At 41.3% G+C, this 72,089-nt stretch overlaps 2 protein-coding genes and 2 long non-coding RNA genes across 4 annotated transcripts; 2 read left to right on the forward strand and 2 right to left on the reverse strand.

The window, feature by feature from the left end:
- Positions 1-1,653: 1,653 nt before the first annotated feature.
- nfil3 (nuclear factor, interleukin 3 regulated) lies at positions 1,654-8,508 on the forward strand. Its single transcript, XM_076758606.1, has 2 exons — positions 1,654-1,838; positions 4,744-8,508. Exon 2 carries the CDS (start codon positions 4,826-4,828, stop codon positions 6,080-6,082), a length of 1,257 nt encoding a protein of 418 aa, XP_076614721.1. The 5' UTR covers positions 1,654-1,838; positions 4,744-4,825; the 3' UTR covers positions 6,083-8,508.
- Positions 8,509-9,820: 1,312 nt separating this feature from the next.
- On the forward strand, positions 9,821-27,393 carry auh (AU RNA binding protein/enoyl-CoA hydratase). Its single transcript, XM_076757440.1, has 10 exons — positions 9,821-10,107; positions 13,647-13,714; positions 14,257-14,344; positions 14,613-14,699; positions 19,912-20,004; positions 21,179-21,235; positions 21,602-21,789; positions 22,026-22,076; positions 23,627-23,674; positions 23,970-27,393. The coding sequence occupies exons 1-10, from the start codon at positions 9,879-9,881 to the stop codon at positions 24,045-24,047; spliced, it is 987 nt and encodes a 328-aa protein (XP_076613555.1). The 5' UTR covers positions 9,821-9,878; the 3' UTR covers positions 24,048-27,393.
- A 23,873-nt stretch (positions 27,394-51,266) lies between these two features.
- Positions 51,267-53,990, reverse strand: LOC143338359 (uncharacterized). The gene is made up of 5 exons (XR_013079243.1): positions 53,852-53,990; positions 53,727-53,765; positions 52,408-52,470; positions 51,558-51,620; positions 51,267-51,402 (listed from the first exon to the last, which is right to left on the reverse strand). It is a non-coding gene; the product is annotated as an uncharacterized LOC143338359 (long non-coding RNA).
- A 2,713-nt stretch (positions 53,991-56,703) lies between these two features.
- LOC143338360 (uncharacterized) lies at positions 56,704-59,055 on the reverse strand. The gene is made up of 3 exons (XR_013079244.1): positions 58,998-59,055; positions 56,951-56,976; positions 56,704-56,834 (listed from the first exon to the last, which is right to left on the reverse strand). It is a non-coding gene; the product is annotated as an uncharacterized LOC143338360 (long non-coding RNA).
- Between the last annotated feature and the right edge of the window lie 13,034 nt (positions 59,056-72,089).

Raw genomic sequence — 72,089 nt, forward strand, 5'->3', positions numbered from 1 at the left:
ACACGCATTTGAGCAGAGACTCTGTTCTGCAGCAGCCATCTTAACTCTGGAACACCAGGGACAAGCAGCGTTCAAATTTGCATCAGCTATCCTACAGTGACCCCTAGAGATGTTAAGCAGTATGAGCGAATTAACTCATGCAACACACCACAGAGTGGCATAGCAATAGTTCCCCCAGCCACATATACCACTTCATGTGTGTAGCACACATCCACGGGAAGTATTTTAAAATGATGAATTGTATATTGCAGAGTGTATTGCAGTGGATCTAAGTCGAAAATCTTTTCAGGCAATTTCAAAGAGTCATTTTTTATTTGTCATTTTACAACACAGTGTGGCACAGTGAAATGCAGGTTGTAGCCCCTTAACACTACTCACATACATAATATGTATACAAATATATAAATTGAAATATAATCAAATTGAATTATAAAACATAAACAGCTACTTATATAAATATACTTCTATACATATCTATACATGTATGCACTCAGAAAGTATTTAGAGTATTTGCAAATGTAATGTTCCATGTCATTTATTAATCATTGACTGTGGAGAATGAGTTGAGTTAAGTCTCAGAGGCTGAGGAAAGAAGCTGCTTTGTTGTCTAGTGTTACAGCAGTGGATACTTGTGTATCACTTGCCAGAAAGCAGCAGGATGTAGCTGGGATGGAGATTGTCTATTAGTATCCTCTGTGTTCAGCAAAGGCACCTCACCTGATGCTCAACAGATGGGTATCAAGATGTTGTGAGTGGTTTTAATTACCCTCTGCAATTTAATCATTTCTGCATTTTGCTTTACTTCTGAGAAAATTTTGATTGCCAGACTTTTACTTGTAATGGAGTGTTTTTACACTGCGGTATTGCTCAGTTTAATTAGATAAAGGATTTGAATGCTTATTCCACCATTCAATATCCATATGAATTTGATATTATAATGTTTGTGTATGCGGTGGTGGTTTAGTTATGGTATCTTGCCAAGTACTGTAATGTATTTGTATTCTAACCACACTTAACTCATACTTCTTCTTCTTCTTCTTCTTCTTCTTCTTCTTCTTATTATTATTATTATTATTATTATTATTATTATTGTTGTTGTTGTTGTTGTTGTTGTTGTTGTTATTATCATGAGTAGTAGTAGTCGTTGAGGTAGCTACATAGTATAATTCTATTCATTAAATGACAATAAATTGAATATTTTGAGTAAAACTCCATCTGTTGATTTAACACAAACAGCATTTGACATGTTAGATTTAAATGATAAAACAATAACTGGATTTGACTGACACGTAAGCCAGTTGAACAATATATTACAGTCTTCAGCCAGAAGACTGTATTGTGTTAGAAATTTAATGCATAGAGGTAAAACATTGCACACTGTGAAGCACGTTCAACCTTTTTTAGAAGGACGCTTATTAGCGTTAGCATTAGTTGTATGTTCGGAGGATTTCGTTTTAAAATCGTAAAAATCCAAGTACTGCTTAGCGAACTGACGTACTTAAATGCCCCACAAGCATTGCGGATGACGACACACGCTTTTATATGAGATTTGGGAGCTCTGCTGAAGCCAAGAGTCATTGGCTAAAATTGGAAAATGCTTCATTCGGATTGGCTGCATTGGCTGTCATTTAATCTCACGCTGCCAAGACGTTTAACTACTGACCTACTAACACAGATCCATGAGTCAGTAGCTAGCCCTGAGAGGTAAAGTCATTGGAGGAAAGCGAACTACTTTGCAACTTGTTGGGTTATATCGCGTCCCTAATTAGCTTTTGGTGGCCTGTGCTTGACACGCGGATGAAAACCAAACCAAACGATCCAACCAGGTGGTAGATAAGGTACAGTTTTGATTTGAAGTAAACATACAGACAACCTTATTCTTACTCCTAGTATCACAAAGATTTCTGCGAGATGATCTTGTGTTTACGCTTTGTAAAAAAAAAAACAAAACCCATAATCACAGCGGTGCGTAGTTATCCTATATTTCTGTTATTTGGTTAACCTCTCTATTTGTAAAAATCATTTTAAACTTGTGTATTATGTATTTGTGTATTGGCTCGGTTGGCTGTTACAGATTATAATGTACTGTATTAATAGTTAACTTGTATAAGCGGGTAAAATGGCCGGTTTATACGAAATGTATTTAATTGTATTCAAGTACGTAGGCCTACCGGTAGCAGTAGTTTACAAATTGCGACACAGTGTTGTAACCCAAAATTTTGATGTAGCTGGCAGTAACCTTATCAACGCCCTGTGGCTGCTGTCGGTGTGTGTAATTAGCCAGGAAGTTGTCATCATTAATCCAAGTAATATTAACAAAGCAACGTTTAGGAATACTATATATTCTGTAGTTAATACTCTCAGGGCGTAGATAGACTACACTTCAGCCGCCAGAGCTATGAGTAAGCAAGGCAATGATGTCATGTATTAGAGTGAATGCCCACATTGTAGTCACAGTACAGCCCGTTACACGTAGTGTTAATTATCTAAGATATATTTGCCATTTATTCATTAAGAGGTATACTTACTTATCCACACACATACAGAGCAGAACAAACAAAGGCCCAAGTCGATATTGTCACACATTATGCAAATGTTGCGTAATATCTGCAGCCATTGTGTGTGTGTGTGTGTGGGGGGGGGGGGGTTATTGTGTAATACGCACACAATGAAGGAATATGGGGCAGTACGACCTGCTGACGGACCACTGCGGTCCGAGCCGATATCTCTATACGTCGGACCGACCTGTCACGGCTGAACCGACAGTGGACTCCCCCGCCCCCTGTCGCACATCTAGCTAACGTTGCGACAAAATTACCACCCATTTTAATCACGTGTGATCTGAATTTAGTCCTGATGTCATACTGTGTGTTGCCGCGAAAAATTGCAACATATGTAATAATAGACAAAGAAATCTTTAGCGTGGATTACTCGCCTATGGCTCGTATTTTAAATAGTAAAATTAGGCATGACCAGTTTCACAGAATTGCAAGTTGCCTAGTAAGCTATCAAAGAACTGACAGTGGGCTTGTTTGAGTTCATATAAAATCGAATTAATCCACAAGTCCATTCCATAAGAAAAATACAAGTCTATACATTCAATACACAGTCAACTTCGCATACGTTTCACCCTTAATCATTCATCATTTCATTCCTCATTGTAGATATTTGTGTATATATGTATGTAATGTAGGTCTCAGGTTACAGGCTGTTTGTTTTTGTGTTGTCCTTTGCCAGACCACATATGATTGCAGCTGTTAGTTGTCCTTTGTTCCTTCTTCTCTGGATGTATGGGAACTTGGAAACCCAAAACAGGCCAAATTGCCTTTCAAGTAGCACTCCACTCTAAACCAGTATTTGAAACCCAGGACTAGAGGTTGCTTTAGAACTTAATGCAGATGTCATCTTAGATGTAATAATAGGCTTTAATAATCCATTCTAACTTTATTAATACATTATCTAGTGAGCTCTGTGCTTAAATGTAATTAAGATGCAAAGAAGAGGGCCTGAGTGCCCACAGGAAAAATGTAAATTGTTTGAATCCTGCATGGTGTGACACCAGTAATATGATGCACCATTTATTTGTTGATAAGGTTTTTTGAAGTCAACCCTTGTTCATTGTTATATATGAGACAAATGTATATATGTATATATGTGCAAAACAATAGTCACTCGTTCTGTCTGCACCAGACCCAACATAAAGCATTCTCTGTTTTGAAGGAAATGAAAGGTTTCACTGATACTCTCAGTGGAGTCTGAGGCCAGCTAATGCTAGCCTTAGCAGCTATCACTGCTTCCAAAGCATAGAGGCCCCTAACTCCTCCTAACTGAAGTCAGTTATTGGAGCTGTAATGAATTTCATTTACAAAGACATGACATATGGGACCAAACTTTTAATGGACACTGTCTTGGAAACCAAGGTAAACAACACCCAGTCAAAACTGGTTAAAAAGCTACTTAGTGTTACCGTGTTTCTTTTTTAATTTAGTTGCTCAGAAGCAATACAGCTTATTTACGGAACAACTAAGAATATAAGATCTTACTAAATGTGAGCAGAATTAGTATGAAGCATCAATACATCAATATCAACACACATTGCATATGTATCTATAATATCTGTAGCAGCTTGTAGACATAGACTGTGTAAAACATGGACATTATTGAAGAGCCATTTTGAAGCTCAGTTACAGTGGTTGTGGATGTCTCCATCTTGGCAGTGCCTGACTCAAACTCCTGGCAAATCCAAAAATGGGTAAAGAGGTGGAGCCTGGTTGGAGCTGAGGCAGGCTGAACGAAGCTTGGTTGCTGAAACCTAGTGGCTAGCTTTCACTTAAAGCAGCCATGCTCCCCTACATTTGTCATGAATGGAGAAAGTAGCAATAGAGAGCCATAGATGTGTTTTTTGTACCAAGCTGTAAATACGTTTATTTCTGTTGTTAAATTGGCCATGTCTGTGGGGATTGACTCACTTTTGGAGCCAACCTCAAATGGCCATTTGAGGAACTGCAGTTTTTTTTTTGCACTTAGGTGTGGCTTCATTTCTCAGCCCTGGAGGTTGCTACTTGGTTGTGGACCATGTATCTAGATTCATATTGAGTCATCTGCAAGGGAGACATACTGTACCTGCCCTAGTGGAAAGAAATTACTTGTCATATACAATACACAGTATCATTACTTGAACATGAAACTGAAAATGTTTTGACTTGACATTTAAAACCCCTCTCATTGTCTGTTATTCCACAGATGTTCTCAAGTTATATGGATTAAACCACTGTGGCAGTTACTATTGCTGCATACAAGCCTTATGATGTACAGTTAGAAGTCTATGAGCATAGTGACAATAGCTAACAGCAATAATATGCAATCAATCAAGCAAGAGGTGGACTCCAGTGAGGCCTACAGTGGAGAGGATGCCCTGGTCTTGGCTGTGGCATTACAAGGGGCTAACAGAGACCTCATAGGCCACAAAATGTCTGCAGTCCCATTCAAGGCTAAAACTACCTGTCGCAGGAAAAGGGAGTTTATCCCAGAGGAGAAAAAAGACACCCTTTACTGGGAGAGGCGTCGCAAAAACAATGAGGCGGCTAAACGCTCCAGAGAGAAGCGCCGCTTAAATGACATGGTACTTGAGAATAAGTTGATGGCCCTCGGAGAGGAAAATGCCACCCTCAGGGCTGAGCTGCTGTCACTGAAACTGAAGTTTGGCCTGGTGAGCTCGGCAGCATATGCCCAAGAAGTTGAGAAGTTATCCAGCTCCACCACAGTCAATCTCTATCAGGAGATTGTTCCAACCAGTGCTGCCCAAAGTTCCAGCGGGGATTTGGGGCCTCTTCACCTACGCAACAGCTGTATATCAGTCATCAAGCATTCACCTCACATGCCAGAGACATGTATTGCAACTCAGGGGAGCCTCAACATCTGCAGGACTGCAGAGGTCAAGCAAGAACCAGCAGAGAATGGCAGCTATGCGCAGGAGAGGAGTAGTCCCTATGAACTCTATAGAAACTATATGGCCAGCCCTTTGTCTGTAGTCTACTCCCAGCCTACTTCATTCCTTCAGATCACCAGGTCATCTAGTAACTCCCCCAGAAGCTCAGATGATAGTGCTGTAAGCAAATCATCAGATGGTGAGGATGAGCAGCAGGTCCCCAAAGGATTGATGCCATCTGTAGCTGACCCAAGAAGTGTCATTGTCTCCACACACAAAGTGCCAGATGTCAGTTCTTCAGCATTGCCCCATAAACTGCGGATCAAAGCCAGAACCATTCAAATCAAAGTGGAGGCCATTGACCCTGAATACGAGTCTTCTGGAAAGTCTTCCTCATCTGTCAGCATTTCAGAGGGAGGATGCTACCAGAACACTAAGTACTCTTTACAATACACCCAGTCCTCTCCATGCCCTTTGTCATTACAGGTCACCAACATGCAAGAATGGACTCACCAGTCCGAGAACTGGCGTAAAAGCAACACAGAGACACTGCAGAATGGCTGCAAGAGTAGGCTAACCCCAAGCCCTCTCTCAAACAAAACCTTTAGACATGTAAAAGAAACGCCCTGTGCACACTCAGATGCTGAGGACTGAAAACAGGATTTTTGCTGACCTGTCTGCAAAAGTGGCCTCTTTGAAAAGACTGATCAAAACACAGCAAGGATCTGTGATAGTCAACCAAAAGCACCACTGATCATCATGTGTCATTGTCAAATGGATTTTCCTCTTAATGACCTTTGTATGTTTTGCATTTCCACTGTATTTGCTGTTGCACTGTGTGATGATATTAGGGTTAAACAATGTTTCAATTACCATAAACTTTATAATAATGGGTGCTCAATAATAGCTGTTGGGGCATGAACAAAGGCTGTTTGCTAATATAGGCTATAAAAAAATACTGAGGAGGGTTGGAAATACCAATTCTATAATAGTTCACATGGTAAATAATTTACAATACCACAGCACTAATTCCTTCCGTACAACAGTTATGTCATACTCAACACTGTTATTTTCTCTAACACAAATAGTGTTTTAATTCACTTGATAATTCCCTTTCCTTCTACTTTGGCAGTTTTTTGGCAGCTGTTAGATTTTCATCAATGACACTTAACATGCTTTTAATGTGAATAATCCATGCATAAAATTATGTAAGTACATTGACAGTAGCTTGATCAGGGATAAAAAAAAATATTCAGTGTCAGTGAAAGTGACTGGGAAAAATTGGTGACTGAAGACAAGGTTTCTGTTAGAAAAAAAAGTGGTTAGTATGACGCGACTCTCTAAAGTTACATTTGACTCAGTTTATTCAGTATGATGTTCAGTATAATGTTCCTGTATGCTTAACAGGTATGTGTGCATTAATGTTAAATGAAAACAGGAGCAGATCAGATATAGTTATAGAACAGGGAATAGGGGAGTAAAGGCCTGCCTTTTACATAAACCGGTTTCAAACACCTGGTTGTCACTGCAGAAGAGATAGCCTAAATAAGAGATTTCAGGACACTTTTTGAAAATTTACTTTAAATTATGAATTAATGATGTGTAACAGACATAATTCATATGTGGGAAGATGTGGGAAGATTTTGTTTTTCTCGCTGTCACTGGGGTCTGCCCATCAGTATATACCTACTGTCAATGAACACTGTTTTGCTTAGGTGTGGAGCTGAGAAAGGCCCCAGGTATTAACAGTTGGGCCCAGCCTGTCCTACTGCCACTTCATGTTCAGCTGGGGGGCAGTTTGGCAAATGTTGCCAAAGTTTGCTGTCTGGTCAATGTTTGCCTTAAAACTGAATTAGGTGATGTCTTTAATTAATGTACTATGGTTATTGTATCCATTCTTATGTTGGTGTGCTGACAGAATTACAGTAGTTAGAGATACTTAAGAGGAATGTTTGATGGTGTTTTATTTTATGGTTTTGTAATTTCTGAATAATTTTACAATGATTTTCAGGACTTTTCCTGGGAAGAACCAGACAATTTGGTAATAATTATGTTTAATTTCCAACTACTTAAAGATAACTGCTATTGCAACGTTGAGATTCTTTAGTCAGTGCACAGCAGGTCAACTGAACATGCAAAAATATGGAATTTTTCAAACATCTAATTGAACATACATGGAGATTAAAACAATAAATAATTAATTCATATTTACTTGATCTTAAGCAGAGCTTTTCTTTTGATGACATTCCTACGTTTCCTGTAATTCATTTCCTTTTCAAGAAACTTTCAAGAAAATTATGGACACATATAATACAGCATTTTTGCTACCTTTTTTTCCAGGTATGCTATGCCTCAATCACTCTGGTAATCAGTGCAGTACACATGTTGAAATCAATGGCACTGACACTGCATTCCAGCACCATGCACTCCATTTTCTCTGCTGCCTTTCATCAAAGTTACGGATTTTGGCTTTAACCTAAGTTTAGCATGACATTGAAATTTATTCTGCTACATTCCCTGGTTCACTATTTGCCAGTCATTGTTTCGCTTATGTTTTTGACAACACTTTTGTTGATTATTTAAAGCATTCAGGTTGCTGGTTAAACAGAGAATGTGCATGACACAGGAACTGAGTAATGTGTCTCTGATATATATTCTGATATTTTTTGTTCTCAAAATTTGACAATTCATAAAATTACCATTTTTGTTATCGAAAATGTCCCCAGACACGCAATTTGTGCCCTTACAGTTTGTACTTGCAGTATTGAATGTTATGGAATCTAGGAGTATCAGGGTCTGATCAAATGGCATATCATAACTTGTGACCTTGTCTGTGGTCATTGTAAAAATGCTTACTTCAGTCAAATCTACTTGATATGGTATTAAATAATGTGATTCCTTTCAGAAGAATGGTGTGTGTATTTGTTGTCATGGACTGGAATAACCTGATGATGATGATGATGATGGTGAGAACTCCATTTGCCCAGCAGCCTGAAGTCCAACTACCTGTATCTGAATAGTTTTCTCAAGATTTATTGTTATGCTGAGCTTTTGTTTCCAATAAATGCCTTGTCACTGAATCATGTTTTTTTTTTTTCTATTTTGTTTTTTAAATTATCTTAATCAAAGTTGACATAGTTTTGACAAAAAAATTAGTCTAAGTGCAAAACAACAGTTTAAGATACTCTCGTGTCCTTACAGGAAACCTTGCTTTTCCCAAAACTAGGGGCTAGAAACCAATGGTATCTTGAATGCATAGTCTGACTGACACTGGGTTTTTTTTAGGCTGATACTTATACTGATCTTTGAGAATTTTAAAAATCTGATAATGATAATTTGGCTGACACCCATTTTGATTTTAATCTGACAACAGGCAGTCAAGTCTCAGGCAAGTCTCATCTCATGGCATGAAATGTGTTGGTCTCAAAATGTGTTGGTCTCAATTTCTTATTTTCATGCTGTAATTCTGACTTAAATGCAATTATTTCCCAGTCACTTAAAAATAACAGACCTGAGGATTAGGAAGTACCTTGTGTTAAAATGTCAGCAATATTAGATTTGAAATTTGCATTCTTTGATGATTGATGAAATGCATCCAGGTTCATGGAGAACAAGTGATCTGGCCTATGAAATCTGATAGTGGGTAATGGAAAAATGTCTTCAAGTATTGTTAAGTAAAGCTAAATATGTATGGTCAATATATATGTATGGTTACCTCCTGTGGGTTAGAGTGGTGGAGAAATTTAAAGAGGCAGAGACCTCAAATCTGTGTGGCTTACTATCTAAGAAGGGGTAAGAAATTTTTCCAGTTTCTAGCACTATGAGTGAACTGGTCCCTTTAAATAATCTGAGCGGTAATGTAGGGCCTGGTGTTAAAATAGATGTCACAGCTGACATTTTGACTTTCCAGTGCTCCACATTTGCTTTTCTTATTGTGGCACCTCAAAACAGAAACTCTGAAAACAAAGTTGTAAGTGGTGTTCTTATTACAGTATACTCACAAAATTTGTATTTCTCAATACAATCCGCACCAGAACTAACATTGACAGTATATATTCTCTTTAGATCTATGAAAATTATTTTCAGACACCTTGCCGTAGTTAATGGCCAAAAATGTAGCATTGTTTTATGTGAATTGCTACTTTTTGTAGAGTCTGTGAATCAGAAATGATGATTTGAATTGTCAGCTTCATTAGGACTTGAAGGGTAATATTTATGTGACGCTTTTAATTAAATACTATTATTATTGAGTCTAAAAGTAATATTCATATATTTAGCTCAAATCCGTCACAATATCTGAATGAAGTGATGATAATCCTACAATTTCAATATTTGCCTCGTGTGTCCCTTACGGACTGAAAAAAAAAAAAAAAAAAAAAAAAAAATCACGTGATGATAACATGTGACTGGGTTCAAAGTTGAAAGTCAAACCGCACGGCTGCTTCCCAGCATGGCGGTCCTAGTGGGACGTAGAACCCTGTTGCAAGTCTTTCGCACACAGACAGCGGACCGAGACAGCGTGCGCAGACTGGCTCCAGCCTTCTCCTGCTTGAGACGGTATGTTTTCTCTGGTAAATTCTCGCCTTCTCGCCTGAATGGTCACGGAGCGGTGACACGACACTACAGCTCCGACTGCAAGGATGACCTGCTCGTCAGATACTTGGACGGAGAAGACGCCGGTAAGTTGCGCCCAGAATCGGCGCCAGTTCAAATGTTTTTTAGTTTTCAGAAGGAAAATATGTTGTCAAAACGGAGGTCACATTAGCGATCCAATAAATGGGAATTGACTGTGAACTGGTATAGTCAATAACCCAGATGCAAACCGCAAAGGAGCCCCGCCCATTATCCACGTAATAGTATGCGGTGACGTCATGTTTTAATTTTTTAAAAATAAATGTATAATTTTTTTTTATTGAACCAGGTTTGTCCCGTTTAGATCAAGGATCTCTTTTGCAGGGAGACGTGGCCAAGCTCTGAAACATATTACCTAGATATCAGGGAAGCCACCTAATTAAATATATTTAAAAGAAAGCTAAAAACATATGTCAAGCCTTTAACTAGTTTTGACTTCCTAATACACGCCTGAAGCTTTTGTGCTTTGTCTTGCACTTATGCACTTAAATTAAGTTTAAGTTTAAGTTTAAATTGTTGTGTTTTACTTGGTTTTATGCATTTAGTACCGAGAAATAGTACCCACAGTGAGGTTAAACCCATGAGAAGACGTTGTGGGGTAGGCTGAATCGGTTCAGTTAATCAAGATCAGAAATTTGTGGGACTCTGTTATGCTTGTTTGCTTTAGAGGCAGAGGCGCTGCTAGGTAGAGTGTGCATATGTTACACCATTCAGACTGCAACAGCATTAGTGGTGTAGAAAAATGTTCACTTTCATTACTTCACAGCAAAACTGGCAACACGTACAGGCTAGCAGTACCACAGCGTTGGGCACACATTTTCTAATCACATACCATGCGCTTGACCCTTCACAGCAACAGGTTGTCTCTACCTCGCTTGCAGAAAATGCGCCACAGACAGCTTACGCTGCCCCCCTACTGGCCAGTGCAATAATGTGTAGAACTGACAGTGTCTTACTAAACAACATGTTAATCAAAGGAACTGAACATGTATTAAAAAAGATCTTTTTACGGGTGGCACATTCCTCCCCTGCAAAATAAATGTTGTCCTCAACATTAACATTACTTTAAAGAACAACATGGGTGATGGAACAATATTCAACTGCAACATTAAAGATAACTGTATTGAGTAACCATTCTTCTCACTTAATGGCAATAGCATTTTTTCAAAAGTTTGAAACAAGTAAATGGTTTAAGTGTACTTCACAGGTTTCACCCTTATAGTGCTTTACTATTGTATACCATGTGACCATCACACTCCACTCTTAAATAACACTATAGCATGGTTTAAGCCTGAGCAGTTGCCATAGCTTAATTCCAAACCATCCTATGATTAAGACTTCTTTTCAGTCTTATAAAGTATGTTTTTGGGAATATGAATGACTCAAATTTTGTATAAACCAGGTAAGTATCAACAACAAATGATCACAGTAACTTAACTTTATATTCAAATAAATGCTTTTTTCCCTTTTCTTTTTAACCACTTTGCTAATCCCAGTCCTTATTGTCCCATGACACACATAATGGACAGTAACTACTCCATTCAGAAACAGTCCATGTTACTGTGTGCACATGTTACAGAATGATCTTAGTTATCTTAGACATATGTGAGGGTGGCCAGGGCATGCTGTATTGTCTATATGCTGGTGCAAGTGTATTTACATACAGTAAGTTGGTGTGAGACCCCACCACACAATGAGTAGGTTGAACTAATGATTCATATGTCAGTCTTTCTCTAGGCCGTCTTTCCCTCTGTGACCTGCGTGGCTGTGTTTCAGAAAGTTGTGGCTCCTGGTTTCTGGGAAGATCTGCAGACTTAACTATTAGTGTTGACTCTTGAGTGTCATGTCCTGTCCTGTCATTTCCAGTAGTGTCATTGTCCACAGGCATTTTCACTGGAGTCTCCATTCTGAACTCTTCTGGTCCAGCACCAAGTTCAGACTGACCCTCTATTTCTGGAGTGATTGGAGGTGCAACATTTTGCTTCCTAGGCTGATGATGGTGGTGTCTCAGCCTATAAGCCCAGTAATGTTCCTCTTCATCCAAGCTCTCGGAGTCCTCTAAAGTTTCCTTTGTTTCATTCTCCTTGTGTCTCTTTCTCTGTTGAATTTGAGGATTTTGTCCTGCCAGAGATCTTTGGGCTGGCTCCTCAAGTGGCAAAGCATTACATGGCATCAACATGTTACGATGGAGGACTCTGCCTCTCCCTGTGCCATGTTCAGGCTTGACCCCATAAACTGGTCTGTCTTCCCCTTTTGAGAGACCACGATGTGTATTTGGTCCTCCCAATATGATCACAATTTTCCAGGCCCTCCACGTAGTGACAAATTCCTTACAATGACCCGGTCACCTGGGGGAAGGACTGAACTGTGCCTCTTTCGATCTTAGTATGTTTTTCCTCTTGCTGTAGTCTTTTGATGGTTTTGGATGCAATGTCATATGGTTCCTTCATTTGCTGTTGCCACTTTTGAGCATATTCCTGCGGTGAGTTACATGCTTCCTCATCATTTATCCCAAAGAGCTAGTCAATTGGCAAACAGGGTTTCCTACCAAAAAGGAAGTACTAAGGGGAGTAACTGGTTGTTTCACTGGTTGTGCAGTTATAAGCATATACACCTTTATTCACATTGTCTCTTCAATTTCCCGTTTTCTCCTCATCCAAGGTCCGCAGCATCAATAACAAGGTGCGATTAAATCACTCAGCTGGATTCCCTTGTGGTTGGTAGGGAGTTGTTTTAGAGTTTGCCATGCCAGTTTGTTTTTGCAGTTTTCTGAATAACTGGTTCTTAGTTTCTCAGCCTTGATCGTGATGTATTTTAGCAGGGAAGCAAAATTTCAAAGCAAAGTCAATGAAAATTTTCTGTGCTGCTGTTTTGCCGGATTTGTTATGGGTTGGGTATGTTTGAAACGTAGTGAAGTTGTCAATAATCACTTAAATATATTCATACCCTCCCCTGCTTTTTTCAAGGTGAAGATAGTCTATTGAAACCGTCTCAAATGGTGCTGTTGCAGGTACATGACACATAGATGCTCTGCCTTGAACTATAGGTTTCTTCTGGATGTTGCATTTACAAACTTGGGTTATAAAAACTCAATGTCTTTTTGCATCCCCAGCCAATAAAACCTCTGTCTAGCAAGGTGTAAAACCCGTTCTACCCCCAGGTGACCCATGTCACTGTGAAAGTACTTGTATACCAGTTCTTTGTATTTGTCTGAGAGCACAATTTGCAACTTCACCTTATACAGTGGAGGTGGATTAATTTAGTTTGTGGTGCTAACTACATTGAAAAAAAAAACACACCATCAAGTAGTGGTCCATATGACATAAGCTGTGTCCTATCTCCCTACTACACAAACTACAATTCTAAAACGGGCCCTGTGTATGTGTGTTCACATTGTAAAAGTAACAATAAAATGTACTCACAACAGACAGTTTTGAGTATTGCTGTAATCTTCATAGACAATGTTTATGCTTTCTAGTTGTGACATCATCATGTTGTCTGTGATGTCAAATATGCTGCTTTACATTCAGGTATGGTATTACCTGTGTGCTGTTGTTAATCACCATAATGTCACACTGTCTTTCAGGTATTGTTGTTGTTGGGATAAATCGACCAAAAGCCAAGAATGCCATAAGCAAAAATCTGGTCAAAATGGTATGTACCTATCTATTTTCCTTGTAATTATTTTAACTTAGTAAAGATGACTTAGCAAGTGATTGGTAACACAAGTAAAGCTTCTCTGGGGGACATGTAGGCTAGTGTGCACAGGGATTACTCAGAGACATTTCTTTTCCTTTCTTTTCAACTTGTGCAGATCCAAATGACGCACTTTGAGATTTGGAAGGTGTGCACATCGGCTACTCTGCGAGCCTTTGGCGACCCATCGTTACCAATAATACCCCATATATACCTCGGAGAAGTCTCATTCCAGCTTAACTATGATAATTCAGTGTATTGAAAGTGGTCAGTTGATCTTTCGTAAATGCTGAAGTTCCTGTACCTCTTAACTGAGGTTTATTTTTTCTGATCTCATAGTTTCTTATATCTGAATTCGTCTTGAAATATGATATGTTTTATTATTTTTGTTATGCAAAATCAATTAACTTTTACATTTAATTGAGAGAATTGAAATTGACATTTTGAGAAATGTAATTTAAGTGCAGTTTTCTTGAAAATAAACAAAAAATGTCTTTCAGATGTTTGAAGCTGTGGAAGATATCAAGAAAAATAACAAAGTGCGCAGTGTCATTTTATGCAGTTTGGTCCCTGGGATCTTTTGTGCAGGTACACTCTCTTTGTGTATTGCATCAGAGAGATTTTTGACTGAATCTGCTGTTTGGAATGTCTTTCAATTTCAGTTATTCTTCTTGTAAACATTTTGCCAATCCAATCCTCATTTTCTGTAAAATGTTTGAGACTGAGATCTTGACTATACAATTCTGTGTTCATCAAGAAACCTTGATACTGAAGTTATGGCAGATACCAAAGCCACCTCTGCTGCATTTTCAGGAAGCCACAGGCCTCTGGCTTGATGCTGATGCTTTGTGCACAGGTGCTGACCTGAAGGAGAGGGCGAAGATGCACCAGAGTGAGGTGGGATCCTTTGTGTCCAAAGCAAGAGCAGTCATCACAGAGCTGGGTAAAGGCTGCAAAGAATGATAGAATTAAGTCAGTGCTGATGAATTCATTGTACAACACCAATTACAAAAAAATGTTAGGATGCTGTGTAAAACATAAATAGAAAAGAATGCAGTCATTTGCAAACTGTGTTTACCAACAACAATGGTGTTCCCAAGCCTGTGTATTAATATCCTTTATGCAATCATAAAAAAAAAAGTAGTGAACTTCACTTGATCCTTGCTTAAGATAGCACTTTTTTAATCCCCCATAGAGGAAATTTGGGTGTTACAGGCAGCAGCAGTAGTATCAGAAGTATAAAAAGACATAGAAAGGAATAAAATACCACATAGAAAATTTAAAAAATCCCAATCTCTGTATATATACATTCTACAGTACAGTGTTGTTCAGTATTGCACATTGGATGAAAAATTATGTAGCAGTATATAAAAATATTGATAATGAAAAAAAATGTAATAATTTTACAGGGAATAGAGTGTTTTTCACTATTGCACATTGGTTAAAAAATTATGTATATGCATATACAGTGGGCGAAATAAGTATTTGACCCCTTGCTGATTTTGCAGGTTTGCCCACTTACAAAGAATGCAACGGTCTATAATTTTAATGATAGGTTCATTTTAACAGTGAGAGACAGAATATCACCATAAAAAGTGGAATAAGACATTGTATGCATTTTAGGAATTTATATGCATATTTTTCGTCAAAAATAAGTATTTGACCCCCTGGACAAACAGCATGTTAATATTTTGTGGAAAAGCCATTATTGGCTAGCACAGATGTCAAACGGTTTTTATAGTTGGTGACAAGGTTTGTGCACATTTCGGCAGGGATGTTGGCCCATTCCTCCCTGCAGACAGCCTCCAAATCATTCAGGTTCCGAGGCTGTCGCCTGCCAACCCGAATTTTAAGCTCCCTCCAAAGGGAGGTGCTGAAACACCCAACACCCAACGACCCATCTTCAGCTCTCTCACTGAGGGAAGGAGGTGTTGGTCCAGAATTCCACGGTACATGGCCCCGTCCATCCTCCCCTCAATGCGATGGAGTTGTCCCGTCCCCTTGGCTGAAAAGCACCCCCAAAGCATGATGTTGCCACCACCATGCTTGACAGTAGCGATGGTGTTGTTTCGGTTGTACTCTGTGTTCTTTGCCCTCCAAACACGGCGAGTTGAGATGAGCCCAAAAAGTTCTATTTTGGTCTCATCTGACCACATCACCTTCTTCCAGGCCTCTTCTGAGTCATTCAGGTGGTCAATGGGGAACTTCAGGCAGGCCTGTACATGTGCCTTCTTGAGCAGGGGGACCTTGCGTGCGCTGCAGGATTTCAATCCATGACGGCGTAGTGTGTTACCAACCGTTTCTTTTGTAACTGTGGTCCCAGCTGCCTTCAGTTCATTAACCAGTTCCCCCCTTGTGGTTCTGGGATGATTCCTCACCATTCGCATGATCAGGGACACTCCATGAGGCGAGATCTTGTGTGGAGGCCCAGACCAAGGGAGGTGGCAATGGTGTGGTGCTTCTTCCATGTCCTGATAACTGCACTGACAGTTGATCTTTTCTCTCCAAGTTGCTTTCCAATTCTCTTGTAGCCCATCCCAGCCTTGTGCAAGTCAACAATCTTGTCCCTGATGTCCTTAGACAACTCTTTGGTGTTGCCCATGGTGGAGATGTTGGAATCTGGTTGTTTGGGTGTGGACAGGTGTCTTTTATACAGGTAACGAGGTGAGGCGGGTGTATTTGATGTAAATAATTAGTTGGGATTGGGGGTGTGTCTTAAAGAAAGACTAACTGGCTTGTGGGAGCCAGAATACTTGCTGTTTGGTCAAATACTTATTTTTTCTCATCAGATGGTTATCAATTTTTATAAATTCATATGATGTGATTTTCTGGAATTTTCTTTGGGATTCCGTCTCTCATTGTTAGAATGTACATATGATTAAAATTATAGATCGTTGCATTCTTTGTAAGTGGGCAAACCTGCAAAATCAGCAAGGGGTCAAATACTTATTTCCCCCACTGTATTTGATACAAGAAGATAGGGATGTGGTATTGACTAAAAATGTAATATTGCATCAGTCTCGTGCAATATCTTACAGTCTCGTGCAATGTCACACAGTGCGGAGCAGTAACTACATAATCACAGTGCTGCATTAGACAAAGCTAGAGTTTTGTCCAGTAGGATCAACTGTCGGAATGAAGCATCTGCGGTAGTGTTCCTTCTTACAGGGTGGATGCAGCAGTCTCCAAACCTCTCTGGCGTTCCCCTGAAGGCGCTCCTCCAGCTTCCTCCTGTAGCTGTCCTTCCCTCTCCTTATCACCTGTTTCAGCTCCCTCTGCACCCTCCTCAACTCATCTTTGTCCCCAGATCTAAAGACCCTCTTCTTCTCATTCAGTAGGGCTTTTAGTTCTGGGGACACCCAGGGTTTGTTGTTTGGGAAACACCATACCTTCCTGGTAGGCATAGTGTTTTCCACACAGAAGTTGATGTAGTCCGTTATGCAGGTTGTCAGACTGTCAAGGTCCTCCCCCTGTGGACTGCACAACACATCCCGGTTAGTGGTTTCAAAGCAGTCACTCAGTGCCATACTGGACTCGTCTGACCATCTTCTCACATGCCTGATAGTTGGTGGTTCTTTTTTCACCAAGGGTATGTATTCAGGGAGCAGATAAACCAGATTGTGATCGGAACGGCCACATATGGACAGGGAATAAGCTAAAAAAAACAAAAACAAAAAAAAACAACAACCAAGAATCAGACACCTGAACATAAAGTGCAACAGCAACAGTGTTTGTTGTTGTTGTTGTTGTTGTTGTTGTTGTTTTACTAACACAGCAAAGGTACCAATTGAAAATATTCAATAAAATGTTTTTCTGAGGCTTGTTCAGGAGTAGCTTAGGACATACACTGCCCCAGTTTTTTACTCAGCAGTGCTATCAGAGTTTAGCCTAACGTTGGTAGCACTGAGTGGCATTTTTTATGAGTTGGGGAAATTTACACTTCAGCATCACTATGCACTAAGCGTCTATACCAAGACTGGTCGCTGTGGGGAGCTTCTTGTGTAGTTCTATAGTTAAATTGATAATTACAACCAAAATTAGCATATCAGTATTACAGTTGAAGGGTTTTGGAGTTCTGAGTAGTAGATGTTGGCAGCATTTACTCTTGTGCAGCATTAAATAGACCAGTTTCTATATTTAGAAGCATTTATTTAAAAGGTAAGAATAAAAACATACAATTTGTAATTAAATTCGCTTCACTGAAGAATGAAAGGGACAGTGTGTGCTTGTGTGTATGTGATAGAAAGTGTGTGTGTAGTGTGCTCAAGTGTCAGAATGTTGGGTTAGTGCCAGAAAAATTGTGCCAACATTTCTTTGTTTTCCCCTTGTGTGTTCTGTGTGCATGAGCATGAACAACAACAATAATAATAAAATAATAAACTTTGAGTCGTACCTTTCGTACAAGAAATACAGCTCAAAGTAGTTAGCAGTAGGAGCTGTGTGTGTATGCATCCCCTCCAAACTGGTCAACAAGTCAATGACCTCAGCATCAGCACTTCCCTCTGCAACTGGACCCTGGACTTCCTGACCAACAGACCCCACTCTGTTAGGTTAGACAACCACACCTCCGCCACCCCGACCCTGAACACCGGTGCCCCGCAGGGCTGTGTGCTGAGCCCTCCCCTCTACTCCCTCTTCACCCACGACTGCATCCCTGTGCATGGCTCCAACTCCATCATCAAGTTCACAGACAACACCACGGTGATAGGCCTGATCAACAACCACAACAAGTCAGCCTACAGGGATGAGATTTAGCAGCTGGTGATGAGGTGCACCAACAACAACCTGACCCTCAACACAAAGAAGACCAAGGAGCTCATCGTGGACTACAGGAAAACCAAAGGCTGCAGTCACAACCCCATTCACATCGACGGGACTGAGGTTGAATGTATCTCCAGCTTCAAGTTCTTGGGCGTCCACATCTCTGAGGACCTCTCCTGGACCCTCAACTCCTCCACCTTGATAAAGAAGGCTCAACAGCACCTCTACTTCCTGAAGAGACTAAGGAAAGTGAAGCTGGCTCATCAAATCCCAGTCAACTTCTATCACTGCACCTTGAGGGCATCCTGACCAACTGCATCTCAGTATGGTATGGCAGCTGCACAGCCTCCGAGCGGAAAGCCCTGCAACAGGTGGTGAAAACCGTCCAATACATCACCGTTGTCCAGCTAACTGCCATCGAGGACCTCCAGCGCAAGCTGTGTCTAAGAGGGGCACTCAGTATCAGCAGTGACAGCTCCCACCCCAACCATGCACTGGTTGCTCCCCTACCATCCGGTGGGAGGTTGAGGAGCCTCTGTTCCCGCACCAGCAGGCACAGGAACAGCTTCTTCCCCAGAGCTGTTACCCTGCTGAACTCTGTCCACTAGCGGCCCCCCTCCAACCCCCACCATCCTCCAATTGACATTGTCACCCCCTCTTCCACCCCAAGAGACTACAACAAAGATGAACATTACAACTCAGCTCATGTCATACTGCACTCTGCATATATCACTTTATATTTTATATACACTATATTCCTCATCTGTTCACTTATACTTTTTACTTTTTTACTGCACTGCCATGCACTACCTGTTGCACATGTCACCTGTTTACATACCGTGTTGCACATGTTTTTATGGCTTCATAGAAATTGCTTGCACCTACCTCATATTGTTTATACTTCATGACACTTGCACTACTTGCATGTATTTATATTTTTGAATATTATAACTATTTGCACTTCTGGTTAGATGCTAAACTGCATTTCAGTGTCTGTGTTGCACTCTGACGATGACAATAAAGTTGAATCTTATCTAAATGCTCTGAGCATACCACACGGTGGTCAGAAAGCCACCCAAGGGGCAAAGAGAAAAGGGAGAGAACAAAAGGGAGCTCAGATTATTTTGACCTGATGACATCATGGGTTAAAGGCCACAGTCGACCAGTGGTCGCTGAAAGCTGGGTCTATAGGCAGAGGCATGCATAGGTGTAAATACCTGGAGGATTGTGGGAAATGCAAAGGGGTCTGGGTCTGACTGACTTCAGTGGCTTACGTTTTATAATAAAAGTTCAGTTGCAGTTAAACAAAGAGCAAGTTCTTCTGTGGGCTTCCCGTGGTACCTATGATGTGTACATAGTAAGTACATTTTCTTGTCTTTTGACGTCTTTTACAGGAAACCTGCCAATGCCAACAATTGCTGCTGTTGATGGAGCTGCCTTAGGTGGAGGCCTGGAAATGGCCCTTGCTTGTGACATCAGAATTGCCTGTAAGACTCTGTTCATATATATTGACAGTGTTATTTTTCTGCAGTCCTGACTGTTCCTTGTAGGCAGTTCCTATCCTGATTGGTGGCCGATCCAAACCAGACAGTGATGGATGAACAGACAACAGATTGCATGATTGCAGTGTAGACCTGGATCAGCAACTCCTGAGGCATTTTAAATTTCCTGAGCTGGCAAAGGAAGTACCTCCTCTGCTCAAGAGTTTTTGATGGTGGAGTCTATGTTGGACGCCCACCATAGGTCCTGGAAGATAGAGGATCCCAGAAACCTTAACATTTCTGTAGACACGGTACTGTTGAGTATGGTGATGGGGGCATTGTTGGGTGGCTCCTCCTACCATCCACTGTCATCTCCACAGTTTTGAGCGTGTTCAGCTCCAGGTTTCTCTGAGCACCAGCTGTTCAAGTTCCATCTGTATGCAGACTCATCACCATACCAGATGAGGCAGATCACCATGATGTGATCTGCAAACTTGTAGGCTGCGGTGGTGATGTTTTTGCAGTTGTTGGTATAGAGGGAGACTAGGAGAGGGTAAAGCACACCCATCCCTGATGGGTGCCAGTGTTCATTGTCTGGCCACTGGATGTGATTATCGCCAGGCTTATCTGCTGCTTCCTCTCTGTTTGGAAGTTTGTGATTATGTCTGTGATGTGTGCACCACCTATCAGCTGCAACACTATTGATATCATGAGCCTTTAGTGGAAAAGAGTCTGCAGTGGAAAAGAGAGGAACCATGAAACCGGAAGGATATTGTAAAATAATGTTATTTTAATGCATGAACTTAAAACCGTGATTCCAGGAAAGTCAATTGTAAATAAAAACACAACGCAATGATTTGTAATCCTTTTCAACCTATATTAAATTGAATACAGCATGAAGACAAGATACTTATTTCTTTTAGCAATACTCAGTAAGTGTCCTAATTCTAATACATTTTAAATGACTAGTTCAGTTAAATCACTATATTTATAAATGAATTTGCCTTATGTACAAAGTAAACTTAGTATTTTCTAATATTTTTACTATAGTTGTGTTTCTGTCAGTGAATATTGAAGGTATACATAATGATGTTTTTTATTTTGTATTGTAGTATCTCTATCCTAGCAGTTGTGGTAGTAGTAGTATTTATGTAATAATAATACTCTTTGATTTCTTTAGCCAATACTGCAAAAATGGGACTAGTTGAGACCAAACTTGCGATTATTCCTGGAGCAGGTAAGGCTGGATTTTATTGTATTTCTTAATTTTTATTCCTTTTGGAAACGTTTTTGGTTGTCTGCACACATCTACACTTAACGTGTGTGTGTGTGTGTGTGTGTACACACACTCCTTTGATTTTCTTTGAAAAGTATTGTTCAATTCATTTTGCTTTTATTTGAATAGAACAGCACAGGCAGCTGCTGGTCAGAGTTGAACTGGACCCACTGTGATTAAATCACAATGATTAGAGCACCCTAAACCAGTGCTTCTCAAACCCTGAGTTGCAGATTGCCACCAGGCCACATAGCATTTGCAAGGATTTGCACAACTCAGTTTCTGGAAGGCCATGTATCATCCAGGTTTGTCACCTCTCCTGTGCAGGTGGTACACAGCGTCTCCCCAGGGTGATTGGTGTGTCTCTTGCTAAGGAGCTGATCTTCGCTGCCCGGGTGGTGGATGGAACAGAGGCGTGTCGTTTGGGACTCGTCAGTCATTCTGTGGAACAGAACATGACTGGAGATGCTGCCTACATGCGGGCTCTGGAGCTTGCACGCGAGATTAACCCTCAGGTAACGAGATGACGGGCAGACCTGTGTATCAAGGAAAATATAGACTAAAGGAAAAACAAAGGTGATTTTAGTGATGAATGTCTAAACAGCTGCTGGTTATTTTAGGCCTTGTATATTTGCATGACAATATTGTACTGAATCAAAGCAATTCACAAGCAACTTACGTTACACACGGCATTTTATGAAACCTTACAACCTTTCAAAAAGCAGTCACTCTTGGACTTTTGGCTTTGCAGGGTCCGATAGCAATAAGGATGGCGAAACTGGCGATCAACCAGGGGATAGAGGTAAGTCTTTGTGGTCAGTGCAAGACTGCTTTTACAGTATTTTATGACTGACATGGCCCAGTTATCACAGCAGTGTTACAATTTACAAAACTCTGAACATCTTTTCAACCTTTTGGAGTGTGAGCTCCAACCCCAGCTCCACTGGGTGGAGATGTCATCACATGCCTCATCCATTGCCTGATGGAGGGTAGCTTGTTCATATGCATGCATGTCATATACCTTCGACCTCCATGCTGAAAAGAACTTTTAGTGGTTGTTGGACTGGTGCGTAAGGTGGAAGAAAATTAGGTGTGAATTCTGGATGAACTGTAAACCAGTCTCTTGCCACCATAGCACGATTGATTTATCAATTTACATTGTCCCACCAATTTAATAACAGTGTATGTGCATTTGGTTTTAAAAGACAGTTGTACAGCCCAGTCAGAAAGGTCAGCAAAGGCAGAGTTGTATGGCCCCAGAACAAGATCAAGGGCCTGAACACCATTGCTTGAATGGATAGCCACACATCAACTGCAAGTCTTTGTCCATTGAGGTTGCAACAAGACTTTTCTTGAGGTTGAACCTTCTTAATAAGATGTTTGCAGTCATCACAGGTCTGATTTAATTTCACTGTATGTGTCCTACCTCCATGACCCTCTGTCCCAGCCCAGCACTGGCCTGCTCAATGTTGTCAGACACTGCTAAGCAAGTTTTTCTACCAGCTTTTTCACCACCAGCCAAGTGCTGTGGTGATTAGCAGTTATGCTACAATGTGATTCACCTAGGCAGTGTTTTGAAGAAAAATTCCACAGAGACCGCCATGTTGCATCACCATGTTTCTACAGTATCCCAGAATGGAACACTTGCTCTAGCGAAGGCTTTCTTTTTTTTTTTTTTTCCTCATTTTGAACCTTAAAGCTTCTGTTTTGAAAGAAAGTTGGCTTTACTCTTCTGTGGCTTTTGTTTTTAAAGTCATGTGTTGTCTCTTGTGAGGCAGTTGTTTTTGTTTGTATGGACGTTCTGAATAAATTAAGAAAATAATCAAATGGGATTAAGTACGGTATGGTTATTTTAAACCATTTCATAATTCATTATTATATAACAATTGCTATTCTGTGATATATTGCGTTACCCTGATATAAAATGACTGAATTTCTCCGGTGTGGGATCAATAAGGTCTCATCTTACCTTATCTTATTTTGGCCATATTGCCCATCCTTACACTGTCCTTAACAGTTTTGCAAATTTGAACTCTGTTGTGAAAATTGGTCAAGTAACACGAGCAGTCAGATTGTTCAGTTATGGGAATGACAAAAATAAGACGTCAGAATCAACACTCTTGTTTATGCTGGATAAAACCTGTAGATGATTATGATGAGAGCTGTCTCAAGTGAAAGATTGCATTGCTGAAAAATTGGTAAAAACACTTGCATTCAGGCTGGATATACTTCATGCTGTGTGGCAGAGAAACAATAACATGAAATTGCATATTATGTGAGGAAACAATTGAAATTTAGACATTTTCACCTGCACTGTGAACATTCACTAAGAGATGCCACATTCTGTTTCAGGTGGATTTATCGACAGGTCTGGCAATTGAAGAGGCATGCTATGCCCAGGTGAGCAATTAAACAATTAATTACTTAATTACTATTCATTTACCCCGCTGTATGACATATACATTTGTTTGGCAGTTTATTTGGTCAGCCTATCTAAGACTTGTGCTGCATTCATGAAATGTCGGCAGAATGGGAAGAATAGGGAAACCTCACATTTCTATAGTTCTTATCACCAAGTGATAAAAGGTTACAGGTTAGAAACACCTCACTACAAAGTTTCCCTCATATAGTTAGCATAGATTTAAGATTAAGACATGCATCTTTTTAGTACTGACATATTTGTGTTGTATTTAAGGTCATACCAACTAAAGATCGATTGGAGGGTTTGGCTGCGTTCAAGGACAAAAGGCGCCCTTACTATAAGGGGGAGTGATGCCACACTTCTTCCAGAAACCAACCACCAGAGTTCTGCCTCCAGCTCTCCGACTGTTTCACTGCTTACAGCATGTTTATGGGTGAAACTGTACCCATCAACACATCTGTTTGATCGCAGGGCATTAGGGCAAAACCTGAGTAGTGTTTGCCAGTGACTTAAATGTCAATGTAAAGCACTTGCTGAGTGTGCCAACTACTACTTCAGGATTTAAAGAAATCAAGAAAACTAACCAAGCATTGGCCCTGCTTACAATACTAAAAACTTCTGCAAACTAAAACCTGAATTACTTAGTTATTATTGATTGCAGTATGATCAGCAGTTAGCCACTAACAGTAGCTGGTAGGTTTATTTTTATTATTATTATTATGTTTTTTTAAACTTTGGTAGATACAAACTGCTGTGTGTGAATAACACCAAAGGTGTCTGCATGAAATCATAAAAGAGACTGGACTTTCCCTCGGGTAATGCCCAGAGAGTTGAACTTGGGATATGAGGCTTATTGCAGCTGTTTTGACAGTTTCTGACTTTGGCACCTTGCCTCCCTGTGTTAGTAACAAGAAAAGACACTGATACCCATGATGAATTGGCTGAAAAGTATCAGCAGAATTGTTGCATTTTTCTACAAATCCAGCCTTATGCCATCAGAATAATTTTAATATGCTGTGATGACAGAAAAAAATTGGCCTATTGGCTTTAAGGTCACAAGCCCCCAAAGGTTCTTACTTTGCCTCAAAAGAAACAGTACTTCACAGTTCACTGTCTGTACTGACACACTTGCCTTGGGTGTAGTACTCAGATAGTTGGTTAGAAATTACTCAAGTAGGCAACTGACCAACAGAATACACACAACTTTACTGTCACTCAGAGTTGTTCATGTTAATTCTAAACAGTGTTAGCTTTAGCCCGTTACTACACAGCTTCTCTTCCGCTACAGTTGGTACAGTTTGAACATGTTGATTAACGTGACATTTAACAACAGGGCTAGGGTGACTTTGGTGCCCTACAGTGATAATGGTGGTCAAAAATGACACTACAAACAAAAACTTTCATCAGAATTGCTTGTTATCATCAGATGAACACGTGGTAGCTTTAGTTAACATCAAATTAACAAATGACATGAAGCATCAGTGGTGCTTATAGGGTCTCAAACACAGACTGGAGGTGACCAGGATACAATTTATTGTGAATTAAAAAACATCCTCGTGCCCACCACTGCTTAATGCGTGAAAAGTAGGAGAAAAAGATAAATAAGTAAATAAAAATAATTTTCAAGATAACGACATGAGAAGTATACAGGAAGAAAATGGGTACTGTTTGTTCAGAAATTACAGCCCTGGTAAGATATCAGTTGTTCAAACAATGTAGCCAGAGTGACCCTCAGACACTTTGAGAAACCATGGAGAGCGGTTATTGCTCTGTCCACGCAGATGGAAATAGTCATGACACACTTTTCATTCAAGCATTATTAATTTCCTCTAGATTGTCTTTTCCTCAATACTATGTGTTTTTGTCTTCATTAATTTTGGAATCAGAATGTTTTTTTGTAAATCAGCAAGCCTCAAATTGTCACTGAATTAATCAACTGTGGAGATGATATATTATTTTACTATGTGAAGTTAGCCTATGTGCCTCCTTCAGATTGGAACATGAGGCCATATCATACAGTTGTAAATAAAACTTGTGTCAGACACAAATGCTTATGCCCCTGTTTGATTGTTTTGAGTACACATAATTACTTGATGACATCAGGTTGCCATAATCTTTCCACTTGCAGTTTTACCGTGTCTAGATGAGATACACATTATGTTGATCCATATTGTTTATAAATGGGATACAAGTATCAGTATAAGCTGGTATAATCTGAGTTGTGTGCATGCATTGCTGAAAATAGGCTAGAATGCTCTATAGTGACTTTGGGAAATAAAATCTGGAGGTGCACTTATCCTAACTGTGAGAATTGATTTTGATTGATTATTGGAAATAGCAATTGGATGTTGGATGAGAAATTATGACTTCAGGCATTACAAATATGGTAGATTTTCACACGATTAATGATAGAGTACCTCTGCAGTTTCTTTAAAATACTGGAAGAATACAGTGTAAATCCAATGCATATAGAGCTTTAATTATACTGTATGTCAATCAGTCATTGATACATGTTACGACCCAGCTCGCTAGGGGAAGGAACAAAATAAACAACCAGATGTAAATGGTTTAAATAGTTATTTGTTTAAACCCAAAGAATGTTAAATTGTTTGTGTACAAAAGGCAAAGGCCAAGACAATGAAAAGAGCAATTGGGTGCTTTTCAAACAAAATGAAATAAACATAACCAAAAGAGAACTCTCAAAAATGAGAGCTAACCTGAGTCACACACAAAACAAAATGAAAATAAAATCCCCCTAAATGAGGCCTATAGTAAAGGTGGGAAACGAGAACCAAAATACAAAAGAAATAGCACCCCTAAGCCTAGTGAGGCTAACAATTGATATGACTGGAAGTGGGTGTAAAATCAGTCCCTGTCTTAACCTAGCTCAGTTCGTGTCTGGTTACCTCAAGGATATACCTCAAGGACTGGTCATAAGATGCCAACCACACACTGCCAGGCTAAGACAACTCTTGTAGCCAGCAGGAGAGAACCGCTTGCAGGGGATTGGGCACCGGCTAGCTCCTCACCAGTCGCCGTCCTCCTCCTCCAGAGGAGTCCTGTTTCCACACCCCCTCACCTGCAACCACTCACACACATGCTGGGTACAAGAACACACACACAAACACACACAAGAATGGTGGTGGCCATGACAATACATTTGATTATACTTGGGTTGTGATAAGAATAATTAGCATAAAAGAATTTAGTTTTAGTTGATTTTAAATTAGTAATCAACCACTGAACTACGGAAAACAACATGCACCTTTGCTCTTTTTCCAGAGCTTTTGGCTGCTCATCAAACATTTACTGAGGAAGCCAGAAGCTCCAGGAAAAAGCTGATAGGTTCAATTTGAAAGCAGAATAATGTATGGCAGCCTGTTTTAGCTTGTTTATTAATGTACTGATTCAATGTTTCACTGTATAATGTGTAAAATTTTAATTTGTGTATATAAGTACATGTGCTGTCTATGTACATGTGTGCATCTATGAGTATATGCACATTTCAATACATACATACACATGCATGTATCTATGTGTAGACAGTATCTATAGTATGTTTGTCTATCAAGTCCATACTATATACACATACATACTGTACGTACATGCAATTTGACGGCTCCGGCATTAGTCTGCACATTTTCAATCACTGCTAAAATGTCTTTTTGACAGTAATAAAGTACTTTGTTTGTATAAGCACTTAGGTTCTGTTTTCAATTTCTATTATTGTTTATTATAGGTTTGACACTGGAATAAAGATCATTCGACTAGTCCAATGCACATGAAAGATGAATGAGCAGTAAGCCCAAACCCCAGTCAACCTCTGGATGACATTACAGCCATGTTTTTCCACACTCTGCAATTAGGATTTACTGTTCAGGGTAGAATCAGGTGCTTGTCAGGTTGAAGTTATATATATACAGTGCTGATGGTAGGGTCAAGGTTAGCATGAGAATTTAAGTGGAAGGTGTGTGTGTGCAAGCCTGTGAACAGACTGTTGAGGCCCTGGCCAGTGGTTGCGTGCAGGCCTGCCCTGTGGGTTCATGCTGTTGCTGCAAAGAGCCTGACATCAGGCTGCACATCCCCACTGTGGCTGGCCTCCTTCCGGCAGATGTCCCATCAATAAGCCGGGGGGAATCCCACCACAAGTCAAGGTTGCGTAAAGTAAGGCCGGTTCCCCAATATGGGAGGCCTGCACCCCAGCCACTTCTCATGGGAAACGCTGGAGGTGTAACTGTCACAGTATTTTTTTTTTTTTTTTTGCATTTTTTAATTTATCTTTTTCAGTTTTCAAGATGTTTTTTTTTTTTTTTCTCGTTTCGGAACAGTTTCTGTCACTGCATGTCAGCCCAATATGGGACATGTTTTTCCTCCCTGCCTATATCACTGTTTCAACAGGTGGTATTGGGCCTTACATGCAACTGGAGGTTGTCTTAATGGTAAATATAGACTTGGCTAAAAATGTTTTTACCTCAATTTTCTCTGTATTTAGATGAAACTGGCTTAAATATGTTTCCCTCTTAGAAGAGAGGTCTTCTTTGGTCCTTTACCATGGAACCAATTTTCATTCAGACAGCGACAGGTGGTGCCACTATTACCTTAGTACATACCTTAGCAATCTTTGTCTGATTTCAGGACAGTTTAACTCTTGTGACCGCGCCATAAACGTATATTGACAACAGTGATCATAAGAACATCAAGCTCTTTGAAGATGGTCTTGTAACCTTCATGTTGACTATGCCTGTGTAGTGACGTTAATAATTCCACTTGCCAATTCTTCCTGTCCCGTTAATGTATATTTGCACTGATTTTAATTTATTATTGGTCACTTGTTTGCTTCATGTTGTGCTATGTATGTTATCTTATTATTATTTATTTGCTCTGCTGATAGTAGTAGTATTACCACAGAGGTTGAGAGTGAAATGAGCATGAAGCATGGAAGGAGGAGGTGTGAAAAAATTCAAGGCACACTTAACCAGCATGGCTACTGCAGCATTCTGCAGCGATATGCCATTCCATCTGGTTTGCGCTTTGTGGGACCATCATTTGTTTTTCAACAGAACAATGACCCCAAACACACCTCCAGGCTATGTAAGGGCTATTTTAAGAAAGAGAGTGATGTAGTGCTACTTCAGATGACCTTGCCTCCACAATCACCTGACCTAAACCCAATTGAGATGTTAGGGATGAGTTTGACCACAGAGAGAAGGCAAGCAGCCAACAAGTGCTCAGTACCTCTAGGAACTCCTTCAAAACCATTCCAGGTGACTACCTCATGAAGCTGTTTGAGAGCATGCCAAGAGTGGGCAAAGCTGTCATCAAAGCAAATGGTGGCTACTTTGAATAATCTAAAATATAAAACATAGTCTGGTTTGTTTAACACATTTTTGTTTACTACATCATTCCACGTGTGTTTCTTCATAGTTTGGATGTCTTCAGTATTAATATACAAGTTAAATAAAAAAAAAGAAAGAAAAACCATTGAATGAGAAGGTGTGTCCAAACTTTCTACTGGTACTGTATTTCTTTGGTAGAAAGTAGTAGTGCATTATTGTATTAGTGACAGGTAGATTGTTTAGAAACATGCACATCTCACATTTATTGCTGTCTGAACCATAAACCTTACCTCCACATACATTTTGACCTCTTGTATAGGAAGAGTACTGGTGTTACTATTAACAATAATGATGGCTCTGCTCTATTCAAGAGTCCCAGTAAGCTATGACAGTGTGACAGCGAGCCAGCATGAACAATACAAGGACCCTTGAACTAAAGCAGCAAATCATTCATTTTATTCTTTACACCTGTGCTTTTCCTACTGTCCATCCATTTCCATCTGTCCATTAGCTATAACATTCTTATTCTTTTAAGAGGGTCTCACAGGGACTGGAGAACCTCCTCTCCATGGTCTTCATCAGGTGAGAAGTTCAGGCTACCAGCCAGAATTCGTTGGGCTCTCTGGGGTGCACAATCATTGAAACTGGAACCACACACAAAGTTTTCAACAGTGCTTGAATTCTCACCAGACTGAGGCTCAGGTTGAAGATGTGCAGAAAAACCCTGTACAGCTGATCTACACAGTCCCTGAGCAGTCTGGCGCTGATCATCAGGGCCTATAGCCCTCACCACTGGAGTAGTAACACCATCAGGCCTGAGCTCTGGTGGCCAGCGAAGGGAGCAAGTGTAGAATCAAATCTGTTGATAAACTGATTCAATTCCTTTGCCCATTCCTGGACTCCAGATTCTAGTGCCCTCCCATTATGTTTACTGTGGCAAGATTTGTTTTCAGGCCTCCCCAGACCTCTGTTGTATTGTTCCCCACCTAAAAACCCTCTTCTTCTCATTCAGTGGGACTTTCAGTTCCAGGGTCACCAAGGTTTTTTTTTTATTATTATTTAGGAAACATTGTACCTTCCTGGTAGGCACAGTGTTTTCCACACAAAAGTTAATTTAGGCTGTGATGCTGAAACTGTCATTGTCCTCCCCGAGTGGACTGCAAAGCAGTTCCCAGTCAGTGGTACCAAAGCAATCCCTCAGTGCCATACTGGCCTGATACTGGTCTGCTCAAGCCATCTCCTCACATACCTTTTGGTCGGTGGTTGTTTATTTACCATAGGTGTGTTGGCAGGGAGTAGATGAGCCAGGTTGTGGTCAGAATGCCAAGCAGGGGGAAGGGTGAAGCTGTAAGCTGTAAGCGTCCATTATGTTTGCATACAGTAAGTCCAAGGTTCTATTTTCTCTGGTGTGGCATTAAACAAATTGGGTAAAGGTGGGGAGAGTGGAAGACAGGGAAGCATGATTTAAGTCACTAGAGGAATGGAAGTGCAATGTCTGCAGCTATGAAACAGAGGTGTTTAAGGGCTTGCAGGCTGCTGCAATATCAGCCAACAGGGGCGTGTACACCATTAACAAGAATGACATGAAAACTCCCTCAGGAGGTAATGTGGCCAAATGCTATCTGCTAGCAGCTCAGTGTCTCTAATGCCACGTTGCTCCTTCACCTGTTGTTCACAAACATTGCTTTGTCCCAGCGTTTACTGTTACCACTCTCCTCTGCTCTCCTGTCCAGGAGTTGAAAACCGAATAACAAAATGACATGCGAGTCCAGAGTGAGTTTATTATCCAGCTTTCACTCTTCCCTCATCCCTTTTAATCCCTCTCTCTCTCTCTCTCTCTCTCTCTCTCTCTCTCTCTCTCTCTCTCTCTCTCTCTCTCTCACCCAGCTGGTCAAGGGAGATGACTGCCCACCCAGAGCCTAGTTCTGCTTGAGGTTTCTCCTTGTAAAATGAAGTTTTTCCTTGCCACTGCCACCAAGCGCTTGCTCATGGGGGAATTTGGGGGTCTCTGTAGATAAAGAGTATTGTTTGGATTTGTACCAGCTCTATATGGAAAGTGTCCTGAGACAGCTTCTGTTGTGAGTTGGTACTATATAATTAAAACTGAACTGAACTGAAATAGATTTCACATTCTCCAAGATAACAGACAGTATGAATGGTTTACGTCATCATTTCTTCTTTCCACATTTCACTCAAGCTCTTCTTTCGCCTTATTTCTGCGAGGATCTCCAAACTTTCCACAGGGAGTACCTTTGTGTTGAACAGTGCTAACAGCTGTTCCAGAGTATAAACAATGGAGCCGTGAATTAATGGATTTCCCAATGTTGATTAGTATGAGAAAGAGTAAAAAGCACATCACTAGTCCCACCAGTTGTACTTCCACATGTGCATACATTCAACCAAGACTAGTGATGAAAGAAACTGAAAAAGTACAGAAAGGCACCAAAACAATGAAAAGAGGTCGGTGCTGCTGGTACTAGATGACACTCTTGCAGCAGAATCTTTGATGAAGATTGGTAGGACGGAAGGAAGAAGAAGGATGCAGGTTGGTGTTGGAAATCTCTGTGGCATTGTCATGTTGGATCTCTACAGGACATTTCCTAATGTAGTTCATGTTATTTTGTAGCCACTGGTTTCAGTGATATAACCATAAAATAAATTCAGTCATCTGTCAAGTAGAAAGGTGGATGTTAATGGGACACTTTGTAATTCAAAATGCAGAAATTATGAGGCTCTCCAGGGTAGTGTGCTTGGACATTTTTCTTTTTGTTATCAATTGATAATTTAAAATCTGCCTCTTGGTATGTCTTGTTTTTTAGGTGGACAATTAAACTATAATATAATATCTGATAGTAAACTTTCTCTTTACATTCTGGGGGAACTGTAGCCATTCTTCTTGGTATATCACATCAAGCAGAGAAAAAATAACAAGAATTGAGGCCATGGCACTGAAAGCACTCAAAATTGTGAAAAGCCTCAACTCTTCGGTAAGGAAGCAGCCCAGTTCTTGTTGCGCAGTGCAACGTTGTGGCTTTGCTTTAACATCACTTTGACTCTGCTGCCACCTACTGGTATATCAATTTTACAGAAACCAAATTACCTCCCCATACACATCTGGACTCAACACATCAAAATTGCTCAATTTTTCACAGTGAAATTAAGATTTTTTCAAGTTAGGTCTAAGCGACAAGACTGTTAAAATAAAATGCAGTTTTAGGTTACTTTTGGTAACTTTTATGGCACATTTTTTAAGTGCCATAGCTTTGCAGTAAAAGGCTGCTCAGCTTGTTCCTTTTAGATTTAGTTTCATGGGTAAAAAGACATTTTTATATACTACTGCAGTGTTTAGGATCTTTAAATCAACAGAAGAATTTAACTGTTGGTAAATACATGATTAAACATGTACTCCACTGATTTAATGTCAAACAATGTTAAGAGAAATTCACTTATAAGAATGTGTGTGTTTTAACTTTTGTATTTGTTTCACAATTTGTTGCATTTCTTTGATTTGGGGTGCATTCCCCTCATATTGTGTTGTCCTTACAAGTCGTAGAGAGCAAAAACAGAACTGCTGCTTACTTTTCAAATATTAAAATTACTTTAAAAAAAAAAGAATAATTTTGCCGAAAGATATTGTAATTGTTAAGGCCGGCAAGGAAGGCGAGGACCCAGGATGCAGAGAGGAAGTACATACACAGTTTATTAAACGAAAAGTACCACACAAATCTCCAAGAATGGGAAAATGCAGCTCAGGCAGATGAAAAACCAAAAAACAATGCTGGAGGGAGGAAAACTCAACAGCCAAACGGTAAGAGAACAAAAAACTCCACTGGGGGGATAATGCACTCAGGCAGACAGAACAAAAAACCTCAACTGGAGGAGAACTCAGCTACCACTGGTACAAGAACAAAAAATCACCGTCTAGGGGAAAAAGGGCTCTCAGGCCGGCACAAAAATGAACTTACACAAGAATACAAAGAATGCAGCCAGACAACTAGCAATCTGGAGAAGCGCGGCAGGGATGAGGAGATCTTGTCCGTGACGAGACACTGGCGACAAGTGCTAGAATCATCTGGCACAGGGGTGTGGGAGAAACCATCTTAAAAAGGAGTTCTGATGAGCCCAGATTAGTGACAGGTGTGTCCAGCCGCCGTTCACCTCAGGAGATCGGCCCCGCCCCCGCCACGCTCTAGCCCTGGAGAGACACAGAGGCAGAATCAGAGCAGCCAGAACACAGCCATAACAGTAATATGTCCATTCAATCCAAGGCTGTGTGAGCCAAGTCATCTATGCCTCCAATCAAAGGCGAAGAGGGGATCCAGTGTTCGAAATAACTTATCTAAAGTGTCAAACACTTAATGTTAAAGCAGGCCCTGTTGTAACCAGTTTACAAGCCATGAATACATAGACAAATCCTCCCAAAGTATGATTCTACCAACCACAAATTAATAATAATAATAATAATAATAATAATAATAATAATAATAATAATAATAATAATAATAATAATAATAATAATAATAACCCTAGACAACTCAGCTGTAACTCAAATCCAATCTCACAGCTCCCTTGACACTCCACTCAAGCTTACAAATCCAGCTACATTGCCTGCTTCAAACAACGGAGAACAGAGCAACATGTTATCAGTCATGGAAAAGCAAAATTAAATCACTACATTACTGTGTCTTTCATACCCAAGAAGGAGATTCAAGTTTTTGATGGTTACCCACTTCAATACCAAACCTCCATTAAATCCTTTGAACACTGTAATGAAAGCAAGACCAAAAACCCCAGAGAGTGTCACTGTAATCTGGAGCAGTACACAAGAGGACAGCTAAGGGATCTTGTAACGAGTTGCATACTTATGATCTCAGGGGATTCAAGAATTCCATCTTTCCTACAGGAATATTTTTACAGTGGGCAAAAAAATGCTACAGAAGGCTCTTTCATAGTCATCAAGCTGTACAAGCATACACCCTCTTTATGAGTATACTGTAACATCATTGAAGTTGCATGAGATTGACATGCCTGCTAATACTGTATGTTAGTCATCGTAAAGAAGTTGCCCTACAGACTGAGGGATGAATGTGGACTGTGGCCTGTGATTTCCATGAAAACCACAACCCAAGAGCTACGTTTAATGATGGGTGGATTTCCTTGAAAGGCAAATGAAGATTGCAACAGATCAAATTTTAGGAAATATCAAAGACACTCCAACAGTGGACTACAGTGTAAGGAGGTCCAAGTCACAGCCTCATCCAAGAATAAAAGGAAGTGTCTTCACCACCACTGCAAAGGTTGCTTTTAAGAAAAATGATAAAGAAGCCAAGAAAAAGGAGTTTGGCTGCTGGGAAGAGCCATTTGTTCTGTGGACACAGACATGCTTTGGATGTGTCCACAGTTGGAAAAGAGGGCACAGAGTGAGAAAATTTCTTTCCTAAAAGAAAAGTACGTTTTGGTTGTCTGTGTGAGCAAAGACTGTACAAAGTGATTCAGCTGCCACATGCAGTTGAAAGCATTCCATAATGCTGCATATCCATCAGAGAATGAAGTTAATGGACAAACAGCAAGCAGACATAGAGGAGGCAGCTGAAGATCATGCTGTAGCCTCTGTTCAGACCTACAATAATTACAATGCATACACACTGAGGTAATTTGAAAATGACACTTGCACATGAAAACAGAGGAAAAATGTGAGATGTGATCAGGTTATCAGTTCAAATTGCATTTGAGTGGATGTTATTGTGCACTGTTATACAGTCTGATGGCTGTGGGCAGGAATGACCTGCGGTAGCACTCCTTCCTGCACTGGGGATGTAAAAGTCTTGTGCTGAAGGAGCTGCTCAGGGTCCTCACAGTGTGGTGCAGGGGGTGGGAGGAGTTGTCCATGATGAATGTCAGCTTGGCTAACATCCTTCTGTCCGCCACCTCCTCGATGGAGTCCAGTGGGCAGCCCAGGACAGAGCTGGCTCTCTTGACCAGTTTGTTCAGTCTCTTCCTGTCTCTGTCCATGCTGCCCCCTCCCCAGCACACTATGGCATAAAACACTGCAGAGGCCACCAACAGTGTCATAGCAAGTCCGGAGTAGAGCTCTGCACACACCAAAGGACCTCAGTCTCCTCAGCAGGTGTAGGAGACTCTGGCCCTTCCTGTACAGGGTGTTAGTATTGTCTATCCAGTCCATTTTATTGTTGAGGTGAAAAGCCAGGTACTTAAATCAGTCCACCATGTCAATGACCGAGCCCTGGATGTTCACTGGTGTGTGAGGGGAAGATTTCCTTCGGAAATCCATAATCATCTCCTTGGTCTTGCTGGTGTTTAGGATCAGGTGGTTCTGCTGACACCAGTCCACGAAGTCCGTGATGACCCCCCTGTACTCCTGCTCATTCTCCTCTGACACACAGCCAACAATGGCACTGTCATCAGAGAATTTCTGCAGATGATAGAGGGTGGAGTTGTACATGAAGTTTGAGGTGTAGAGGGCGAAAAGGAACGGTGACAGCAACATTCTCTGGGGGGCCCCTGTGATGCTGACTCCCACATCTGACAAACAGCTGTGTAGCCTCACATACTGCGGTCTGGGAGGAGGTGGCCAAAGACGATCCTCTTCATGGTTTTCATGAGGTGGGAGGTCAGGGCGACAGGTCTGTAGTGGCCTGGCTCCCTGGGATGGGCTGTTGTTGGAACCGGCACCATGCAGGAGGTCTTCCACAGGGCCAGGACTCTCTCCAGGCTGAGGCTCAGGTTGAACATGTACACACATCGGACTTCCAATACAACTCAGAGTCCAGCCACGTGCAAAAGTTCGCAGACGACACTGCTATCGTGGGCTGTATCAGGAACGGACAGGAGGAGGAGTACAGGACACTGATCCAGGACTTTGTCACATGGTGCAACTCCAACCACCTGCATCTCAACACCACCAAGACCAGGGAGATGGTGGTGGACTTCAGGAGGCCCTGGCCTCATCCGGAGCCTGTGACCATCAAAGGGGACTGTGTGGAGATTGTACGGACTTACAAATACCTGGGAGTGCAGCTGGATGATGAAATGGACTGGACTGCCAACACAGATGCTCTGTGCAGGAGAGGACAGAGCTGATTGTACTTCCTCAGAAGGCTGACATCCTTCAACATCTGCAAAAAGATGCTGCAGATGTTCTACCAGACTGTGGTGGCAAGTGCCCTCTTCTACGCAGCAGTGTGCTGGGGAGGCAGCATCAAAAAGAGGGACGCTACACATCTGGACAAACTGGTGAGGAAGGTGGGCTCTGTTGTGGGCACAGAGCTGGACAGCCTGACATCTGTGGCAGAGCGACGGGCGCTGAGCAGACTCCTGTCAATCATGGACAATCCACTGCATCTGCTGCACAGCGTCACCTCCAGGCAGAGGAGCAGCTTCAGTGACAGGCTGCTGTCACTGAAGCTGTCATTCCTCCCCCACACCACGCGGCTCTTTAACTCCACTCTGGGGGGAAATGTTAAACATAAATGAGATTCCATTGTTGTACAGATTCCATTGAGAACATAAATGTTCTCAATGGAACTCACTCACTGCTCCAGTTTCTCTCTGTAGTTTTTCTTACACCTCCTGATGGTATACTTCAGCTCCTGCTGTACTCTCTGCAGCTCCTCATTGTCCCCTGAGATGAAGGCCCTCTTCTTCTCATTTAGCAGAGCCTTCAGTTCAGGGATCACCCAGGGCTTGTTGTTGGGAAACACCGTGCTCTCTTGGAGGGCACGGTGTTTTCCACACAGAAGTTGATATAGTCCGTGATGCAGTGAGTCAGACTGCGTCAGAATGCGTCCCTGACATAAGCATACAGAAGGTCCACAGTTTTACTGTCCCTTGTGTGGCAGTTTACATACTGTGTGAAGTTGGGGAGAGTGTCAGAGAGAGAGGCATGATTGAAGTCCCCAGAGATGAGAAAGAGGGCCTGTGGGTCTGCAGTGTAGACAATGTGCTGTTTATGCGCTCACAGGCAGCAGTAGCATCAGCCAACGGGGGGATGTACACAGTCAGCACAATAACATGTGAGAACTCCCGAGGAACGTAATACGACTGAACGCTGACTGCAAGAAGCTCAATGTCCCTGCTAGAGAGCTGCTCTTTAACAGTGATGTGGCCAGTGTTACACCATCTGTTGTTAAGAAACACACAAAGTCCACCGCCTTTCTTCTTACCGCTCTCTGCCACTTTCCGGTCCACATGGACTAGGGTAAATCCGTCTAAGGAGACAACAGAGTCCTGTGTAGGGGAATTAGTTATTAAACCTCTAAATTAATGTTCTGTCCTCTAAATACGGGGCACCAACCTTCCTCAGCGAAGTAGGATTTTATTTATCATGTCTTATAATGCTGATGTAGTGACAACGAATGAACCAACAGTAGATCAGTCTGATAATCTCAAGCGTAAATTCTCAGCACAGGGATTGCTCAAAAGGACATCGTCTGACCAGGACTTGTATGAAAAGTATTATTTATTAAACACAATAATGAAATGAATATGAATAATGGATAACACGACAAATGATAGGGTTGATAGGAACTAACACAAGCAACTGCAGGGAGAAACTTATAGCAAAATAATGGCAAAATGAGTTTGGTGGTAGTGAGAAGTAGGTTTAAGGGAAAAATAGGGACGCGAATATAAAGTTTCTTGAATGAACGGTTGAGAGAATTTAAACAAATTGACAGGATCTTAACCTCACGAAACAACTCTTATTCAAACCCACTTAAGCATGCCTACTTTGTCAGCAACGCTCCTGTAGATGTCTGCACCAAACTGACACGAAGAGGCTCTGCACTGAAAAAAATGACTTTGTGGTGTAGTAATATTTATTAGGTTAACTGTCACAATTTTTATTTTCTAATTGTAAGTATCTGTGAGAACAGGAATTATTTAAGTAAATCCTATATATGCCATCCATGTAATAAGTAAACTGTGTGGGAAGAGTAAGTTATATTATGTATTTTCACGTAATATTCAAAAGTTTCATAGTCATTGCAATGAACTCAGAAATACCAAGTAGGTTTTATTTTCTAAGTTCTGTATTGTGCTGCGTGTTTTGAACCCGCGCATGCGCCTTGTGACGCGCATACAGAACGCATGCGCTTCGTTGTCCGCCAAAACGCAAGAAGACAACTGCAGCGGTCAGGTTTAAGGTAAGACATTCAGGATTTTTTCTGCATATGTAAAGTAATGGAGTTACATGTAATAATGTGATAATATAAACCGTAATATTTGCCATTATCGCACATCACGTATCACTGTAGCTTAATTTTACTAGGGTCACTAAAGGCAACGTCCCTGTGGACGTGCAAGTACTGGGTATGTCGGACCTTGCTAAGTGCACAGGCTATGAGCTCCACCATCGTTTTGTGGTTTATTAACGGTCGAGTACGTTCTTTAATGTAAAGTTGACAGTGGCTTTATTTATTTATTTATTGATACAACGTGGCCAGTGAGCACCGAATGTACAACTTTGCCCTTGGCGCGCCAATTCAGTTTCTATCGGGGCTGTCGCGGACGGTATACGTGGTCAGACTCTCGCGCATGGTGTCTGTGCATGTTACAGACGACCTCGAGGGTCCGGCGTGTTCCAGAGTCAGACCGCGAGTTCGACTGCAGGCCACACTGTACAATTTGCACGATTTAGCGCATTTACCGTTTATTAGCGGCCAAGCACATCTTGTCCATGCAGTGCACCCATGTTTGTGGGTGTCTGTGCACATGTGCGAGAAAGACGGCAGGTGGAGGGGCTGACTGACAGGGATGAGAGACGGTGAAGCGCTGTTTAAAAAAACAAAAAAACAAAAAAAACAAAAACGGCACTAGTTAATTAATGGGAAACAATGGTGATTGTTAAAATTTTTTTTACAGCATATTATCAAAAGTACATTGGTGTGACAGTAGTGCAGTTTATTTTGGTTACATGATTTTGTAGTTTTGATGTATTATTTTGTCTTTGTTTTTTGTCCTCCCCAAAGCAACAACTTTCTGCAGCTGACACAGTGCCCTCTCAAGCTGCAACTACAGCAAGCAGTGTCACAAGCAAAGCCATCTGGCTATTCAGGTAAAAATAAATGTGTAGTGCTTTGTATTTCATAAGTTCATCAGTGATATTTTAAAATATTTTGACAGCGGTACAGTTTATTTTGGTTACAGTACTGGATTGTTGTCATACCATTGAATGGGCAGAATCCTGATACCATCATCCCACAGATATGAGCCAATAGGGCCCTACTCTACCTACTAGTAGGTGCAGGAGGCTGTTATCACCCATTAATCTGGTTAACCCAATGTTATTAATGCCCAGTAGGCACGGAAGGTTTATTATGGAGCCCTTGCCTCCCCCTCCCGTTTTTGTTTATTTAGCAAGAATATTAAAAAATGAACCATAGAAAATGGCGGATCTTGTTCATTAAAAACAATATATTTTCGAAAATACTATAACATGTTATTTTATGCGCTTTTATGTGAGATTACTTTAGCATTGTCGGACCATAGCCATAGTTTACTGTGGTTGCTAGGCAACCCGTCACCGGGCGCCTTTGTAAAGATATGGAAAGACACGAAAAGATACGGAAGGACCAGGAAACAGACTGTGGAGGAGTTTAAGTAGCCTACCTATCTCAGAAAGACGGGGTCATGGATATATTAATAAATCAAAGATTGGGGCTTATTTTGGGAAAGCTGTTTTTTTTCTTCCTCCCTTCATTTCGTTTGGTTTGATGCGGTTTGATGTCTGCAGTACGCCTCACACTCCAGGAGGTGGCGGTGTTGCACCTGTAGGCGCTGCCTGCTATAAATTGGAAAAGATGACGAAGAAGAAGCTCGTGGAGAGGAAGGCGCGTTAATGGCAGGTTTGTAATTCATGTTCTTGTGTAGCAGTAACAACAACAACAACAATAGTAACGATAAAGTAATGCGTCTTATTTCTGATAGATGTCTGAAAACTGTCCAGGTCCGTGAGCCAGCTGGCTTACTGACCACTGACCACTTGTGGTTAATGCAGTCCATTGAATATACTGTAGTCTACCTGTAAACACACCTGCCTGTGAGTAATAGAAACAAACAGGTCAGACTGAAGGTTTACAAAGTTTAATTGATGGAAATACACAGACATTCATTCTATGTAATGTTATAGCAAAGATAGGATTCCAAGGTCCACATAAAACACACAACATAACAGATGTTTCCAGCACTAGCTAACTAGCTGAAACGGTTATGATAGGATCTACTTGGAATACAGTGCCACATCTCCCATTTGCCAATATATAATTTTAGTATTTTTTTATTTTACGTGATGCTCGTGTATAATTTTGTAATGTGATCATGTTAATGTTAATCTTGTTTATTCTTTTTTTGTTTGTTATTTTGTTAAATATTTGAATAGATGAACATGGTGAAAACAAAGAGAGTGAGACCACACATAACTATAAAAAAAATCCCACTGAGAGGAAGGGCAACAGTGTCCACGAAATATGTGAGTGAGAGGACCCCTTTGCCCTCAAACCCACCAGCAGAAAGGAGCTGCTCTGCAGCTCCACCATCAGCTTGCAACTTCCCAATTGCAAGTGATGAGGAAGCAAGCACCAGCAAGAAGCAGGGTACGGTGGAAGCATGGACCAAGGCAAGGGAAATACTCCTCGGTGTGAGGTCGGAGCTTTTCTGTCCCCCAGAAAACCCGCCTTGCACAGTTTGTGGAGTTTCCCTCGCCAGTGGTACAGACATCTGGCGATGCAGTGACTGTGGCAGTGAAAGGTACTACTGTGGAGGCTGTATCAGCACTGTACATGAAGGCTCTGCTGTCACACATGGACTGGAAAAGTGGGAGGTTTGTGTTCTTAATTTTTTTCTCTTCAATTTAGCAAATTTCTAAACAAATAATTATTTTTTTAACAGTGTATTTTCCAAAAAAGTATGAGTGGTACTCATAGAAAGAGTGGTACAGAATAGAATTGTATATCAGGCTTGCATTATGATCGTAATGCTTTAATCTCTTGGTTATAACCTCTATCTAGTGGACACATATTCTTGTTTTGTATTGTACTGTGCAGCAAAACTTTATAATGTGATTTTTATATTTAAGGATGGGGAATTTCACCAGAAAGTGCCAGTAGGTTTTCGGTGGCACTGGGCAAGGAAGGATGGACACCAGTGTGAGACATCCTAATCCCGTCAATTAAATGTGTTTGATCAGCAAGGTAAGTAATGCAGTATTTCAAAGACAGTCATATCCACCCTGCACAAAATGGAAAGTTGTAAAAAAAAATTACAGTGTTTAACACTTATTCTGTCGTGAATTGTAGGAAGGCTTCATGATGTGTGGATCCAGTTCTGCCACTGTGAAATAGAGGTTGTATCACTCGTGCGTTATGGCCTTTGGCCAGCGACAGCGAAGCACCCTCAAACTGCAGTCTCCATGGCGCTGCTGGACCTGGTCTGTCGCCTTCAGCTTGAGTGTGGTGCATCACTAAAAGCTGTCTGTGCAGCAATTCAGTGTTCGCCAGTTGTCTCCAAGGTTTGTTTATTATTAGCTTCTGTTAATATGTATCCTTTCTCAGAGTGACTGTCATATGCAAATTTCCAATTTGAAAAACTTTTTTTATGACTAACCTATTGTGATTATGATCACTTTATAGTGTCATGACTTGTATGGAATTCTCATAAATGAGTCCTATGAGGAATACAGACACTTCCGATACCAGATGTCAACACTACGCCATCTTGGACCAGACATAACAGATGGAACACACTGTCCTCTCTGTCCAGAGGTATAATGTATACATGTGCTAAATCAGTTATGTTGAATCATTAGGAATGTCCTGATCACCTTTTTTTGGTCCCGATCAGATCCCGATTTTTTAATGATGAGTAATTGCTGATCCTGCGAACTTTGTTGGAAAGCTAAGCTAAAGTACTGCTGTGCTCGTTATGAAGTGCCTAGACGGTAGCTTGTAGAATGGCTCCAAGAATTCCAAAAGCCGACAAAAGCCAGTGTTCTCTAACACAGAAATGGGCTGGTCGTCTAAACCAATAAACTCTGTGAGCCTTTTGGTAATCATCCTGGCCTTCTCTCCACCGCAAGGAAACTTGTCTTTTCTTAAACTAGAGAGCAGCATCTGCTGCTTCAAACCCGCTTTTGATTTGGTAGCAGCGCTGTATTCCTTATATTCTGCTTTGTGTTTCTTGAGATGCCGAATGAAATTAGTTGTGTAGGAAGGTCTGTTGCTGCCACCACGTGAAACCATTAGCTTGCAGACTCTACATTTTGCTGTGGGTCTACATTTGTCTTCCAACTCATAGAATTGCCAAACGGCCAACATAGTTGTTTTGTTTACAAATGTGGAGACTAGTGATGTGTCCTACTGTGCCAAGGCTTCGAAGCGTGTGTCGAGTAAAATCCAGGATGATTTCCATGAGGCACGTATCGAGGCGTGTTTTTGTGACGTGACAAGGCCTCACGGACCGGTCTACCACGTGAGAGGTTCAGGAAGCTTCATGTGTGCCGTCTGAGCGTATTTTCAAAACCGCGTGAAACAATCTCAAAAAAAGAAACCACCTGAAGCCAAGCACTGTTGAAAAGTTGCTCCTCTTGGACACATCAGGTTACATGGAGCCCTATCCACTCTCCTCTCCTCTCCTCTGCTCAGGCGTCACGATCAAGAATGAAAAATATAATCTGTTATAAGGTTTTGTTTGAAAGCTGTTGCAAATACCTAATGACATGTTTTTACTCTGACTGTCACTTATTATAGAATGGATGTCTGGTTGTTGCGGTGGATGGACTGTTTGGACTTCCAAGGAAAAAATCATCTGGAAGTAGCCTTGAAGCCCCCAAGCACTTCAACCGGTTCTTTTGCCCCCAGGATGTTGTTGATGCTTTTACTGGAGAAAAGGAGCATTCTTCTGAGCAGGTAAAGTTTATACATTGAAGTTTAATATCTTCCTCCTTCATTACTGGGGGTTATAAAATGTAATGTTAATGCAGCATGGATTTATCCATAGTTTATGTTCACACATTATCCCTAAAAAGTAATTTCTTATGTATTTAGGACATGTGATCAAATGGGGATTTGACAGTGTAATTTGAAAGAGTACCATACCCAGCAATGTGAATACAAACATGTGCAACAACTTTTACAGGGTTGTGTCAGCTTTCAAGCAGGCAATGCCCTCCGCTCAAAGGTGAAGAACTCCAAACTGGATGAGACTGGTGTTTTTGGCGTATCCTGTAAGCATGAACATCCACGTCGTTTTCTGAGCCTGAAGAGAGGTGAAAGGTAAATCCAAAGCTTGCACATAAGAATCTTTTGTTAAGATCGTCTCTAAGTATTTGTTTTTTCTTTTAGCCTTTCAAATGCTGCCTACCTGCTAAAGGAACTGCGAGAGCAGTTTGGGACAGACAAGAAAATTGTGTTCATGTACGATATTGCATGCAAACTGAAACCTCACCTGCAGGTAATTTTTTTATATAAATCTTTTATTGCTTGTCTTTCAGTTATAGAGAAGCCAAATTATCTGTGTATATGTATTATTTCTCTTGCAGAAGTTTTATCCCGATCTTCTGACAAATACGACATTTGCTGTTCCTGCATTCCATGCTTATGGACATGATGTTGCTTGTCAGGTTGCCATCCAAATTTTTTTGAGAGATTTTAGATTTTGCTAGTAACTGGAAAAAGTTATGATTAGTAGTCTATAACTTATTTAAATGATCAACGTCTGGTTTTGTTTTGATTCTCTTTTGTAAATTTCCTATAGCTGTAGGAATGTTGAAGGTTCAGGGTTAGCTGATGGGGAACAGCTGGAACGACTGTGGTCATACCTTCGCCGTTTTGGTAAGGTGACCAAAGAAATGACACCCTCACACAGAGTCGACCTTCTGACTGATGCTTTACTGCATCACAGTTCAAGGATAAGGAAGAGCCAAGGTAAAGGTGTAATCTGTTAGTGTCTTTCTCTCATGTTATTGTATACATGGTCTTTGAAGATGCTTTAAAAATGTACAAACAACCTTTTAAGTCATTGTTATCTTAATCTTAATTTGTTTTATAAGTTAGATTAATAAGTTGACCAATAATCGATCAACTATGGAGACAAATAAGACAATATTATAATGTCTTACTTTGGATTTCTTGACTCTGTTTAAAGCAAAAGCCCTGGTTCTCAAAGCTGCAAAGGTCAAGTCAGTTGAGGAGGAAGCAAATGCAGAGATGGCTGAAATAATGGAAAATACAGGTAGGACACAAAATGTTGGAAAGGTTTTAACAGAAATGTAGTAATGATCACTGTACTAACTATACTATACCAGTTTCAAGGTATTGAAGTATGTCATGTTCTTGTCTTAAGGCCTCACACAGCAAGACATACAAGTCTGGACAAACGAATACCACACAGAGGCCGAGCTGTCTGTAGACTGGACCTGGGAAGAGGACTATGTCCAAAAACTAATAGAGCACCAGGAACTGTGAGTTTTTACAGCAAAATCTATTTTAGCTGTTCTAACTGTCTGAGAGGAAATTACAAATAATCCCTGGGCTCTAATTTCGTGCCTCGCCGCTGCCGACCTGCACCTGTGGACCCCTGCGCAGCGGTATTTTAGTCTGGCGTGGCGGGGTGTGCAGTCGATTTGGTAATTTGGTAGACTGAGGTGCGCCAAGCTGGGCATGGTGACGAAGTAGTGGAAGGTTTCGACAGTTTCCGCCTGGCGTAGCGATAATTTCGTGACCAAAAACCTCGCCGGCGGCGGACTGAGAGAGCTCACCAACTCCAACCTGGTCTAAACCTGCCGCAGGCGGAGCGCGGCTGGCGGATCTGGCACGCAATGCGCACACGTCACCAAAGCCTCGCAGGCAGGTTTCCAGAACATTTCAATGCAATAAATAATCATAACAACCACTCTTCAGTGTAACTATCTGAATCAGCACATACATTGATCGATATTGATCGTCTATTCGCATCTGATGACAGATCAAAGGCGGCTGACACGCGTAATGGAAACTCAACCTGACTGAATTAACACATCTTAAACTAACAAGCTGTCGTCTCTCACGGCCACAAACAGCCTCAGCATCAGATAGTGAGGATATATTCAAAATCTCTCATCTCAGAAAATTCAAGAGAAAAGAGAAAAAGAGAGACGCTCACCACAGAGCTTGGTGATGCCTCCTTTACGCACAGGTGCCTCTGATTTCATCCCGTTACACACGGTATTTGTTTGTGTATGTTTGCGAACACTGGACACCTTTTGTCATGGGGTTAAAATATAGTTTTCTAAATGTGAATGGTTTTATTGGAGAAGAATAACAATGTTATTGTTGCGCTTCGCCTCCGCCAGGTCTACGAAGAAGAAGAAGAAGAATCGGGGGGAGGGAGACATTCCCCTTTATTTGTCACACACATGCGAGCACGGCACACGAGGTGAAATTTGACTTCCGCCTTTAACCCATCCTGGTCGTCCCTCCTCCACGGCAGACCAGGAGCGGTGGGCAGCCAGACCGGCGCCCGGGGACCCATCTTCGGCGTCACCATTGGTCAGGTGGTGATCTTCTTGCATGTTTTTAGTGGGGGTATATTTTTAAGGAGGATACCCCGGGTGAACACGGGGAGAACATGCAAACTCCACACAGAAAGGCCCTCCTCGAGCAGCAGGCACCGAAGGCATGGTGGAGGGCACACCCGGTGCCCGCAGCGAGATTCGAACCCGGGACCTTCTTGCTGTGAGGCGACAGTGTTGCCACCGTCCCACCGTGCCACCAAATTAGAATGCAGTTCAATACCACAGAGAAATACACTGAATGTATGTCTTCTTATATAACAGATGACACAATCTAAACAAAATGACCAGTTAGGGTTGCTGCACTTTTTGTTTGAATTGAATGACTATATCATGTGTTAACAATCATGAATGCAGTATACAGATTGCAACAGTTTTATGTATGTTGGTACTAACAACACATTGTTTTTCCCAGACAAGTCTTGAGCAGTGTGACTGCCAGCAGGACTTGTGATGTCATAACACGTCTTGCTAAGTAAGTATTGCTTCAGCTGGATCCATGGATCCATGGTCAGTCAAAAGCTGTGGGAAAATTTTATATATCTATATATATATATATATATATATATATATATATATGTTCTTACTCCTACTTTCAAACATAATGTAATCTGTAGTTATGTGAGCCTTTATTTGATCTCAATCCATTTATCAATAAGATTTATATTGCATAATCAAGACTTGTATTTATTTATTTATAACTTTCAGACTAGATAAGAAAATAAAAACAGTTGAAAAGCAACATGGCCTTGGAGAAAGATGGAGTCTGACAAGTGAATCATGTCTGCGCATCCAAAGTGCAATAGAAGACAAGAAAAGACACAACTCATTGCAGGCCATGTATGGACTTGTCTTAGAGCGGAGGTTTCTGTGTGGCCTTGTGAGAAAATATGCAGGTACAGTAGGTATATAAAATGTTACATTTGGTTAATCCTTTCTTCCATTTATGAAACTGAATCAACCATTTGTTTTGCAGAGGGACAGAAAATTGCAATCCGACTTTCCAGGAAGATCTCTTCAGTCTGCCAGAAGATAAAACAAAAAGTGAAAGAGTTCAACATTGCCACCAGAGCAGTCAACCAGCCACATGCCTTAGACTACACTGATGTCATTCAAATCGACAACCCCATTTGGTCAACCCTGACTACAAGAGAAATAGACAACATGCCAGTGAAACAGCAGCTGTTTGTGTTATGGAACACAATACGACGGGCAAATGAAGAGAAGGCATATCTGTTGGAAGACTGCAAATCAGCCAAAAGGTTTTATGAAAAGCAGATAACTGAAATTGACCGACAATCCCAGCCAGAAGGTCATTCCTCAAACAGGCAGGAGAGAGGCACAAGAGTAAGAGGAGAGAATTTTCAAGGTATCTCTCACAGTTTGAAAGTGTCTTTACAACACTGACCACAGGTGACTGTGATGTTGTGAACAGTACTGACTCTGACACAGATGAAGAGGTGGAGGATGTTGAGAATGAAGAGGAAGGTGATGATTTGGAGGATGAGGAGGAAGAGGGACAATAATCATTTGGTCTTAGACAACACTTACTCATGGTATTTCTAAGACCTGGTCTATGACCTAGTTCACTAATCTATATTAACACTTTCACCACACACATTCACTACCAAAGTTTTTTTTCTCATTCTATTTGTGAATCTTTTCTTATCTGACTCAGATATTGCATGAAGGTAGTCCATACCTTTATCAGATGTTATCTTGAACTTGAATACAGTTTGCTTTTGCACTTGTACATTTGTATAATTCTGAGATTCTTTGGTGAGTGTTTTTTTTTCATTGTTGAGACTTTTTGACACATGTCAATGAGGTTTTGATTTTTCATGGTGCTTTTCCACAGGCAGTTTAGTGTTGTGAGAAAACCATGAACTCTTTTGTGATATTTAAGGCTAACATCCTGTGTAGATACTGTAATCACATGTTGGATTTTTCTGTTGTTACTGTGTAGCATTGTAAGTTATTCTGGCTGTGTTGTAGGGAACTATTGTGGAAATCAAAAATGTCTGATGTTACTTTTTGACATGTCACATGACAATAGTGAAAACAGTTGTTTCATGTTTTTTGGTACAACTGCTTCATGATTTATTTTGCTCGATCTTTGAGGAGGCAGGCTACATGAATGGTAATATTTTAAAAAATGAAATACCTGCAACCTGTCACTGCATGTGCTCATTTCCATTCAATTTACTTTCATGATTGTTTACATTTTATAAATTTGCAGCCTGATTAAGTGTGTTTTCACTTAAAAAGGGTGAGGGGATAACAGACAACTCCATCAAATCACATCCATTACAGTAGTTCAGCCAGCATGAAAGACACGGCCATTTCATCAAGAAATACAGCATAAATCTGTACAGTAGTTACACTATAGGTAAGGTAAGGCTAGAGGTCACAAAATACTGAAATCAAGGAATATCCCCTGTCATATATCCACATTAGTTGTTTGTTAAGAAGCTTATTTTTTAATTAAAACACACAAAGTCAAAGTCAGTTTTATTTGTCAATTTCTTCACATGTACTTGACATACAAAGGAATCGAAATTACGTTTCTCACTATCCCATGCGTAGACAAGCATCAAGACAGGACAGGGCAAACAGTAAAGTGCATAGGCACAACAGGAAACGACAGGAAGGTAAAGAACAAAAACAGCAGTGAGATTTGGCAATGAAGTGTCGTTGCATGGCTTCCGGATTACAACAGAGATGGAATTGTGGGGCAGTTTAAGAAAATATAAAAATATAGTCTATATAACTAAAAAACAAGAGCTAAATAATAATGAGTGCAATAGAGAATAAATAGATAAACAGAATGTAAACAACAGAATAAATAGTGCAAAAACAGAGTAACTAGTATATAAACAGTGTAGTGCAAAAAAACAGAATAACCAGTATATAAACTGTGTAAACAGAGACATTGTAGCAGCTGGGGGGGTTATTGCACAAACGAGAGGTAATTAATTAATTAATTAATTAATTAATTAATTCTCCTCAGGCCCAGGGTGAGTTGCCCGGGTCTGGGGGACTCCCCTGGGGTGAGGAGAACCAATTACCAAAAACCATACCTCCGTAGTTATATTGCACAGAAATATTGTCCATATGAAAAGGTGCACTGAGAAAAAGTTGTCTTGTCCATCAGAAAGATATTCTGATATTGTCCGTGGGGTAGGTGTGTGTGTGTGTGGGGGGGGGGGGGGTCAGCAGTCTTACAGCCTGATGGCGGAGGGAGGGGAGGGGGAGGGGTTCAGCCGGGGGGGGGGGGGGGGGGTCAGCAGTCTTACAGCCTGATGGCGGAGGGAGGGGAGGGGGAGGGGAGGGGTTCACCGGGGGGGGGGGGGGGGGGTTCAGGAGTCTTACAGCCTGATGGCTGAGGGAGGGGAGGGGAGAGAGTTCAGCAGTTTCACAGCCTGGTGGATGAAACTGTTGGTGAGTCTGGTAGTGCGGGAGCAGAGGCTCCTGTACCTCCTTCCAGAGGGCAAGAGGCAAACTACAGATGTCGGAAATTACCCATTAGACATCCTAACAACAGCAGTGGTAACTGATCTACTCAAAATCCCTTGATAAATAGCTGTGATTTTTGTTTTCACACTATGCCAGCCATCCTCCACATAGCCACACAGCCCTTGTCACCTGATACTATGGGGTCAGAGGTGCCCACATCAGAAGGCAGTGGGTTTCAGGCACCAAGTGAGCGGGCTGAGTGTGAGGGAACATGCATGTTGTCTCCTGCCAAAGAAGGAGCGGCCAAAAAGAGGGCTGCTACTGGGACACAAATCAGGGTCTGATCACCCCCAGCTGGGTGTCAGATACAATATCAATAACATTCAGTTGTAAATCTCTCAGATATGGTTATTACAAATGATTTTCACATTCTTATTAAGGGGGAGGGGGGGAATCTTTATTGTATGGGCTGACCCATCAAAAGGCTCTCTGAATCTTAGCCTGGGCCCGGCAGTGTCCATAAAATGTGAAAATCCGTACTTTGTCGTAGGCATATGATAAAGATATCATTGGAAAGGTCTCCACCCAGGGAACAACATATGTCATTTTGGGGATTGTGACATCTTAATTTTTTAAATTATAGACATTTGAACCCTGACTTTCTGAGTATTTTGAAGAGCTGTAATTCAGCACCAAAGGGGGCTACAGAAATGGGACAAAGTGTTCTAGAGAGCTTGTAAACTCACCTGTATGACTATACCTAATAGATATAGTCACCAAGTGGGGGCGCTGTCCAAAACATGGTAAACATGTGTTTTCACTCACTTGACAATGATATACTTAAATTCTGGTCTCACACATGTATTTCTCACTCCCTTAAACCCATTGCTTTGCATTCATTGTTATCATTTATGACCTCCTATTCTAGGAAATAACTAATCGTTTTAGAAACTACAAATCCCTTGAGCTGCGACTTGTAACTCGATAGAAAGTCACGTGACATTTGTAGTTTCTCTCGGTTTTCAGATACATGTTAAAATAGGGTTGTAAAAAGATAGAAATACAGATTACATCGAATATCTAGTAAAGCCGAATTAGCGATGGTATTGCTTTAGGTTGATATATGTTGTGAAACTGTAGAAATTGTTAATTTAAGATGTTTTTAGAACCGCTCCATACAGATTTACGCGAAATAGCAATGGAGGTTGGTCCTTCCGCTTTGTAGAACAGTAGTTTTAGGGTATGGATTTGTTTATCTACTGAACACATGAACTATTTACTATAGCCGAACTTGTAATGGTAATGTTTGTGTTGCTGTCAAGTCAAGAAATGACACACAAAAATGCATTTGAGTCATTTATTTGAAAAATGTAGGATAGCTTTTCTATAGCCTGGTTGACCGAATCCAAATCAAACGCAGCCAATCAACGGCGGCGAAGTCCCGCCCTTCTACTTCCTGTACATGGGTCCTCAGAAGTAAAAACTTATCAATGCGTTTCAATCAATGGGTAGATTAACAATTATTTTCTGATCCCGTTTGAATTGTGCCATGGCTTTCACATATGTTGTTTGTGATATTTAAAAATAATGTTATACAGTCTATGGTATAAGCCCGCGTAGTGAACTACAGCTCTTCGCTGCTCTCGGCGCGAACGATATACGTCACCACCAGCATTCCTGTGGCGTGACGGCACATACGCGACATATCATGTAGTCTTCTAATTGTGTTTTCTCAACAGCATATAACGGAACAATTGCACAATAGACGGACAAACTCTTGCCATGAATAATTATCATTTAAGCCCATAAAACACATTCCTGTAATCCAAGGCATAACGACGGCGGGATCAGAAGATAGTTATTTTCTGTCCATTGAACGCCGTTCATTTTTTTCGCTATAATACTAATACTAATAATAATAATAATAATAATAATAATAATAATAATAATAATAATAATAATAATAATACACTACTTCATATTGTCCTATGACAATGACAATGACACATTTTTATCTTGCTCCAGGTAAAAGCCCTTTTAGGTGTATTTTCTCAGATCCTTCCTAGGACCACTGGATGAAATCTGTCTAACAGTGTTTTAAGTGGTACAGTAGCTAGTGGCCATATGTGTTCAATGTATTGATGTCTGTCTGCAAAAAGGAAACATTTTTTTTGAGCAATGCAAATAATTTATTGTTGGCATTTAGCACACATATTCCGCTTGAACCCACAAGCAGTATGTGACCATCCACTGCACATACTGCACTGTGACCATGAACGCCACTTCCTCTTGCTGTTCTTCTTTATGTCATAGAAATCTGCTCCACAGACACAGCAGGCATTGCTTGTACCTTTGAAAGTAAACCACATAACAAGTATCAGTTCATTCTACTATTTCATGATTATAACATCATACATACAATTTATGTATGATGTTATGTTTATGATTTAATTTAATCTGAAATACATGTCAAGTACAGATATCTAGATTAAATGTATACTGTACCTTCGACAACAGCTTCCACTACAGCCACCTCCCCAGAGGAATGTGGGGGGCCTGCTGCTGCACCTAAATATAAAAATGCAGATAATTTGCAAATGTCTTTCCTTTACATGTATTTTGAGTCCGATGTATACAGACATAACCACAGACTAGAAGACAGAGTCGTGTCAGATTCAGATTCAGATTCCAGACACTGTAATGCCATACATGTAAACTTCCTCAGTTGATAAGACATTCTTTTGAACCTCTAATCAATTTTCTCAAAATCTTCAAACCAGATTCCCAAACCCCTGGCTTTTCTATCAAAATCAAATAGTGTTTGAGTGCCTGATGGTGGCCTTCTCAAATTGAACTTGAGAAGTGAGTGGGGCAGGGGAACCCACAGTCTTGCTGACTGTCTTCACTAGGTTATATTTTTGAGATTTGACTCTAAGATTACCAAACCAGGATGTGATGCTGTATCTAAGGATGGACTCAGTGGTGGCACAGAAGATGATGTTCATGTTACTACTCACACCGAACAAGCAAAGTCACCTGAGAAAGTAAAGGCACTGATGGATTCTGGCACACACACCTGCCACATGAGTGTGCCAGCTGAGGTCACTGTCTACAGTATGTGCACACCCAAGTACTTAACAGAGCTGACCTGTCTGATGTTGTTGTTGTTGTTTAAAGTTTGGGCAAAAGACAGTTTGATTCAAAAACTGAGTTCAGGCCACAGAGAGAATTTGGTTCAGAGAAAGAGGTTTGGATTTTTAGTAACTGGGGAAAAAACGTAAAACGTAAAAAGGAATATCCTAAGCATTATAATGATTGATTAGTATTCTGATTCTTTTTCTAGTTAGACACTTACCATCGTCAAACATGGACGCGAAGATTTCCTCCACTGTCTGACCATGGGTACCAGCATCCTCAGCTAAATGAACAAAGACACAATAAAAAAGTATACACAAGGACACAAAAATCATATGTCATATGGCAATGTTTTATAGAATTGTGTATATTTGCTCATTTAAGACATTTTCTGGTTCTGCATAGCATTTGTGTCTATCTCAACAGCACTAATGGATTGTCATGTGTCTAGGGCCCAATTCCAATCCAACCCCTTACGCACTCACTGACTTAAAGGCGCGGTCACGTTGAGTCAGTGAGTGTGTGAGGGCTGTTCCATTGTCATCAAGTCATCAAGTCAGTGAGTCCATGAATGAGCCCTTTCTGCCCCCTTACCATAAGTCAGCATCGATGCTGACTTACCGTGAGGAATTACCCACAGTTCATAGCGTTGTGAAGTCAAACACAGGGGCTGCCGTCAGAACGCGAGTGTTAAAAAAAGTAAATAAACGTAGCCAGAGAGAGCTCTGCAGGTCTCTTTATTGTTAATGGAGGGGGCAAAGAAAAAACAATTAACAATTTCACATGCGTAGTTTATGTTTATTGATGAGAAATCGACCTGATCTGATCTGATCTAGGATAATTTTGTTTTGAGTCTGCCTCCTCACACTCCTTGTGTGTTTGAAGCAAACGGTAATTTATTAGTCCAAGACGAGTCAACAACATTCAGTTGCCAAGGTAACATGTCGTGAAAGTGGGTAATTGCTGTTCCATTCACGTCTACAGCATCTGGACCCTCACAGACTCGGTCACTTACAACGGACGTCAGTCAAGTCAGTGAGGGTTCAGGGCTTGAGTCTTTAGGGGGCGGATTGGAACTGGGCCTAGATGTTTGCTCGTGCAGGCTACAGAAACTAGGCATTAGCATCTCTTTTAACTTGTGGTGTACATTCCACGGTGTCGACAGGTAATTCAGATTCTTTCCCTAAGCAAGTCAGAAAACCACAACAATCTATAGTTAAACATGTTGAGTTTTGAGACACGTAGGTACTGTATAGTGCTGCTTGTCCTAAGGTTTCACGTGAGCTAGAGCCAATCCCAGCTGACATGTGTGATGACCATATCTTGAAACAATTGAGTGTGATGGCCATATCTTGAAACAATTGAGTGTGTCTTTAGATTGTGGGAAAGGTCAGTTTAATATGTCACCTGAATATGCAAAGCAAGACCTTCTGGCTGAGAGGTGACTGAGATACTGCACTACCTTACTTATTCAATATATTTACATCATAATTCACCACAATTTTAAGAAGCTCTCACTGATCGGCTTGTACGTCATACCTTGTGGTTCAAGTTGGACTGCATCGACTTGGAGTGGTTCTGGTGAAACAGGGAACATATTTAAGAAGGGTTAAAGTCAAATATGCGTATGGACTACTCTTTGTAATAACAAGAAGCAAACTTACTTATCTGGAATGATATTTTATCTGCTGCCTTTTAGATCATCTCTAGCTGCTTCCGTCCATAAATTGAAGGCTTCCTCAGTGTGAGGTCAGTTGGCAGCCCTTGCATCTCTATAAGCAGTGTCTAGTTGGCCAGTGCCTGGTATGGCAGTCTTCCAGAGCCACCTGCAGCAACTTTACGAGATAAAATTAAAACCATTATGTCAAGTTCACTTTTAAAAAGCTGAAAAATGTACAGTATGGTTTAAGGTCACTTTGTGCCCAGTCGAAGCGGGGCTGCCTGCTGTGAGGACTGTAGCGTCTACATGAGACGGCAGAGGCCCACATGGACTAGATGAAATGTACAATTTTCATTAATTATGGTGAATTGGTACAATTTTTTGAAAAAGCAGCATCGTCAAACTCTTCCTATGCCATTCATCATTGTGCATGTGCAGTTTCAGGTGGCTTGACCGCATTACCGAGAAGATACCAGACTGTATAAAACATGGACGTAGCACCTGTGACGTCACCCATTCGTTTTGGCGAGTCTGTTTTGTGATCAAAATATGGCCAATATGGACCTCGCCATCTTGGGTTTAGTGGGAGTATACTTTCCATATTTGGAGGAGAGACGGTAATTCTACAGGTCCGCCAGCCGAGAACCCGCCCACTGAACTCCAAAGTCGCCAGCTCATTGTCTGTCGGACCTGTCACTCAACGTATTTATATGAGAATTTTAAGCCTAAATAACACAAAAATGGTTGTCTTTTTAAAAACTTCACTTGACACCAGATTCATAAAATGAACCAGGCTGTAAATATGTTTTTTTAAGCTGTAAAGTCAGTGATTTTAACATGGGGGTCTATGGAGAGTTGCTCACTTCTGGAGCCAGCCCCCAGCAGCAGCTGAGATATTGCAGCTTTTTGAACGTGGAAGCAAGCTTTACTTCTCAGACCCAAAACTCCCCGCTTGGAAGATACACACATAGTGACAGACAGACATTTCTTCCTTTAAGGGTAGGATACAAAGTCAACAGATATTCACATGAGAAAGAATAAAGAAAATAAGAAAAACATTCAGAAAGATTGTGGAATCATTAAAAGACAAAGTATAACCCAAAGAGATTAGGGCCAGGTCATGTCTATATCAAATTTTAGACTGATGCTGCTATGCTGAACATCATTGCTGGATTAGCACATCTATCGATCCATCTTTAGCACATCTATTGATCTTTCTATCTTGTTCAATTTTTTAAGTTTATTGTTTCTGCAGGAAAGAGAACTTACTGTATTTCTGGTTGAATGAGTCCTGGACCTTTTTCACCAGGTCATGGACAGACTCCACAGGATATGGTGAACAGCAGCTTGCTAAACATATATTGACAGAACATATTTAATTAAAAACACAGTGAAACACAATCCAGTGGACTTAAGTGACATAAAACATGTTTGAGACAGTAGAGTACAGGTACTCATGCAGCTGAATGATGGCACAAACAGTGACAAAATTGAAGTTAAAAGTTAATAGTGAAGACAAAGCTTATTAGGACAAGACATAAAAATGTGAGTTTATAATATTACCTGACATTTTAAGAGCAAACTTGTTTGCTGTGTCTGTTTCCTCCAGAAAGGCTGCAGCATTTTTGTTGGCAACCTGCATGACTGATGTCATGGAATCCAGGCAGTCGACACATAATGCAGCGGTTTCTATGCCCAACGCCTCCAGTTTGGACACCTTCACCACACACAAAAAAGAACAGACATCTCATGCTAAAACAGGATCAGTAGAACAAATGTTAGAATATTAAAGAAAATAAACATGCAAAGAAATTAGTTTAAAATCTCAAAAAATTTAATCTTGCCAAATATCTATCTGAGCAAATTTTATCACTGAACTTCACTAACACTCAAGTCTTGTTCTGTGTTACTGTATACTGTATTTAAACAGGACCACAACAACTCAATAAAGAAAATCTGCAACACCATCACAGCTTCACTGAGACACAGTACTAACAAACCTCCAACTTAAGCTGCTTTATGTGCCTCTTAATTTTCAGGGCCCTCATTCCAGGACTAAAGTCCTGTGGTTTGGTAGAAGCCTTTAAAGCTGCTGCCTCCTGCTTGTACCTCTCCCTGTCTTCTTGCCCTAAACTGGACCACTGTCTGACATCTTTCAGGGTACCTGGGAAAACGTTTAGATCATTAATCTGTGTTATCTTTGCTCACAACAAAGATGTGTTCAGAAAATGTACAAGTACAGTACAAGTATCTACTTGTTAGACCAAAGTTCCAAAACAATTCCTGTAAAACCTGCTATGAGGATAGAAATTTTATGCAGTTATTACAGTAAAAATTCTGTTAAACTTTGATGTAGACATTGAATTGTATCCAGAAGAGAAGTTCTGTACCATCTGCTTTTCCAAATAAACAATAATTAAAGATTCTATGTTAAGTGAAGAAAATACAGAATTCAGTTGACAAACTTACCTTTTTTTTTTTTTAAGACATCTCTGCAAAAGAGATTATATGCTGATAAATCTCTTGTCAGCAATTTCAGCTTTGGTGGATTTGAGGGACTCTTGAAGGCCCTCTTGTAATTCCCAATCCAGTTCTGAAAGAAAAATTAATTTTTACCCTTGTTATTAACTGTGTGAAATATTTTGAAATACACTATTTCTTGATGTAAATCAGTATAAATAATTAGGGATAGTTCAGTTTTTTGAAGTGTGGTTGTATAAGGACTCAAGGAGAATATTTAGATGTATAGTGCAGATTTTATACTGATGCAACATGTGTACCTCATACAACCCCACTTCAACCTGAACTGTTCCCCGAAGTACTCATGATTTTGAGTTGGTAGAAAATAAACCAGACCTCTATGATACTGATGTCTAAACCAGTTGCAGAGGAAGCCTCTTCAACAAGTGGTGATCCTACTCGGGTCATTCCTCTCTCGAAGAATGACTGGAGCTTTGTCCTGGTCCCTTCATCTATTTGTGCACGTTCTGTTCAACAAAAGAAAAAAACATTTAAGTGGAAACAGTATTTTTTTTCTTACACGGATCCACATTTATTCCAGTTAAACACCAGGTGATGACTTAGTTTGCAAAGGTACACTTACCTCTGATTTTCTCAGCCATCATGAGCCTGAATGAATGCACAGAAATTCAAGTTCAATTCAAGTTGTTCTACAAGTAATATATATATATACGTAATATATATACAAGTAATATATATATATACGTGTGTATGTGTATATATATATATACACGTATATATATATATATATGTACAGTATAGGTGCACTGTATACTATACTGTGGATATACTGTATAGGATGAGTTCAGGTAATGTGGGATATCAGGTAAAGTGGGACGTTAATGTATTGTGACGATTTAGTCAAAATCATATTATACAGTGATCAAAACTGATCCTGAATTGTTGCTACAACACTTCTTGCAACTAAACAATGATTTGGGTTGGTCAAATTAGGTAAACAACATATACTACTGTTTCATAACGCCGTAGTTCAAACACTGGTTGAAAAACAGGATAAAAAAGTGGAAAATAATCTTTGTTTTTATAAAGTCATGATTCATGACACTAATGTGGGATGGCATTGTTCAGGTAAAGCAGGACAGCTGTTTTTTTTAATATTTGAATGCCTGTCCCACTTTATCAAACAAACTAGCCTATAGCTTCTAAAAAAAGATTTTATTCCCATTGAATTCAAACAGAAATGATTAATAAGGCCTAAATTGATTCATTCATTGGAGCGAGTTAATAGTTTTTATATGAGTCTACTGGACCATCTACTGTTGTGTATCAATGATGCAGCAATGAAGTGAAGATGATGAAGAAGTTCTCCGCCGATACTGTCTTGTTCATATATAAACAGGTTTATTAAAACAAGTACAGCATCTCAGACAACATGCTATGTCTGGGTGGTTTCAGCCAATAGAATCAACACACACATACAGCATCTCAGACATGCATTATATAGGGGAGTTGTGTTGACACAACTAAATACAGAAGGGTTAGAAAAAGACCTAATATGGTCATGGCAGAGCATATTCTGCACAACAGGAGAGGGCCTAATATAGTCATGGCCTCTCAACCTTTAGGTCAAAGGTATTTACGAGCGACAAGAATCCTCAAAGCCCTGGGGGAAGGGATGCCTAAAGAGATGAGCAGATACTACATATTTCCCCCCTTCGAGACTTGACAAGTCTCGAAAACAGTTAATTCAGGCATGTCTACAATCGTGTCAAAAGAACAGTTCCTCCGTTGTGGACTTACTATAGCTTAACCTTAGCAACACAACAAATTTATGGAGCGTGAGAGCAAAAAACCTGTCAGGCAGCCATCTATCGTGAAATATCCATCACACAATTTTAGACAGGAAAAATTCTTTCACGGCCCCTCTGCCCCAGGTGACCACATATAGTACTCCAAGCCAATTAGAAAGAAAGAGGAACTAAAACATGTGTTTAAAACATACATTAAGCAAACACCTATAGAAACCTCAGAAAAATAAAATCAAACAATGTCCAAATTCAGGCTAGTCGACCCATCGGACCTTCCAATGGACCTGTCCCTGCCTAGCCCCACTATCCCTATTCATCGAAAAAGGAAAAAAACATCTGAGATCCCTATGTATTTGCTCACTAGCAACATCATTCTCCAGAAAAACACATCAATATCACAGGTTACAATAAGAGGAAACAAACTTCAATATTATAACAATGTAAACAAAAAACATAGATATGGATCACACTGAAGCTTCTCCATGACATCAACTCCCCATGTAGTTTCAATGGTACCAAAAACTGTCCCACATTACCTGAGATCACCCTAATATAGATAGATAGATAGATAGATAGATAGATAGATAGATAGATAGATAGATTCAGTATTTTCAAGGGAATGCATTAAATGGGAGATGTGGCACTGTATTCCAAGTAGATCCTATCATAACCGTTTCAGCTAGCTAGCTAGTGCTGGAAACATCTGTTATGTTGTGTGTTTTATGTGGACCTTGGAATCCTATCTTTGCTATAACATTACATAGAATGAATGTCTGTGACATCTATCAGAAATAAGACGCATTACTTTATCGTTACTATTGTTGTTGTTGTTACTGCTACACAAGAACATGAGTTACAAACCTGCCATTAACGCGCCTTCCTCTCCACAAGCTTCTTCTTCGTCATCTTTATTTTTAGCAGGCAGCGCCTACAGGTGCAACACAGCCACCTCCTGGAGTGCGAGGCGTACTGCCGACATCAAACCGCATCAAACCAAACGAAATGAAGGGAGGAAGAAAAAAAACAGCTTTCCCAAAATAAGCCCCAATCTTTGATTTATTAATATATCCATGACCCCGTCTTTCTGAGATAGGTAGGCTACTTAAACTCCTCCACAGTCTGTTTCCTGGTCCTTCCGTATCTTTTCGTGTCTTTCCGTATCTTTACGAAGGCGCCCGGTGACGGGTTGCCCAGCAACCACAGTAAACTATGGCTATCGTCCGACAAAGCTAAAGTAATCTCACATAAAAGCGCATAAAATAACATGTTATAGTATTTTCGAAAATATATTGTTTTTAATGAACAGGATCCGCCATTTTCTATGGTTCATTTTTTAATATTCTTGCTAAATAAACAAAAACGGGAGGGGGAGGCATGGGCTCCATAATAAACCTTCCGTGCCTACTGGGCATTAATAACATTGCGTTAACCAGATTAATGGGTGATAACAGCCTCCTGCACCTACTAGTAGGTAGAGTAGGGCCCTACTGGCTATCTGTGGGATGATGGTATCAGGATTCTGCCCATTCAATGGTATGATAACAATCCAATCGGGTGCACTGGCCCACCCTAAATGACTTGGAGAATTTTCTTAACATTTATTCTTAATGATTAAAATCAGCATTTCAATAAAACCCTTAAAACAAAAACATTTCCATTTGAAAAAAAAATAAATAAATACGACACTTATTTGGCTATTATCACGTGAGGTCTAGTCCAGTCACAGTGGGCCATCATTGGTCACCCCAGACATGTTATGCTCACGCACGCACGTCACAATCTGGCGGTTGTTCAGCAAAAAATGGTGACTGAGAAGGGCAGTGGATTATATACAGTATATTATATTGTAGGCACAGGCTGCTACACTTAAATGAATGCATCTGTAGTTAAAGGATATTTTGTGCATTTTTAGTCAGGCTTTCGCCCTCTGTTTTATGTTGAATACAGTAACATGTCAAATTCCAACTATGTAGAAGCGGTGTATTTAGGAAATCATATCATTCCCTTTTTATATACTTGCAAATGCATTTCCCATCGATATTAGAACTTGTAGAAAATGTAGACAATATGGGAGGTAGAGCTAAATACTCCTGCCTGACTTGACTGTCTTCAGATTACCTTCACAGACAGTTAAGGTCATGAATGAACAGTGCACCGCACTCTCTCTCCTGTTAAAAGTCATTGTAGCTCACGCAGTATTCTGATTGCTCTGTTTCTCCCTTTCCTTGCAATCAATTTAAAGAGTAATCCAGTCAGATCAAACAAAAATGAATTAACAGGCATTAAAATGTCTGTTTTCATAATGAATTGACGTATTGATCCACTTGATCCATAGCGAAAATATTGATAGCGAGATAAGCCGTGTGTGCCACTTGTAATAAATTCAAACTGTCCCTGTGAAATAATAAGCTACAGCATTGAAAATGTTTTTTAAAAAGATTGTCATAATCAGCTAGCCGTACTAGTCACCCTCCACACCAGTCATTTCTATTTAAGTGAGACTACCATTTGGAAACAGTGTTAACTTTTGTAATTAAGAGGCCCAACCAAAGTAACTGTGGCCCACCCAAAATTGAAATCCTGGCGCCGTGCCTGGTGTGTGAGTATTGTTCAGGCATGTATCTAATGTAACAGACGTCACTGACAGAAAAGAGAGGCGAGAAAAGTGTCATCTGCCTCCTGTTATCCAAACTGGCTTCCACTAGTCATGTTATCTTACAACTCTGAACACTATTGCTGAACAACCATAATGTAGAGCAAAAACAGCAGAAGAAATCCTCTCTTTTAGGGAATCTAACACAAAATGTAAACAAAAACATAGAGAAAAACAACAACCCTGCCAGAAAAGTTCATTCTTAGGCAAGCCCCATTGCTTGTGAAACGAACACGACTCACACAATCTGGATTTCCATCCAATTTTTTTTTTCCAAACTCCACTGCACATGACAGCTGGAATTTCTCTGTTATCACAGATTGTATCACTGAAAACAAGGCAAAGCATCAAGTTCTCCAGTGTGATCCAACATGTAATCTCTGGATTAATCCAATGTGTCTGACTCTGATGTTGTTCGTGGCAGAAAAAAAAAGATGGGTACTGGGTGCTGGATGGTGAGATTTATGACCGAGCACATTCACCTCACTTGAAATGATACTCTATAGTAAAGATCTACATTTTTTTCCTTTTATTTATACCACAATACACAACTTGCTTGTAATCAACTCCTAATTTATTTATTTTATGGAAAATGTCAATTTGGCAATAATAATTTATTGCTAACTCTCACTTTACTATAATCTCATAGTTAGGGCTTGGTAACACAGACTACACTCTCCCCCCTTAAAGCTGTGTACGTCCTGCTACATGACTGCATTAGGGACATCAGCATAGCTATAGCTTGTAATGCGAAATCTATATTCATGCATTGGAAAAGTGATTGAGATATAGACAACAGAGGGTTTCCAATCAGACTATATTGTAGTCTTTTAGGTTGTCTTCTATTTCCTAATGTCTTCTTCATCAAGAATTTCAGCTGTTCACTCATTGCCTCTCACTTCTGCTGCTGTCATTAAATGACAGGTCTGTGAAAACAGCAAGACTTTCATCCATGAAATTATGTTCATCAGAGGGAGACTCACTCCAGCTATTGTGCCCAGCATGCTGGGTGAGCAGGTAAAGCTTAATTCCATGAGCCTGAGCCGACAAAAGGTATTCCCAGGAATTGTTTAGGGGAATCTGATTTCCACATTCTTTTATTTCGAGAGAGTTCTCAAATCCATTTGGACTGAGCTCTGTTGAGGTGTCATCTCCCAAAGTTAGAGGGTTCTCAGCTCCTGGGGTATCTCTCTGCTGTTCCTTTCTCAAATGAGAACCTCTTTTCTCTCTCCAGTTGTCTCTTTTGGGTTGACAGGAGCAGGATGCACCTCAGCTAGAATCCCTACATTTTGGTTGTCCCCTTGATCAGCTGTCTTTCATTTCAAGGTACTGGTTCTGAACAGGTCAAGACTCATTCAAGTCAGTGTTTAGTATTTATTGTGTAGTACAGTAGTAATAGTGACTTTGATTATTTGTATATGAATGATCTTCTGGTATCTCAGACTCATCAGTGACATCAATACTAGCCTGCTGTCTTGTTCTAGGTCTGTTTTCACTTTGCTTTGGAAGTTCGTCTAACCCCACAGCAGGCAGGAATACACAGGGCAGCAGTAAATGAACTGCATTTATATAGGGCTTTTCTAGTCTACATTGACCACTCAGAGTGCTTTACAGCACATGTCATATTAGGCTACTCACACACACATTCACAGCTCTCACTCACACCCAATGACACAGCATCGGGACACGAGGGCTCTGGATCTTGCCCAAGGATACTACAACATGCAGACTAGAGGAGCTGGGGAATCCAACCACAACCCTCTGATTGGTGGAAGACCTGCTCTCCCTCCTGAGCCACAGCCGCCCAGTAGATCATGATGTAGCATCCTCATCCTAGTGGTGACTCGGCGGCTTTCTGTTGGATCACATACATACATACATACTGGGAGTGTGACTTGGGTGAACTGCCTGCAGGTAGACCAAATACTAAGTCAAGTGGCAACCATGCACTCACTAGAAGCTTGACAAACTCTCACCAATAGGATTTTTGTTTCCAGTTTTCCAGAGCACCCAGTGGTGTCTGATTAAATCTTTCTATTGGATTTTCTCTCAGGTGATACAGTGTGGTCCCAACTTTTTGAATACCAGCATAACTCTTTAATGGTGTGGGATTCAAAATCCGGGCCTTGGTCATTCAGAGGTTTTTGAGGAAATCCATAGTGTATCAGGAGGTTTTCTTATAAATGCTTTCTGTGCCTTCTGATTGATTTGGTATGGTGACAGCCTACTTAGCGAAATGGTCTGTAAGCACCAATATGTCTTTAGTGTTACTCTGGTCAGGCTCCAAAGAGAAAAAATCTCTGCAGACTAATTCTGAAGGTCTACCGGTTGTGATGTTTGACAAGAGGACTGCTCTATCAGTTGGGGTCTTTCAGGGCACACAGTATTCACATGGCTTGATCCCCTGCTCTGCATCTACAGACATCCTAGGCCAATAGAATTGTGACCAAGATCAAGAGTCTGCTCTGTGCCTAGGTAACCTATGTGGTCATGTAAAACTTTGTAACACAGTGGCTCTTAGTTCAACTGGCAGCCTTAACTGACTTGTGATCTGTCCATGTTCATGTTACATTCTGTATAGCACTCTATACCTTAGCTCCAGTTGTTTCCATGCTCAAAGCCACACAGCTAGGTCAGGGAGTTCTTGTTGTAATGATAGAGAAGGCTTGTCTCTGGACTCCAAGTGTTCAACAACTGCTCTAAGATCTGACTACTTGTACTTGTTTGTCTCTTAACTCCTCTTCTGTTAAGTGAGAAATCACAAGGAGTCCATGATCATCATTCTGCTAGAAGCTACTGGGTAGAACTTCAAGAGATTCCATAAGAGTGACTGATTGATCTGTGACTGTAGAATTTTGATGAGACTAGTGGACATTGTGCTTTTCACAGATAGTTTTTACTGCTTTGGGAAGAACAAAATCTTTAGTTTATTGATCTGTAATGTAGAGTGGACTACTTAAGTTACCTACTTTCCTTCCTTAACACTGAATTATTTTTAGCTGTCAATGTGGTTGCCTTGAAAGTCTATCCACATCCTGATTTTGAGTTAGTGCTCTGTATTAGGGCTTAAAGGAGTATGTTGATAGGCTTGACAACCATCTGTAATTAGTGGTGTCCAGCTTGTACCAACAGTGAAGTCAATGCCATAAAGGTAATCACTAAACTTGACCGGCCCAATCTGATAACAGTAGTGCAAAATGAAAGTGAGTTTATGATGAATTGAGATGAATTGAGAAAGACAACATCAATACAGTGCTACATTACATGTTACTGCTCCCAGTCTGTGTCTTAACACTTGGTCTTTTAGCCTTTTAACTTAGCCTTTTAACTTAGTTCTGTGAGCTGGAGTTTTAGCCTTTCTTAGCTCTTCAGTTTTTAAGTCTCCGGCATTTTAACTGCTTTTAGCGTGGGGCCAATCAAGAGAACTTTTTCTGGCACGCGAGCCACCATGCCTTCACCGGGCGTGGCTGTGTCACCTGGAGAGCTGGAAGAACTGCTAAAAATAGCTCACAAAAAGATCGCTGACCTTATTGAGGACAAAAACCACATATTGGACGAGCTGATGAGGAAGGATTCCATGCTGTCCACCCTCAGGTCTCGTCTCCCGGCGGTGACCAGCTGGCTAGAGTCAAAAAACGGAACCTCTGCTCTCGGCAACACAGTTCTCTGGGAACCGTCCTCCTCCTGTCATCGACCCGTCTGCTCCACTCCAAGCAATACGACCCCTTGGACCGAAGTGGTCGTCCGAAGGCGGAAGAGGGCTCCGAGCGGGACCCATGACAGGGCTCTTTCTCCCCCGAACCTGCCGCTCTCCAATAAATATGCGGCCTTATCGGTGAGTGAGAAGCCGGCGGCCCGTGACCAGCATCCGGAGACTGCACCTGTCTCTGCGGCCCCTACCATCATGCCCCCGTTGACGGACACCGTAGCCTTTCCTCCACTCACGGCTAGCTGCCCTCCAGCAGAGGGGTGTCCTGCATCAGGTGGATGTCCAACAAGGGGCCGCTCGCCTCTACCATCCCGCTCCTCATCCTCTTCCCAGCACAGGCGGCTGGTTAAGGACGCGGTGCGCTGGCACTCCTCACGTTCCCCCCACCTGGCGAGGGATCACACCCGGGGTCCTGGTGTGGGTGGCGGGGTGGCTGAGCTGGCTTGCCCCCCTGAAGATCGAGCAGACGCTCCCACAACCCTCGTCATCGGGGACTCCATCGTGCGGCACGTCCGCATGTGGGGGGCGTCCACCCTGTCCTTCCCCGGCGCCACCGTTATGGATATAACGGGGAAAATTGCGGATATCCTGATCTCGCATCCGCGGCGAAAAGGATTATCATCCACGCAGGAGCGAACGACATCGCCAGGCAGCAGTCCGAACTTTTAAAGCGGGACTTCACCCACCTTTTCAACACCGTGGCACAGTCCCAGGTGAGTGTTTTTATCTCCGGCCCTACCCCCACCTGTGGCAGAGGGATAGGCAGCTTCAGCAGGCTGCTCAGCCTCAACACCTGGCTCTCCTCTGCCTGTAATTCTCACCATGTGTGCTTCATCGACAATTTCGATGTTTTTTGGGAGAGACGGCATCTCTTTGGTCGAGACGGTCTCCACCTTAACGCAGCAGGTGCCCGCATGCTGTCCGCTAATCTGGCATATGGTGTGCAGCATGCCAGTCTCCCCACACCAGCACCAGCTGATCTGTCCGCGATACAATCAAACCCACGTGATTGACTGCCTGCACGTCACACACACACACACACCCCACACCCCCCGTCTGCCCACAGAACTACCGGACAGCACCGTTCACAGCATTACAACTATCATCTCACACAGAACACACAAACCGAGGAATGTTTTCAGACCACGCACACAGACTATCATTCAACCATTTCACTACGATGAGCGCACGTTCAGCACGAACATTAACGTGGCAGTGCTGAACGTGCGCTCTCTTTTAAACAAGACCTTTTTAATGAATGATGTTATTTTAGATCATAAGTTAGACTGCCTTCTTTTAACCGAGACATGGCTTGGCACTGACGCACCTGTTGCTCTCACCGAGGCTTCCCCGCCAAATTTTAACTTTTTATTTTCTACTAGAGGGGGTAGAAAAGGAGGTGGAACTGCATCAATAGTAAATAACACACTGACTTCTACTGCAGTCAGTGTGTCTTTTAACAGTTTCTCATCATTTGAGCACCATGCCTTTGTTTTTAGCAGCCCTCCAATTCTCTGCATTACTGTATATAGACCACCCCATCACTCTAGCTCTTTTATCAGTGAATTTTCAGATCTTTTATCAATCATTCACACTTCTTACAACAGAATTTTAATAACTGGTGATTTTAACCTACATGTTGATGACACCTCGGATCCAATATCCAGAGAATTTTTAAATCTTTTAAACTGTCTAGATTTTAAGCCGCACGTCACGCAGCCGACTCACAACAGAGGACACACCCTGGACCTATTCATAACCCATGGCCTGTCCATTGGTGTGCCCTCTGTTGTCGACCTGGCTGTGCCTGACCACTACTGTGTGTTTTTTAATATCACCAGTTTTAACCAGCGGGATGCCCCGGTGAGAACAGTGAGGAGGCGCTACCTAACTTCTGAAGTGGCTGCAAATTTTATCAAGATTTTACAGAGTACTCCTGCTGAAATTTTACCTGCACCATGTGATTTTATTGTTGATAGTTTTAACAGCAAGCTGACGTCAACTCTCGACTCAGTAGCTCCACTTTTAACTAAAACAATCACAAAAAAACCTATACCCCTGTGGAGAAACAACAGTGAAATAAAAAAACTGAAAAGAGAATGCAGGAGTACCGAGAGGAGATGGAGGAAAACTAAACTATCAGTCCACCTCGAGACTCTACGGCAACAACTCAAAAGCTACAATAACGCAGTTAAACAGGCAAGAATTTCTCATTTCTCACAACTTATCATAGACCACAAAAACAACCCCCGGTTCCTCTTCTCCACCTTTGATATTTTAACAAGCACAAGTTTTAATAAAGTTCTTAACAAGCCATCAGACGCTCTCTGTGAGAACTTTGCAGACCACTTCAGAACTAAAATCAAGGACATCAGATGCAGCCTTTTATCCCAACAAGTTTTAACTGTTAATACACCTAACTTGCTGTCTTTGACCGAGGAAACACTGGAGAGTTTTGCCCTGGTTGATGCGAGGACACTTGGTCGAGTTTTCTCCAAAGTAAACCCAACAACCTGCCTTTTAGATCCAATTCCCACTTCACTTTTAAAATCATTTTATGGATTCTTTGAGGAACAGTTTTTAAACATTATGAATTGCTCCCTTCAGACGGGTGTCTTCCCCACCGCTTTTAAAACAGCTGTGGTAAAGCCCCTTCTGAAGAAGAGCACTTTAGACCCCAACGTTTTTAACAACTACCGACCTGTATCCAACTTACCCTTTTTAAGTAAAATTTTTAGAAAAACTGGTTTTTAACCAAGTCACTGACTTTTTAAACAGAAACAACATTTTAGAGAGACATCAGTCTGGTTTTAGGATCAACCACAGTACCGAGACAGCACTTTTAAAGATTTTAAATGACATCAGGTGGAACTTAGATAACAAGAAACTCACAGTCTTGGTTCTACTGGATCTAAGCGCCGCCTTTGATACAGTAGACCATCACATTTTATTAAATAGACTCAGACACCTGGTCGGCCTCTCTGGTACTGTTTTTAACTGGTTCCACTCTTATCTCACAGACCGATGTTTTTATGTAAGTATGGATAATTGTTCCTCAGGAACCCATGCAATTAGGTGTGGGGTTCCCCAAGGCTCAATTTTAGGTCCAATTCTTTTTAATCTTTATATGCTTCCTCTCGGAGACGTCATTAGGAGACACAGCATCAGTTTCCATAGCTATGCTGATGACACACAGCTGTACATTGCCGTGTCTCCTGATGATACAGGGCCAATTGATGCCCTTTTTATCTGCATTTTAGATATCAAGTTATGGATGGCAGGGAATTTCCTACAGCTCAACCAGGACAAAACAGAGGTTTTAGTTATAGGTCCTGAAGGCCAGACTGAGAAACTTTTACCAAAACTACAAGATTTTAAACCAACCCAATCTGTAAAAAACCTGGGCGTGATTTTTGACTCTGAGCTGACTTTTATCCCACATATCAAAAATATAACAAAGATAGGCTTTTATCATCTTAAGAACATAGCCAGAGTCCGCCCGTTTCTCTCTCAGGCCAGCACAGAGGTGCTAATGCATGCTTTTATTTCCTGTCGTTTAGATTACTGTAATGCCCTGCTCTCTGGTCTTCCTAAAAAGAGTATTTCATACCTCCAATTGCTGCAAAACTCCGCCGCACGCGTGCTGACAAAGACCAGAGGGCGGGCCCACATTACACCAGTTTTACAGTCGCTGCATTGGCTCTCTGTCCGCTTCAGGATCGATTTTAAGGTTCTTTTACTAGTTTTTAAATGTCTTAACGGGCTTGCGCCCTCTTACTTATCTGATCTGCTTTTACCATATCAACCCTCGCGGACCCTGAGGTCCTCCGACACCGGCCTTTTATCCATACCAAAAGCCAGAACAAAAACACATGGTGAGGCGGCATTTAGCCACTATGCCCCACGCCTGTGGAACAGCCTGCCGGAGGGCCTCAGGACTGCAGAGACTGTTGACATTTTTAAAAAAAGGTTAAAGACACACCTTTTTAATCAGGCTTTTAACTGACTTCAAATTCTTCTTATGTTTTTATCATTTATCTTATGTTGATGACTTTTATTTTGATGTCCTATATTTTGCATTATTTTACCCTATTTTATCTACTTTATTTATTATCTTATGAAATTCTCTTCTTTTAACTGTTTAATTTATTGTTTATTTTTTACTTATTTATTTATTTTTTGTTTTAATTCCAGTGTTTTCTCTGGGGGGTCCTCCACACTGAGAATTGTGTCTGGTCTGCTCTGGGAGTGCTGTCCTCGGGCCCCATCGGCCTGGCTGGTGGGGGGGCTCCCTACCTTGGTGTGGGGACTCGCCGGTACATCAGGGTCGGTGGGGCCCGGGTGCTGGTGCCCCCTGTGCTCATAGCCCGTGATGACTCCTCTCGGTGTGGACGGCCCCTAAGGTGGCATTCTCCTCAATCCTCAGTGCCTTGCATGTCTCATTACTTCTGCTACTGTCTGTGGTGAGAATGTGTGTGTGTGTGTGTGTGTGTGTGTGTGTGTGTGTGTTTGTTTCTGTGTGTGTGTATGCATGTGGTTGAGGGTGTGTGTTAGTACACATGGGGGGTGGGAGGGTTGGGTTTTTCATGTTATTCTGTTTTTATTTATATTGTTTTTAACTCTTGTAAAGCACTTTGTGTTGCACTATGTATGAAAAGTGCTATATAAATAAAGTTTGATTTGATTTGATTTGATGCTGGAGTTAAACAGCCTCACAGCTGTTGGGATGAAAGACCTGCTATAGCGTTCTTTCTTACACACTGGATGCAGTAGTCTGTTACTGAAGGAGCTGCTTAAGCCCCCTACTGTCTCATGCATGGGGTGGGATGGGTTATCCATGATTGATGTCAGCTTGACTAACATCTTCCTCTCACCCACCTCCTCGATGGTGTGCAGAGGGAAGTCCAGGACAGAGCCAGCTCTCCTGACCAGTTTGTTAAGTATTTTCCTGTCCCTCTTAGAGCTTCCACAGCCCCAGCAAACCACTGCATAGAAAACTGCAGATGCTACCACAGAGTCATAAAATGTTTTTAATAGTGTCCTACATACTCCAAAGGACCTCAGTCTTCTTAGCAGGCACAGACGACTTTGGCCCTCCCTGTACAGGACATCTGTGTTACTTGTCCACTCCAGTTTGTGGTTGAGGTGAACATCGAGGTATTTGTAATCCCTCACGATCTCAATGTCCAAGCCCTGGATGTTCACTGGTGTAGTCTGTTCTACCTTCCTTCGGAAATCTATCACCATCTCCTTGTCTTGCTGGCTTTTATGTGCAGGTGGTTCAGTCCACAGCATTTGATGAAGCTGGTTACAACCTCCCTGTATTACAGTTAATTCCCCTGTGTTATGGGTCCAATGATGGCTGTATCATCAAAGAACATCTGGATGTGGCAGCTGTCATATCTGAAAAAAGGATATTTTGTGTTGTATCTGAAGTCAAATGTGTAGCGAGTGAATAGAAAGGGGAGAGCACTGTCCCCTGTGGAGACTCCGTGCTGCGAACTACCACATTGGACACGCAGTGGCAAAGCCTTACATACTGTGGCCTGTTGGTGAGGTAGTCGATCAATGGAGCAGATAGATGACTGCGACCTCCATGCTGCTGCTTGGACAATATGCAAACTGTAGGGGGTCCAGCTCACTGCTCACCAGGTGACGGAGGTGGTTTAGTATAATCCTCTCCAAGGTCTTCATCAGGTGGGAGGTAAAGGCTACTGTCCTGAAGTGGTGATAAAGAGTGATAGATGGCCCTGGATAAAGTTAATGCTCTTCAGTGGAGTTTGGGTGCCCATCAAGCAGCTTTCACAAGAACACTTTCTGGCAGAAACAGTGTTACGCAGGCAAGTTTTGTGTTGAGTGAGCTAATAGCTAAGAAGCTGAAACCTCATTCAGTGGGAGAAATTGTGTGCCTGGTTGCCACTATGTAGCTGCTAGCACTGGACAAAATAAAATTGCTCCAAAGTATCTGCTTGTTTGGAATAATTCATAAAGATGAACGGAAACTTGTCATGGAAACTCAGTTATAGCAAGTGTCTGTATGATTTGGCCTTCATGGTGGACATTACACTGTGCATTTTCCTACTCTGCAAGAACAGAAGTCTGCTGTGACATCTGAATGTGCTGGTGAGTGCACAAAACTTCTTAAGGCTCCTGTTGAGAAGTTTGAGGACATGAAACTTAAACATTAAAAGGAACTGAACATATTTGATGTGGAAAGCTGATATACCCGACAACCTACAAGCCAAGACCACCCAGATAAAATTACTGTTCAGTGAAGTGAGCACCCCCCCCCCCCCCCACACACACACACACACACTCACACACTGACACACACACACACACACTGATCATATATGCATAATAAGCTTCTCATGTGCTCATATACATTCTGTGGATGGATGGGTCTCGCATGGTGCTTAAAAGGGGCATCATCACTAAGTTTTGATGTGGTGCTCCACACAAAGCATGGCTGTAGTCCAGGTCATGAAGGGAGAAGACTTAAGCATGGGATTGAGCTGTCTCGTGATCGAATCTTGAAATTGATTCTGTAGAATGCCCCTTTCCCATCACCTGCTGAAAAGCATAGACCTTATCCAACACTGTCATGGGAGTGATCGTGATGTCATTTTTTGTGTCATTCCTGAGCAGAACTGGCACACAATAAGGGCACTGAGCAGGCAAGGTGCACAGGGAGGTAGCCGCTAACAATCCACCTGGAAGGTGAGACAATGACAGAGCCTCGACAGCATTCAATTTGTCCACTCACATGCATATGATGACCGTGCTGCCCGCTGGTGTTGTGACCTTAAATAAGGGGGATAGTCGTAGGAGAGGAATGAGGAAAAACCATGCAATGCAGTTCTTGCGCTCACTCATCTGTATTGAATGTTGTTTTATATAATTAAAACAAAACTAGTATGCTCAGGCAATCACACCAATGCACTAAATATCAGGATGGCAGACATCATCGCAAATACATCTTTTAACATTCTTTAAATTATTCAAAATGTCTTTTAAACTAAATTATTATATAACCAGTGTATTATGACGACTCCTTGAACCGACACCTTACCGTGGTGGAGGAGTTTGAGTACCCGCATGATCCTAGAGGCTATGTTGCCCGGGGCTTAATGCCCCTGGTAGGGTCTCCCAAGGCAAACAGGTTCTAGGTGATGGGTCAGGCTAAGAGTGGTTCAAAAGCTCCTATGAAAGACAAAACAACGAGGAATCTTACGTCGCCTGGATTGGCGTCACCGAGGCCCCACCCCGGAGTCAGGCCTGGGGTTGGTGCTCGCAGGCGAGCGCCTGGTGGCCAGGTCCCTTGGGGACCCGGCTGGGCACAGCCCGAAGGAGTGACATGGACCCGCCTTCCCGTAGGCCCACCACCTGCAGGAAGGATCAGAAGGGGCCGGTGCCTTGTGTTATGGGTGGCAGTCGTGGGCGGGGGCCCTGACAACCAAACCCTGGATGACAACTCTGGCTATGGGGACATGTCACCTCGCTGGGGGGGAAAGAGCCAGAGCTAGTGTGGGAGGTTGAGCGGTACCAGCTAGAGATAGTCGGGCTCACCTCCATGCACAGTCTGGGCTCT

The sequence above is a fragment of the Chaetodon auriga genome, chromosome 19, assembly GCF_051107435.1.
Source record: "Chaetodon auriga isolate fChaAug3 chromosome 19, fChaAug3.hap1, whole genome shotgun sequence".
Classification (NCBI taxonomy): domain Eukaryota; kingdom Metazoa; phylum Chordata; class Actinopteri; order Chaetodontiformes; family Chaetodontidae; genus Chaetodon; species Chaetodon auriga.

Coding starts and splice junctions, on each gene's coding strand:
- nfil3 (XM_076758606.1), top strand. CDS start 4,826: ATGAGCATAGTGACAATAGCTAACAGCAATAATATGCAATCAATCAAG.
- auh (XM_076757440.1), top strand. CDS start 9,879: ATGGCGGTCCTAGTGGGACGTAGAACCCTGTTGCAAGTCTTTCGCACA. Junction 13,715..14,256: donor GCAAAAATCTGGTCAAAATG/GTATGTACCTAT, acceptor AATGTCTTTCAG/ATGTTTGAAGCTGTGGAAGA. Junction 22,077..23,626: donor CGATCAACCAGGGGATAGAG/GTAAGTCTTTGT, acceptor ATTCTGTTTCAG/GTGGATTTATCGACAGGTCT.